The following is a 72089-nucleotide window of genomic DNA, read 5'->3' as shown; positions in this document are numbered from 1 at the left end:
AGCTTTATCAATCTCTTCAAGCAGAGACAGTGAAACAGGCAATATTTTTCTAGCCCAAAGTTACTTTGTCTAGAGCAGGGGTGGCCAACTCTGAAGAGACTGCGATCTACTCACAGAGTTAAAAACTGGCAGTGATCTGCCCCCTTTTGGGGGGTTCAGGTCAAAGTTGTTGAGTTTTTTCAGGGAGGATGTAAAATGTTGAGCTTTTTTTTTTAGGGGAGCCACAGTTGTTCAGCTTCTTTGGGGGGAGCTAATGATCTACCAGTGATCTACCGCAGACATCCAGTGATCTACCAGTAGATCATGATCTACCAGTAGATCATGATCTACCTGTTGGACATGCCTGGTCTAGAACAAGGAGGGCCAACTCAGGCTATTTGATTAAATAAGTATAACCCACAACAAATACCGGTACTCAACATTTTGCTAAAAACATTGGCTGTGCTCAGTCCTCATGGAGCTGTTTTTGGGTGAGGGGAAAGCTTATGGAGTTTCCCACTAAAGTTTTTTTAGGGGGTGGGGTGGGGGCTATTTTGCTTTTGTTTTCTTTTGACTTCTGGAGATCTTGGGGTTCCCCTGAGCTTGTCAACACATCCCTTTTCTGCAAGGGCGTTTCCATCTTGGCTACATAAGGGGAATTCCATTGCAATAGGTTATATACTAATGGATTAGTATATACCGATGGGGCCTGGCCAGGGCAAAGGCCTGGGCAGGGCCAAGGCCTCTTATATACCTGCTGAGATTGACAAGGCATCTGACCCTCACCTGAATCTCATAACTCTCCTGACAGGTGATTTGGTCTGCAGCCACAGTGTGGAAATAAAGGATGAGATTGCCCACCGGATACCAGGCACTCTACTATTCAAATTAGGCCCCAGTGTTTTTGTTACAATCCCCTTCTCAATTAAGTAATCAATTTTAATCTAGAATTTAAACGCTCAAAACTTTCTTATTTGTTAATTCCAGCAAATAAACTACTGCTCTCACTTCAATACAAACAGTATTTCTACCTGCAACACACTTGAGACAACTTGCTCCTCTTCCTTTCACAGATATTTTGTTGCCATTTGCAACTGTAGCTGCCTCTGATTAGTTATCATTTAACTCTTTGGGGAAATAATTAGCATCACCCAACCAACTAGAAGGATTACTGTTAATAGCACCAGTTTTCCTATAACTTGATATTGCTGGATAGTTTTGATGAACTGCAAAAGCATTTTTATTTTGTTTTCTGTTGCCACCCTGAAACTTTTCTTTATTAGTGACACTTTGTTTTGTACGATTCCTTGCAAATGAAGGAAAACAACTTTTCTGCTTGTATATGTTGATAATATAATTTTGGTTACTGAGAACAAACAAGATTGTACAAAAACAAGATTGGGCACAGGCCTGGCCAGGACATAGGCGTCCTGACTGTGACAAAGGTGACCTGTGTGTGAGCTTGCTTGCTTGCTTGATTAACAGCTGTTGGGAACTTCAAGGTCCCTGCTCTCCCTTCTTGTGGTCTTTGCACTGGACCTGGAGACTCAAATAGAGAACATTCCATGTCAAGGAGGAGGGCAAGTGGGCACCCTATCAAATGACAGGGCAGGAGCTACACAGAGCAGGGCCTTTTCACTGGTGGTGCACATTGTATGCCTTGCTCTTCCCAGACCTGTTCTCTTTTGGCCTGTATTTTGGAGCTTTATAATTTAGGAAGACTTTGGAAGAACTGGTTGACAAGTTTTATCAGTCACTGACGTATGAGCGGATTTTATATGCTGCTACTCTGGGCTTCTGGTGCACCAGGGTTTACACCAACATAATAGAGTTGGCCAGGATGCCAGAAGGGATACAATTTATGAACTTTCTCCATTATCTGTACAGCAGGGGGTGTTCAGTCAACAGTGCAAAGGCTGAGCTGAAGTGTTCCCTGCTGGTTACCAGCTTTCAGCAATAGGGGTCGCTGTTTGGTAGTACCCAATTGGTTAGCTGTCAGATTCTAGAGCTCCCTATTGGTGGCTCTTAGGTAATTCACAAAATACAGAGTCCATTCATAAAACACAGTGTTCATTCATAAAGCAGTAACATAAATCTCCATTGCTACATATTGGGTGTATACTTCAGTGGTTGAATGTACAGGCTTATGGCCATGCTGTAATGCAGTGCTTATGCGACTGTGAATAAAAGGCGGCTGGGCTCATTGTCTTGGGGCTTGGGGGGAGGTGACAAAACTGATTTCCAATAAGTGCCCCCCCTTTATTTCCATAACAAGTCATTGAGTCTGTACTCTGAATAGTGAAACTAGGGACCTAGAAGGTGCAGGGCTTGTCAGTCCAACCACTGCACAGTCTCATCAGGGCTGACCTTAAGGCAATTGGAGCAATTTGGCCAAATTGGGCCCCACGTGCTGCTCCTAAGGGGGGCCCCACACCAGAGCAATCTAGATGAATTTTATTTATATCTCTAAGATTTTGCAGACTTTGGCTGTGAACTGGGGCCCTAACAAAAAAAAATCAAGTTGGGCCCCACTGGCTAGCCCTGAGTCTCATAGTTGCTGGGCCTGAGTTGCCCTGCCCTCGCATGAAGTCTTGGGTTTGCAATTTTGGGAGAGGGGAGACTGCCCACTGGGGAGCGGGCAGGCTGGTGAGGCCCCCCTAGATTTAGAGGCTCTAGGCTTCAGCCTACTTAGCCTATACATAAATCTGGCACTGCTTGTTTGCACTCATAATTTCAAAAAGGCTATGGACTGGAAAGGCTCCAAGTGATCCCTATGCCCACATATTTATATATTTATATATAAACTATAACTATTTATTTATTTATTTTAAATCCACACCCTGCCCAATTTCATTCACACACACACACATACCTCAAAGCCACAAACTGGACCACAATCCACAATGCAAAACGATAGTAAAGTAAATAACAATCCGCATTAGAATAACAAATGTTGATAAAACCCGGCGGTTTTTCTCTTTTCGTCATTCAGCCCACCCCCTGCCCATCATGAGATTTGCTCAACAGCAGTGTAATGTGCTCTCAGCCTACGTCACCTCGATGTCTTTCCCAGCAGTCCAGTGGAGCAGCTCCCTTCCCTTGCCAGGAATGGTTGAGGTGAAGGCAATAATGACATGGGTTCCTCCTATAAAAAAAATCTGGGGCATGAAGTGGGCTTCCCATGCATTTGCATCAACACAGGGAAAGGCCAACCGCAAACAATCCCGTTCCCGTAAACACTAGCCGACCCCAGGTTTTCCCACAACGTGGTGCAGCCAGTGCCGTGAGAAAAGCCCTACTGCTGTGTCCCTCATGGCCAACGGGGAAGGTGAGAAGCCTTCCAGCTCGACACATAGGTCAGCCCTCCTGGTCCCCAGCTGCTAGCTGGGAGTTCCAAGTGGGAAGCTCTCATGATACAATCTCCTTTTTCCCCTTTGAAAGAGGCAGTGGTTCTCAACCCATTTTTATTATTATTGAGAGGGCATGGAAAACTGCTGGGGGGTCTTGGCAGACTATGTAACAAACTCTTTGCCGGTCGTTCTACAAATCAAAGCTTGTACATAACTCACGTTTTAATAACCATCATGCATTCCTGTTGTGACGGAGGAAGGAAAACAAATTAACTGCACTGGCATCATAATCAAAACCAGCACTATGGCATGAAATCATGGGCCTTAGGTAGAAATGCAGATTCTCCAAGTGCCTCTGTTTTCTACAGACGTCCCTGATCCTGGTTTCTGATTTGATCCCAGATTGTCCCAACTTTTCCTTAGGATGTCCCTATTAACATTGGAGAAATGTTGGAGGGTATGGAGTTATCCGACCCCCGAGCAGTCTGAGCCCTGTATAGGGAAGGTGTTTGGTTTTTTTAATGTTTTGTTACGTTTTTTATATATGCTGGAAGCTGTCCAGAGTGGTTGGCGCAACCCAGTAAGATGTGCGGGGTATAAATAGCAAAATTTTCATTATGGAACAGGACGTCCCTATTTTCATTGGAGAAATGTTGAAGAGTATGGAAATACGGTAGAAATGCAGTTCATTTGAAGGTGAACCTTTGTTTGGCTTCTTCTACCTTGGACTCTGATCTTGGGCCAGCCATGAATGCTGCTATGGTTGCTGCCAGTGTTATTTTTCTAGAAAAAAGAGGTGCCAGAACTCACCATGAATGCCTCTCTTGCTCTCTTATAATGGCAGTGGCGCCCACCTGAGAGGTGCTGGAACTGTGTTCCGGTGATTTCCATCTGAAGAAAAGCCCTGGTTGTTGCCCTGTTAGTGTTATTGCTGGTAAGATAAAGGTAAAGGACCCCTGGACGGTTAAGTCCACTCAAAGGGGACTATGGGGTTGTGGTGTTCATCTCGCTTTCAGGCCAAGGGAGCCGGCATTTGTCCACAGACAGCTTTCCGGGTCATGTGGCTTGCATGACAAACCACTTCAGGCACAACAGAATACCATGACGGAAACCAGAGTGCAGAGTTTACCTTCCTGCCGCAGCGGTACCTATTTATCTACTTGCACTGGCGTGCTTTCAAACTGCTAGGTTGGCAGGAGCTGGGACATAGCAACGGGAGCTCATCTTGTCGTGTGGATTTGAACCACTGACCTTCTGATCGGGAAGCCCAAGAGACTCAGTGGTTTAGAACACAGCGCCACCCGTGTCCCTATTGCTGGTAAGTTTCCTGGTTACTCAGGAGTCCAGGTGAGCCCTCTGAATCCTCATCAGTCTTGCTCTGCACCCTTCTCTAGTGCTTTCTCCTGCTGGTCTGTGTTCATGAGCTGGGATGACTCCTCTTGGTTGCTTTGATGGAAGGTGGAAATATGTGCTTGTATGTGTGTACAAACATCTGTTTCAAATAGTTGGGATATAGCCTATGGTGAAAGGTAAGAGTCATGCCTGTTGTTTCAACCACTTTGGCCCTGCCCACAACCACTGGCATGCGACCCCTGGGAGATTCCCAATTGTGTCCTCAGGCTGAAGAAAATTCCCCACCCCTTTTGTAGGATGTGACGTTAGAGAATGCACTATGCACACGTGGCAATTTCACGGGGTCAGTTTCTTGGATAATATCAGATAATAATATCGGATAATCATCTATGTGTGCTTCAGCCTGTACATCAGATTTTATGCACAGAGGTTATATTTTGATGTTATGGCCCTGTATAGATGTCTAGAGACTCCCAGGGCGGGATTGTGTGCTGTGCAGATGGGGAAGGCAGACCTCATCTCTCTCCCCTGTACACAGTCATACCTTGGATCCCAAACGCCTCACGAGTCAAACGTTTTGGCTCCCAAACACCACAAACCCAGAAGTGAGTGTCCAGTTTGCAAATGTTCTTTGGAATCCGAATGTCCGACGGGGGTTCCGCAGCTTCCGATTGGCTGCAGGAGTTTCCTGCAGCCAATCGGAAGCCACACTTGGGTTTCCAAATGTTTTGGAAGTCGAATGGACTTCCAGAACAGATTCCGTTCGACTTTCAAGGTACCACTGTATTATGAGCCAGATCAGGGATAACTTTCAGGTGCTTTGAGCCTTGGAGTTTAAAGGGCAACAAACAGATCGTGCACGACTGTAGAGAATGGGTTTTGGTGTAAGCCCATTCTCTTTTCAATGCCCTCCCTTATTAAGATGGAGCCAGTGAGTAATCTATTGTCTCAGGTGCCTTCCTTGTGGGCAAACCAGGAATGCATGACGCCACAAGGTACAAGACAAATAGGCCTATCAGGGATGGTGAAACAGAGGGTGAAGAAGACAGCACATCCCTCTCGGAGCCACAACGACACTAAAAAGCACATGCTATGTAATGTGCAGAGCCGAGATGATGTGGCAAGGACATGCCCAACTCCCTTCGCCACCACATCATGCGCATGATAGGCTCCCCTACAGAGGAAGTTGCCATAAGTAGTGGGCTAAACCGGCTTTTCTAAGCCATAAGTAGTGGGCTAAACCTGCTTTTCTATTAATAGCTTCACCTCCTTTGAGTAACTACAAAGCTTTCTCAAAATTGGGGAAGTGGCAGCATCACTCTACTAAGACTCATTGAGGGTGTAAAGGAGTGAGGAGATTTCAGGCTTGTTGGGTCTGCATTGTTTTGCTAGAACCCTGAGATCCAGCAACCGGAGTCACGTGCAAAAGATACACTGCAAGGACTAAAGAACTTGGTGCCTCTGAGTACGTCCAGAGCCGAGGAATTTTGTTTTCCAGACCCAGAACTGAACTGAGCTCACAAGAAAGTTCTAGGAAGCTTCTTGTTCCAGCAGTCAAGTTGCCTTGGTGCTTCTATATTACTAAACCATGGGTGGTGGGGGAGGGGGTCAGAAGTGATCTACTGCAAATAACCCAGAGCTATACCAGTCGATCCCAAGAACACAACAGTCAGCTGGATCAGGTCCAAAGCCCGTCTAGTCCAGTGCTATGCCCAGCTATACTGCCTCTGGCAGTGGAGGTTCAACATTGCTGTTATGGCTAGGAGCCTTATCCTCCATGAATTTGCCTAACTCTCTTTTTTATTATGTAACCACTGCCTCTTGTGGGAGTGAATCCCATAGTTTAACTATGCACTGCGTGAAGTAGTTCTTTTGTCCATCCTGAATCTTCCAATATTCAATTTTGTTGGACATCCCCAAGGGCTAATATTGTAAGAGAGGGAGAACAACTTTCCCCCACCCACTTCCTCCATAACCGGCAAACTTCACACACCTTTATCACTGTCGTGGTCACTGTCTCAGACCTGAGCAGCACCCCCAGACGTTTAACGGTCTATTGGTGACTACCCCTACGACATGTGGTATATCTGCTGCCACCAGCCAGTCTTCACTCTGGCAATAAATAACTCACTTCAGATTTATATTGTAGTAAAAATAAACATAAGTTTCTTTATTGTTGGTACAAAGCGTAATGGTTTCAAATGAACTGGTAAAACGTTTTAATATACCGGTAACCGAATGGTTCTTCAGGTAAGTATAATCCAACACTCTACCTAGTATTTCAATAACTATCCCTAATGCCTCCTAATAATTATTCAATCTACTCTAGCTCAGCTCATGTCCTCTATCTCCCTCTCTCTCTCTCTAACTAACTCTAACTGCCTCTATTCCACCCTCTAACTGCCTTTTTTTTCTCCAACTGTCATCCTTCCACTCTCTCCCTTGCATACTGCATGGAGAGCTCCCATTGGTCAATCTCCTCCCTGCCAAGTTAACCCTTGGAGAACCTCTGGGGGTGAAACGCCACAATCACGTTCTCCCTTACGTGCCCTTTCTCTAAAAGCCCCAAATCTGCCTGCTACCTTCTGCTCAGCCCTGATCTATACTGCTAATTTTGGGCATGCCCATGTTACAAGCCTACACTGGTTTCAAGTTTGCTTAGGGGTGACTTCATAACTCTCAACCCAGGAATCCTGGATAGAATAGTACTGGGAAGTGCTGCCCAGAATATGGAGTTGAATGTGGAAATCCTGCAAGTCCCAATTTTTTCATTGGCTCAGTTCACATGTCCATAGTTAACCATAGCCAGCACATGGAGGAAACAAACCAGGAGTCATGGACTGGCTGGATGCAGAGGAGTGGGGGGAAGCACAAGCTGGGGAACCCCCAAGGGAACGCCCCAGGGGAAGAAGGCTCAGAGCCAGGGGATTGGTGGTGGGACAATGATGAGTGGTCAGAGGGAAAAGAGAGAAAAGTCTGGGAGGAGGAGGTGTCAGAAACTGAAGAGGTAACAGGGTTTGGTGAACAAGAAGAGGCTGTGGCAGAGGGCCATCCAGACTCAGAGGCAGGAGAGGAGGCTGGTGAGGAGGTAGAGGCAAGAGGCAGAGTGGAAGCAGGCTGCTAAAGAAGCCAGGGAGTCTCCCCCCCCCCTTCTGCGACCAGCTCCTCTCCCTCCTGGTCTCCCAGAACCAGAAGAGGTATGCAGAGGGTGGAGCAAAGAGAGACAAGATGGAGGAGCCTTAGGTTACTGAGGAAGGACCCAGAGGAGGGGGTCTTAGAGAGCGGTGGGAAAACAGGGACCTTCAGTGCTCATAACTCCCTCCTTGGATCAAGACCTACTGGGAAGAATTGCTGTGATCACTGGGTCTGTGCTGTTTTGGTTTCTTTGAATAAAGAGTTAATGTCACTGACACTGGGTGTTTCATTGGTGACGTGCCCCTGAATCCGGCTCCTGACACCAGGATCCCAGGGGCTCAGTGGCATGTCTAAACTAAACTAAACTAAACTAAACTAAACTAAACTAAACTAAACTAAACTAAACTAAACTAAACTACAGATAATGGTTTGTTGGGAGCAAAACGAACCATGATTCCCTGGCGCAGATATAACACTAAACCAGAAATTTCCCCCTGTGTGATAGCAAGGAGGAGCAAAGCAGGTATACTGTGGGAAAGGAGGCCACTGTATAATGCCATGTTTCAAGTCCTCCTGGGTGAAAAGAAAACTCTGGAATACTGAGGGTGTGTATGCCTGTGTGTATCCGCTCAATGCTTTAGAAAACGAGCAGGGGAAGAGACTTTGAGAAGTGAGGTGTAGACAAGCCTCAGCATGTACAAACCTCCTTGGACCCCTCAGTGCAAGGCTCTGCTAGCTACTGTAGCTCCTTATATAGTCTCCTACCTTTGTGAGACTCAGAGGTGGGGCCCAGGGCACTTGGTGAAGATGAAGTGGCTCGTTCTAGTCTTGTATTGCACATAAAGTAACACTACTTTTCCCCCAAGGGCGACAGAGAATGCACAACCCGGTGTGTGATTCACCCCCCTGCACTGTTACATAAACAGGGGGACGTGTTGGGAACTGTAGCAGAAGTCCTGCGTGCGATGACGTCCCTGTTTCCGAAGAGGAGGAGGTCTGCGTCGCTGTGTCATCCGGCACAGCAACGTAAGTAGGGGAGACTCTTTGAAAAGCCCAAGAAACACAGTGGGGAGATCGGAAGTCATACTAGAATTAGTGAAAAATTAACTCAATTCTGGATGTAAGAAATGTAACCTTTTTCGGATTGCTTTTTGTTGAGTACTACATATTTGATTTGTTTTTCTTTGTTGCCCATTGTTTTTTCTTTCAAAACCAATAAAGCATTAAAAAAGAAATTAAGAAGAAAAGCCCATTCTAACACACCGCCAGGAAGCTAATTTACATGGGCATGTGCTTCACTTGATATCTCGTCCTTCTCTGTGACTCAGCGCTTGATTACTTACAGCTGGGAGCATCAATAGGCTTCCTTCGAAAAGCGCTGGGTTTGAGTTCATTTGAGGCAAACAGAGGAGCTCTGCCTATTGACCACGCTGGCTGCTTCACCCAAGCACATCGTCACTCGGTGATGTAAAGGGATAGGCATGCAATGGTGGGTTCTCCTGGAGGGGAAAGGCTGGGCTTACATTTGGGGGAACCTGGCTTCACCCTGCAGCCAGCAGCCACACAGGGCTAATTTTGTGGCGACTGGTGGATCACTATTCCTCAGCCGCAATCCTCCTCAGCTGGAAAACAACAGTGACTTCGCCCAACAGTTCCCAAAAGGAAAACAGATCGGGCAAATGAAGGCTAGGCAATGAGTGCCACTGAGCTTGGTGAGAAATGGGGGCCCTCCAGACTGGTATTTTTGGCAGGTGTGTCCTGTCACATGGCAATGATGCAATGAGAGCACATTAGTGGTGGATTTATACTGAACCATCCACACGTCATTCCACTTTAATAGTTGACCTGTGATGCTTCCCCAATGTTACTTTATTACTCCTGGCTGGGAGGTGCTCCTGCACTATAGTGCAACAAAAGCAGGTCAACAACAACAACAACCCAAACTATTTGTGATATACGAAGTTACAGTATTTCACCAGGAAGCTATGGGATGTCCACTGATTGGAAACAAAGTGGAGCTGGTGTGGTGTAGTGGTTAGAGTGTTGGACTAAGACCAGGGAGACCAGGGTTCATAATCCTCACTCCACCATGAAGCTCACTGGGTGACCTTCAACCAGTCATAGAAACATAGCAGTTGGAAGATACCCTCAAGAGTCAACCCCCTGTAATTCAGGAATCTCAGCTAAAGCATCCATGACAAATAATAATAATAATAATAATAATAATAATAATAATAATAATAATAATAATTTTATTATTTATACCCTGCCCATCTGGCTGGGTTGCCCCAGCCACTTTGGGCTGCTCACAGCATATATCAGAACATACTGAATGTCCACCCAACCTCTGCTTAAAAGCCTCCAAGGAGGGAGAGTCCACAACCTCTTGTGGTAGCTGTTCCACTGCCAAACAGCTCTTGCGGTCAGAAAGTTATTCCTCGTGTTTAGTCGGAATCTCCTTTCTTGTAACTTGAAGCCATTGCCTCGAGTTCTGCAGAAAACAAACTTGCTCTTTCTTCTATGTGACAGCCCTTCAGATATTTGAAGATGGCTATCACATCTCCTCTCAGAATCCTCTTTTCCAGGCTAAACATATCCAGCTCCTTCAACCGTTCCTCATAAGGCTTGGTTTCCAGACCCTTGATCATCTTGTCTGCACACATTCCAGCTTGTCAACATCCTTCTTAAATTGTGGCACTCAGAACTGGGCACAGTATCCCAGGTGTGGTCTGGCCAAGGCAGAATAGAGTAGTACGATTACCAGGGCCGGCGCATCCATTAAGGCGAACTGGGCAATTGCCTTGGGCGCCAAAATGGAGGGGGTGCTGGCCAGGCTTGGGCAGGGGGGTGGGATGGGCGAGCAGCAGCTTCTCCGTTCAGCGGAGAAACTGCTGCTTGCCTCTCCACCACCCCCACCTCCTGCTAAAGCAGGCTTTGGCGGGGGCGGGGGGCGCCAGAAGGTGGTCTGCCTAGGGCGCAAGAAACCCTAGCACCGGTCCTGACTATTACTTCCCTTGATCTGGACACTATATTTCTGTTGATGCAGCCTAGAATAGCATTAGCTTTTTTTGGTGCCGCATCACGCTGTTGACTCATGTGGCCTACAAAGAGCCCTAGATCCTTTTGGCATGTACTGCCAGAGTCGTTGTGCCTCTCAGCCTAACCTATCTCACAGGGTTATTGCAGGGATTAAATGAGAAGAGGGGTGGACCATGTGTTCCATCTTGAGCTCCTTGGAGGAAAAGGTGGGGTGTAAATGCAATAGATAAATGATTGCCCCCAAACAGTATTCAAAGGGGGACTGCGCAGAACTGCTCTGATACCATCATGAGCACAAACACAAATGCATCCAGAGGTGCTCTTACTTCTGAGTAAGCATGCATAGGCTTGCACTGTAGAAGTACCACGTACAAGGTAAGGAAGCAGTGTCAGGACTCACTCAAGTTGTTATCACCATAAGAGAGGTAGGGATGAATTGAAACTGAATTTGGAAACATGATCATTTGAAAGTGGCTTGAGAGAGGCATACAGAGTAAATTTTAAAAAGAAAGATGATATCTATCTCGGCCATTGTTAAGTACAGTCGTAACTTGGTTTCCAAACAGCTTAGTTCTCAAACGTTTTGACTCCCAAATGCTGCAAACCCCGAAGTGATTGTTCTGGTTTGCGAACGTTATTTTGGAACCTGAACGTCCGACTGGGCTTCCGCAGCTTCCGATTGGCTGCAAGGGCTTCCTGCAGCCAATCATAAGCCACACTTTGGTTTCCGAACGTTTTGGAAGTCGAACAGACTTCCGGAACGGATTCCGTTCGACTTCCAAGGTACGACTGTACACCCATTGTTAAGCGCATTGATTTCAACGAGCCTACTCCTTCTCAGACTCAGTTCGAGAATATCCAATGATTTTGTTTAAAAAAAAATAAGAGTTTAAAATTGTTTTTTAAATGTGATTTTTATGAAAAAAATAAAAATAAAGGAATTTTCCATTATATTTAGTTTCATCTTACCTGCTTTTCAAAATAATAATATATATCTAATACCAACAAACATCTTCCAAACCAGGAATGGGGAAACTCACTTTCTTTCACGTGTGAGGTCAAGTATTATAAATATGATACTACGGTATTCATCACGGCTGCAAATTGTGGCTGTTATGACTCTCATCAACCAAACAGCATGGATATTTCCTTCCCCATCTCACGGAGAAATGCTGCTTTGCCTCGTAATTACTAGCCTTGCTCCTGAAAGTTATTGGCACTAAGTATTTGTTTCCACATAAATGGTCTTGTAAAATTACCATCTGAGTGATTTACCAGCAACAGGGCCCAGAAGGTCAGGATTCTTCATGGCAAATGGGGACAGCTGGAACTGCAGGGGCTCTTTGTCAACTCGCTTCAACTCTGACTCAGCCCATGAACATAAAAATTCAAGGGTGGTAAAAGCTCCAGCGTTGTTAGCCCAGCTTAAATAGGCCCCTTAAGGATGAACCTAAAATGCCAAAACAAACTTTGGAGCATTGCTTTTTGCTTCCTTATCCTGGTCCCTCTCAGAAGGCTCATTTCCAGCATATGGTCCCATCTGTGCCCGTTTATCAGGCACCAATCCCTCAGTCTGAATCAGTGCTCCATTTTCTTCAAGCTTTACCTTTTAGGACAGGCATAGGCAAACTTGGCCCTCCAGCTGTTTGGGGACTACAACTCCCATCATCCCTAGCTAACAGGACCAGTGGTCAGGGGTGATGGGAGTTGTAGTTGTAGTCCCAAAACATCTGGAGGGCCGAGTTTGCCTATGCCTGTTTTAGGAGATGTGGGGAGGGCTTTTCTTTTTTAAAAATAAAAAAATGAAAAATGCTTGTATGCAGGAATGGACGAATCTATCAGATTTTATTTTGCGTAGTCTTAAATTCAGTTCTCCACGCCATTGCATCAGTTTGCCTTCTCAAAAAATGCCCTCGTGAAAAAAACCACCTGCATTTTAGTAGAATTTAGAAGATTCATAATTTGGAGGCGTCAAATTTTGGCCTTACGCAGGGCGCCATGTTACGGAAGATTGCCAAAACCCGCCCCTGCAGTCAGAATGAATTCTTACTAATCCGGATGTGAGTTGAAGCTGTTAACACTTTGCAGCGAGAACAAAGCTACTGAAGCCTTGCCTCAGTATTTTACCTGCGAAATGCTAGCGCTCACTGGCTCCTGTTAAGACTTTGACTTGCATTTCATAACTGCCTTCCCTATCAGCCTGGTATTCTGTGGAACTGGGTGTGGTAGCCTCAGGGCAGAGAGGGTGGGCAGACTGGGAGTCGGAGGCAGCTTCCAGTAAAGGTTTATAGAATTAAGTCACTGATATGTTAAACCGCAGCTGGAGAAGAAAGGAAAAGCCATGAAGGAATTTTGAAAAATGCATGGTTGGGTTGGGGGCAGGGAGGCTGCGGGAGGAGGGGGTTATTGGTTGGCTGTCCTGCACTGAGTCAACATGTTTTACAGCCCGTTTAAAAAGAAAAAGAAAAAAAGTGAGTCACTTGAAAAGCAAAAGGGAACAAGCAGAAGCTACAAGATTCCTAGGAACAGACTTTTTTTCCTTTCTAAACTATCTAAAACAGGGTTGCGAAGTCTCAGGGTTTGACTTTGTTTCAGGGGTTTAGCCTTCTTCTCTGGATTCGGACATAGAATCATAGAGTTGGAAGGGACCCTGAGGATCATCTAGTCCAACCCACTGCAATGCAGGAATATGCAGCTGTCCTTTACGGGGATCAAACCTGTGACCTTGGTGTTAAACAGCACCACACTCTAACCAAACTGAGCTATCCAGGTTCCCAGGGCAAGGGAAAGAGTCAAATCTGTTGCTGCTGCTGCTGCTGCTGCTGGCATTATTATTGATATACCATTTATAGGATTGAGGGGTCAGGTTGTGGCTTGTTGCTTACAATTTACCATATTTACTCAAATCTATTGCTCACCTTTTTGGCCAAATTACGTTGCGAAAATTAAGGTGCGCATAAAGATTTTATGGCACATTTATATTTGCCAGCAAATACTCTTTTTTGTTTTTGTTTCAATGTTCTGAAAATTAAGGTGCGCATTAGATTCGATGGCGCATTAGACTTGAGTGAATACAGCATTCATTATTACATTTGCATCCCATCTTTCTTACCAGGAGATCAAGGTGGTTCTTCCCCTGCCCCCTGCCTCTATTTTTATCATCACAACGGCCCTGTTAGGTAGGTGAGTTTGAGAGGCAGCGACTGACCCAAGCTCAGCCAGTGAATTTCGTGCTGAGCGGGGATTTGAATCCTGTTCTCCCAGGGTTCCCTACATTGCAGTGCATTTCTGTAAAACTTATACAGGGTCCAAGATAGTTTCCTGCCTGAGGCAAAGGATAAGACAACATCCAGCGTATAGAAGCTAATCGTTGAATCTTTGTTCCGCGTCGGTAATGCGAGAGCATTTTTGCATCACAAAGGGCAGCAGACTAGCTTAGAGGGCAGGCCCTACGTTGTACACAACTCTGTCTCCCAACACCTTGCTGCTGCTCTCCACCCTACAGTATCTGCTGCCTGAAGCAGTCCCCTCATTTTGCCTAAGGGTGGGGCCAGGCCTGGCAAGGAACAGGCTATGTTCTACTTTTCTTGAGGGGTTTCTCCTTGAAATACAAAGCCCAATCAGGTTCTCCTCCTGACCACCAAGTACCATCCTCTACCTCGACCAAGCACAACCTTCTCTGTGCCTTGGCAGTAGAACCTATGCTTCTATTCCAAATTCAATCCCTGCTATCTCAATGTATGGCTGTTGGGTGTCTTCCTGCCCAGTCTACAGTAGCTTGTAAAGGTGGCAGGCAAATTGGAACATGTTCAGAGAGGTGGGTAAGAAAAATGGTCAAGCTGGTATGGAAAACGTGGCCTGTGGGGAAACGTTGAAGGAACTGGATATGTTTACGCTGGAGAAGAGAAGACTGACAGGGGACTTGATGGCACTCTTCAAATCTCCAAAGGGCTGTCACAAAGATGATTAGGCTCTGTTACGCACTATACCTTTAAAGCATATTCAAAGCCTGTTTCCCCTCTCAAATAATTTTGGGCACTGTAGTTTATTAAGGTGGCTGGTGGGAATTGTAACTCTGTGAGGCATAAGCTACAGTACCCAGAATGCTTTGAGGGAAAGGATGTGTTTCGAATGTGCTCTAAAGCTATATGGCGTGTGCCCCTTCCCTGTTGCTCCAGGTAACTGGGTTCAAGTTGTAGGAGATAGATTTCAGTTGTACAGTAGGGGAAACATTTTAAGGCGCTAACATTTAAAAGTCCTGAAGCCCTAAACGGCCTTGGCCCAGTATACCTGAAGGAGCTTCTCCACCCCCATTTTTCTGCCTGGATACTGAGGTTCAGCGCCGAGGGCCTTCTGACAGTTTCCTCACTGTGAGAAGTGAGGCTACAGGGAACCAGACAGAGGGCCTTCTCGGTAGTGGCGCCCGCCCTGTGGAACGCCCTGCCATCAGATGTCAAGGAAATAAACAACTATCTGACATTTAGAAGACATCTGAAGGCAGCCCTGTTTAGGGAAGTTTTTAATGACTGATGTTTTAATGTACCTATTTTTAATCTTTTGTTGGAAGCTGCCCAGAGTGGCTGGGGAAACCCAGCCAGATGGGCGGGGTATAAATAATTAATAATTAATTATTATTATTATTATTATTGAGGGTGAGGGCGCTTCCAGGGAGCCTGATTCTTGAACATTTGTCCTGATTTGTTTTCATCGGAACTTTGCCTGTTTAATTCAATCTTCTTTCTGAGTTATTTGTGGGAAGGCTACAGGACGTTGTGTAAAAGCACATGCCTTTCCCTGCTTTTCAGGGCATTTCCCCCTCACTTTTCTTACCACAAAAAAATGATATTTTGGGGAAGTGGGGTTTAATTGCGTAACCTGAACTGGCTGGCATGTGATTGCATCCCAACTGAAAATCGTGATGGTCTGCAAGCATCCTATGTGTAGCTTAACAATGGAATCAATTATCAGGATGTTGACGCTTTAAAATAATAATTAAAAATAGCATCAGTTACAGGTAGGTAGCCGTGTTGGTCTGCCATAGTCAAAACAAAACAAAATAAAAAATTCCTTCCAGTAGCACCTAAGAGACCTACTAAGTTTGTTATTGGTATGAGCTTTCGTGTGCATGCAGACTTCCAAGAACAAACTTAGTTGGTCTCTAAGGTGCTACTGGAAGGAATTTTTTATTTTGTTTTGTTTTTTAAAATAGCATTATAGTGTTATAATGATATAACACTTTTTTATCTGTGTGGTACCCACTAATGGGTTAAACATTATAGTGAGAATTGTATTTATAGTACTATTTAAAATAAATTGGGACACGGGTGGCGCTGTGATCTAAACCACTGAGCCTAGGGCTTGCCAATCGGAAGGTCGGCGGTTCGAATCCCTGCGAAGGGGTGAGCGCCCGTTGTTCAGTCCCAGCTCCTGCCCACCTAGCAGTTCAAAAGCACGTCAAAGTGCAAGTAGATAAATAGGTACCGCTCTGGTGGGAAGGTAAACGGCGTTTCCATGCGCTGCTCTGGTTCGCCAGAAGCGACTTAGTCTTGCTGGCCACATGACCTGGAAGCTGTACGCCGGCTCCCTCGGCCAGTAACACGAGATGAGCGCCACATCCCCAGAGTCGTTCGCGACTGGACTTAACAGTCAGGGGTCCCTTTACCTTTACCTTAAAATAAATATTTGCCTTTATTATTATTTATTACTATCATTAATTAAATTTGTGTACCTCCCTTTACCCAAAAATCTCAGGGCAGTTCACAATATAAAATTAGAATATAAAAAAGACACAAAATACATAATATAAGTAAGAGCAGAAACAAACCAATAACACCCCCTCTTTCACAACACATTTAAAAGGGCATTGGGTGTCAGTCGGCCAAAGGCCTGGTTTTCATGGTGTGATAAAATGCCATGCAAGTACAAAGGTCCTAGTGCATATATGTGCTGAGTTTCAAGTGACCATGTTACCTACTCTCAGCAGCTATGTCATGCTCACTAGTGTGAATGGAACGTAGAGGGGTTCACATGTACAGGAACAGTGCAATACTCTGGACAATGAGGAGCCTATTGCAATTCTGCTTGTAGCTTACGATGGAAGATCAATGCTTGGGTAAGGCCAGTAGCCCCTGACACTTCTTACTGGATGTTGAAGTGCAGAACAGGGAAATATGCTGCTTGTTCTGGAGAAAGGCAAGCGAACAGTAGAAATGTGGAAATGGTTTGTAATTACACCACTGATACGAATACGAATACAAGCATTGGTATATACTGTGGGATGTAAAAGGACAGGGGCAGTCAAACCCAACTTCCTTATATGGAACTCTACAGTTGGGAGTGAACTCTACAGTTGGGAGCTTCCAACTGTAGTATATGCCGAGTCTCCATGTCGCTGGTCAGTTGTCATGTTGATCTCTAAGACAGTTTAAAAGCAGCATTATTAAAATGCACCGTTGGCACTAGGCCAAAAGTAAAAAGAGGGACTTTCTCTCAAAAGGAGAAAGTCACCATATGTATATTATTTAGTAACTTTTAAGCCTGCCTCTAGGATCCTTGTGTGACTAGATGATTACTTGTAATTAAACGTTATACACTTTACCAAACACTGTGAAGTGTCTTATTGAAAGAGGGATAAAAAGGGGAAGACACCAGGACAATATTTTTAATGACTCTAGCGAGTCTATGCAAACTATCTGCTGCGCATATGAAGTAAAAAGGGAATGTTAGCTCTGCTGATATTATCGAGCTTGTAAACGCAAGTTGGGATAGGATATCTAAAACAATATATCCTCTCCCACATCCCTCAACATTCCCACATATACAGCATCTCTCTCTAGTGCTTTCTGGTGTGTCAGACGAAGTGATCGAAGCCTGCTAACAGCAGGGACGGAGGAAGGCGGGTGCGGTGGGGGCAGGCCACCCCGGGTGTCACCACTGGGGGGTGACAAAATGCTGGGCGGCACTCACTGCGGGGCCAGCTGCGCACCCGAGTCACACGGCTCTCCTGGGAGTGACACGGTGGCTTGGGAGACCACATGCTCCACGCTGCCCCCAATGGTCCACCCGCCGCCTGCCGGCGACTGAGTGGGGGGAGGCAGGCAGACTCCTCCGCCTGGTGACTGAGTGGGGGAAGGCAGGCAGACTCCTCGGAGGCCCCGCCGAGCCGCCCCATGCCACCTTGCCCCGCCCCACAGGCAGCTGGCCCCACCCCTGGGCGCAGGGCACACGCGCTGCCCCAGGTGCCCAATTGGCTTGCTCCGCCGCTGGCTAACAGACCTCTTGTCTATCCAGAGAGTTCTCAATAATTTTAAAGCGTGCTTCTTTGTGTGTTCACTGGCCCAGCGGAGCATATTACTTGGGCCTGTTTCCTTGTCTGCTGTTTGAACAGCTAGTATGAAAAGCAGCCTCGTAAAACCCCTACCATAATGGTTTCCTATCTGTAGGCTGCTGGCTTGTTTCGTTACAGTGATCAGGCCCTTATCTTGGATATCACACCTTGGAGTTCTGCAAAACTCAGAGCACAGAGATAGGGGCAGAGGGCAGAGCGGTAGGAGGCAAGAGGGAAGGGAAGGCTATAAATAGGGGCTTTTCCCAGGAAGAGATAGCTCAGTCGGCACAGCGTGAGACTCAGCATCTCAGGGTTGTGGGTTTGAGCCTCACACTGGGCAAAACGTTCCCTCGGGGTCCCTTCCATCTCTACAATTCTATGAAAAGCACCCAGCATATGTATACTGGGCAGAGGCTGGACTTCTTGCACATATCGTTCTACTTTGCTAAGCAGCATAAGGCCCGCTGCAAGAATCAAGTCATCTGCATGCTGACTCCAGGAATATAGATGCTCAGCCTGTGTTGAGTCCCAGACCAGACCCGACCCGACCCGCCAGCTACATCAGCTCAGAATTAAGTGCATCTACATCCACCATCACCTTCACTGGAAGGACAGATCCTGAAGTTGAGGCTCCTGTACTTTGGCCACCTCATGAGAAGAGAAGACTCCCTAGAAAAGACCCTGATGTTGGGAAAGATGGAGGGCAGAAGGAGAAGCGGACGACAGAGGATGAGATGGTTGGACAGTGTTCTCGAAGCGACTAGCATGAGTTTGGCCAAACTGTGGGAGGCAGTGAAAGATAGGCGTGCCTGGCGTGCTCTGGTCCATGGGGTCACGAAGAGTCGGACACGACTGAATGACTGAACAACAACAACACCCACCATCATTTGCCAGAGCAGTGTCAAGTTAAAGAGCCAGTGTGGTGTAGTGGTTAAGAGCGGTAGACTCGTTATCTGGGGAACCGGGTTCGCGTCTCCGCTCCTCCACATGCAGCTGCTGGGTGACCTCGGGCTAGTCACACTTCTCTGAAGTCTCTCAGCCTCACTCACCTCACAGAGTGTTTGTTGTGGGGGAGGAAGGGAAAGGAGAATGTTAGCCACTTTGAGACTCCTTCGGGTAGTGAAAAGCGGGATATCAAATCCAAACTCTTCTTCTTCTTCTTCTTCTTCTATGTTGAATTTGGTGTGTGTGCTGATGATATGCAAGTGGGAGCCCCAGCAGCCTTACCTGGCTGGCAGCAGCAGCAGAGAGTGACTTCCTGCAGACGCTCTAAGTGCCCTTATTTTCTTTTTTATATTAAATTTTTATTAAATTTTCAGTTTTACAATTTAGAATATTCATTTTAGCAACCTTAAAATTTCAATGACTTCCCTTCTTCTCTTTCCATGGTTCATTTTGCATAACATAAATCCCTGCATATTTTACATAAACCATTCAGTATTCTATTGTTACATCCATCAAAACTTATTTACACTGTTGAATTTATCTTAATGCTGCCAACGTTTTCAAGTGTACACAATTTCCCCCCATATAGTCAATAAACGTTTTCAATCTTCTTCAAACTTATGTTCTTCTTCAAAACAAAATAAAATAAAAAATTATTTCCAGTAGCACCTTAGACACCAACTAAGTTTGTTCTTGGTATGAGCTTTCGTGTGCATGCACACTTCCACACGAAAGCTCATACCAAGAACAAACTTAGTTGGTCTCTAATGTGCTACTGGAAAGAATTTTTTATTTTATTTTGCTTTGACTATGGCAGACCAACACGGCTACCCACCTGTAACTGGAATTATGTTCTTCTTGTTCTCTTATTCTATATGTTAGATCTGCAAGCTGCGTATATTCCATCATTTTAAGTTTCCATTCTTTAGTTGGGACCTCGCTCCCTATTTTCCAGGGACGTCACTGATTTAGAGAAGTCGTCCCAGTTTCTGATTTGATTCCTGAATGTCCCACTTTACCTTTGGAGGCCCCTATTTCATTCGAGAAATGTTGGAGGGTAGGTTCCCAGCTCCTGGGGTGGGCATGCGGGGGGGGAGCATGGAAGGCGACATGAGGAGGAAGCAGCAGGACAGGCACACGCCCTTCCAATCCACTCACTCGCTCTAATTAGAAGGCACATGCCTGTTGCGTCCTCCTGACACCCTGCCAGCCCCATGCTGCTTCACGAGGCTGGGATGTGGGATCCGATTCGCAAAGCAGTGCAGGGCTGGCAGGAGAATTGCAAGGAGCAGAATGTGCCCTGGGAAAAACTGTGCCTGGGGCAACGCTCTGCCCACGCTTTTCACAACACAAGTTCTTGTTGATGAGTGAAGGGCGCTCTGCACATTCTCAGGAACTCTCAGGTGCAGAGGTATCTACTTCCAGACTGTGAATGAGAGAGCCAGGATGCCAGCCAGAGAGCACCAGAGGGGATTGTTCTCCCTCCACCCCTCGTTTACCAGAAATCGGGATAAAATCCCCCCACCTCCTTTTGTCAAATGCCCAGATTCACTTCTTTATTTCTCTGTTTGTTCATTTCCCCTTTACATTATGCAGCCATTTGTCTTCCTGCTAAGTGAAGCAACGAGTTGCGGTGGAGGGAGCATGCCTGGCCGGTTGCCAGCTTCCACAGTCAACTTCTTGGGCTTTTTTTCATTACTCCTGGACATGACTCGAAGAGACACGCCTTAGCAATCCAGGTGTGGCTGCCATGAGCTCACCTGGCATAGGCGGGACGGGACGACCATTAAAGCAACAGCACCCTCAAGGCACTCATATCTTCTCACACTTTCCCTTTGCCACACTTCGGAGACTGAGTATATCACAGAAAACAGCAGCTGCAGCTTAGGTAATGGAAGGATTCTCTTTCTTTCTTTCTTTCTTTCTTTCTTTCTTTCTTTCTTTCTTTCTTTCTTTCTTTCTTTCTTTCTCTCCCTCTCTCTTTCTCTCATTCTTTCTTTCCCTTTTTTGTTTCCCCCCTGTTCTTCACTTACGGTTGCAACTTTTTCCAGTGTCCCTTATTATGTTGCAAAATATCTGTCCTACAATTATATGTTATGTCTGGTGGATTAGAATGTAAAATGCGGGACCCCTGCATCCATTTTTTTCTTGTGACTTGTTTGGGTCCAGAGATCTAGAACACTGTGATAAAGAAACCCCCCAAACCCTGCGGAATCCTTTCGGTTCTAGAGCAGTCACATTCTTCATTATGCATGTAGCATGCAAAACGTACGCGAAAGAATTGAAGTTGCTTGTTTCGACTCTTGACCTCACTTTTCTCTTCTACAAAACCTTTGCAAGTGCTGTTGGCACAGGGGCGGGGAGGACACCTGGCTTGCACCTGGCCTTTATTCATGCAGCAAACTGGATAATATGGGTTGATGTGCAGAGGAAGAGTTAAGTGGGTTTTGGCTCGTCGGGGGAAATTGTGGGGGAACCTGCTTACTGCTGGACAGGGTGAGCCCTGACGCTAGCTATGCAATTCCAAAACCTGGTGTGCTTCAATAACAGGGATTTAATATGGAATTGGCATGCTTCGTTGACTCACTTTTTATGGGGCATCCACATGACACCATCGTCCTGTCATTGTCATCCTGTCTTTTCTCAGGGTTCCTCCAGATGATGTTTATTGAACATTTGCCCAGATTTACTTGCACCAAGCTTATGCGGAGGGTAGACTATGCCTAGTCTTTATTGAGCATTCCTTTTGATTTGTTTGCAGGGAGATTATACGACAATAAGTGTTCATCCTGATTTGTCTGTGCGGGGTTTATATGTTTTCCCGCAAATTATTTGTTCCGCACACACTTTTCATTGCGTTTTCCCGCCATTTTCCTAACAATGAAACGTCTGCAGTTGTTTTCTGTTTAAAGTGATTTTGGCTGAGTAAGCACTATACCTTTCCAATACATTTGAAGCACGTTTTCGCTGAATGAATTCTGGGCATTGCAGTTTACCTGTCACAGAGCGACAACTCCCAGCAACTCTTAACTCTGTGAGGGGCAAACTACAGTGCCCAGAATTCTGTGAGGAAAAATATATGCTTTAAATTTACACTGTGTATGGGCCCTTAGTTACATAAGAGTGCTGAAGTGCTGTAATCCACTTTAATCCAAACACCATGCCTTTAAAGCTTTCACCAACAAATCCTAGGAACTGTAGTTTGTTAAGGGTGCTGGGAACTGTAGCTCTGTGAGGGATAAACTGCAGAGTTGCTGATTGCCAAAAAAAGGGGGGGAGGCTGGAGGGTGGTGGAAATCATGGCCTAAATAGGGGAAATGGAATTAAATGGCTGCAGACAGGACCAGAGTAAAAATAGACATGGGTTCTTTGGATATGATACATTAGGTTTTGATCCAAGCTCTGGAAGCTATTGAGAGCAGTACTGTATTGCTGCATCAAACACTGACACACAGTAAGGAAAGGGGGGTGGGATTTGTTTGCAAATTTGCGCTTCCAAAACAATATGCGAACCAAAGCACGGTTCTCCTTCAGACTTGCTCTGAATTTTGCAATGCAGTTCTCCAAGCACAAGAATATGTACAAAAATTCATGTCATATGAAAAATGCATGCAAAATTGTGAAAAGGTGGGGCTGAGGTGTTGTTTAGGGGGTTGTTGGGGGTGGGGGTTGTTGATCTGGTTATTTTTTATATCTTTCTTTTGGATCTTATGATTTATGTGGGATTTTTTTCCAGTTTGGTTGTGTACTTTTTGATGTTTGTTAATGACTAGTTTTGTTATGTTCGTAGCTATTTAATTTTTTATATGTTGCACATGGTTTGAACTTTGGAAAGGCTGCAAACAGAAGAATAAGTGATTGATTGATTGATTGATTGATTAGTGGAAATAACATGCTGAAATCCATGCTGTTACAAGAAAAAAATGCTCTTCCCCCTCGAAAAAAATGTGTAGACGAGGAGAAATGTGTACGAATTTTCAACTTAAGACTTTAAAACGAACAAGCAAACCTCGAAAATATATAAGTGAAAATGGAGAGAATTGAACTGAAGATAGTAACAATAGAAACTCAGAGAAGCTGATATTAATAACTCCATCCCTATTTATCAGTGGGGGCGAACATTTGTTCAAAGCTGACTATTTAGTCACTCTTTTTGTTCTTCCCGCTTGAAATTTGAGCTGCAAAAGCAAACAAGCCCATTTCCTTATCCTAGAAATAACGTGGGAAGGAAGGCTGGATCACAGATTACACGCTCCTTAATCATCACTGGGTTCCTTTGTGGCGCACCTGGATTAAGAGGGTGTGCCGGGGAGATGGCAGGATACTGTTGCCATACTGAGGCTTGTTTGTTTTGACTGAAGTAACAAGAGGCCACATTACCAGTCACACAGCCTAATGTTAATATGCCTCATGTACTTGGAGACACAGGGGACGCAGGTGGCGCTGTGGTCTAAACCACTGAGCCTTTTGGGCTTGCCAATCAAAAGGTCGGCGGTTTGAATCCCCGCAATGGGGTGAGCTCCCGTTGTTTGGTCCCAGCTCCTGCCCACCTAGCAGTTCAAAAGCACGTCAAAGTGCAAGTAGATAAATAGGTACCACTCCAGCAGGAAGGTAAACGGCGTTTCCGTGCGCTGCTCTGGTTCGCCAGAAGAAGCTTAGTCATGCTGGCCACATGACCCGGAAGCTGTCTGTGGACAAATGCCAGCTCCCTCGGCCTATAGATCGAGATGAGCGCCGCAGCCCCAGAGTCGTCTGTGACTGGATCTAACGGTCCGGGGTACCTTTACCTTTACTTGGAGACACAAAGCACAAAACGGCGTGGCCCAGGGCGATTGTCTGTATGTCTCATGGCAGGAGTCTGACCCTCCTATTAGACAGGGTGAGGCAGCCGCCTCAGGCAGTTGATTTGGGGCATCATGAAAGGGCAGCAAGTGGCCAGTTAATTCAATTTATCCATATTATGTGTTTACTGCCAGAGAGGGCAGTTTTTGTGGTGTTTTCAGCCTCAGGTGCAAAAATAACATGGACAGCCATGGACGGCTTGACTTGGAGTGGGGGGGGGTCGCTTTACCTCAGGAAGCAAAATGTCTTGGCTGGTTCTGTTTGAAGGACTGGTAGTGTGAAAAGGGCTAGTAAAAAGGGACAGGCATTTATAGCCTGCCTTTAAATTAAGAAAATGTCCAAGGCAACTCACAATAAATATCATCTCTGCCCTCCCCCCATTTATTTTATTAACTGGTCAATGACACCTCTAGTAAATCACTAAACGCCAGGTAGTTAAAAAGAGCTTGTCTAGTATAGAGGCTAAGAGTATTTGCTGGAAAATTTCTGGGTCAAATCTCACCCCGGCCCTGTACTAGGGGACTCCAGATAAACTACTGTTCTTTCAGCTACCTATCTGCAATATGAAGATAATAATACTGGCATAATGTGCAGGACCGTTGTAAGGTTAACGGGAAATATGCCTATGAAGCATATTGAGCATTTACAAAATGTCTCCCATGAAGGCTCTGAGTTTCAAGCGACCTGGGCTCCCCTGTTCTTATTGCGGCTCAACTCTTTCCCAGACATTTAATTCCTAAGCATGAATCTCGGGACATGGTCTGCTAGCTAAAAGCGGTGTGTGTTTTTCTTTCAAATAGATTGCGTAGACCAGGGATGGGGAACTGGATCCCGCCAGCAGGTCAGAGTCTGACTTCACCAACCTCCCACCGCGAGCCAGATTCTGACATCCACACCACATACCCCATGTCCCACTTTGACCTACCCACTTAACAATCGCCTGAAACCATTATGATACACTTTCGAACCCCGCGAGCAAAGGAAGCCTTTCTTTTGCAAATCAATTGCTCTCCAAGGGGAGCCTGGGTTAGTCATTCTCTCCCAGCCTTGCAGGGTTCTTGTGAGAATGAAAATGGCAACATGCTGCCTTGAGCTCCTTGGAGGGAAAATGGGGTATAAACGATGTAAAAATCTTCTGCAAAGGGCTATGTTTCTACCTATTTTCTTTAGCTCCTCCTCGTCTATCTTGCAACATCGTCTTCGTTTACTTCAGATTACTACTGTTCTCTTGCTCGCTTTCTTCCCACTTTCCAGCTTTCTAACATTTGCACTACTCCATCTCCTCCTATTTATTTAAAGTAGCACCTGCAGCAAACTCATCTCCTTCTCACTGATTTTCCAAGAAAAGATCTTATGGCCTGCAGTTTTCCTCCTTTCCATTCCCCCCCCCCCTTATTTCTGTCGCTATCAGATTGTGAGCCTGCAGGCAATGCTCATCTCCTTTTAGCTTCTGAACAGTGCTTAGTTGTTAAAAGCTCCAGAAATAATACCAGGATTCCCTTACTGTTTAGCAGTTGAAGAGGCTCTCCGGGCAAACCTCTCGGGAGGAAGGTTTTGCCCCACTGTTTTTTTCCTCCACTTCCAGTACTGTGCTCGGTTGTTGTTGTTGTTTTGAATTATGCACACATCAGTGATGTAGGGTGGGAACTTCTCCAGATATTTCATTTCTCTGTGGGAATGTTTTCCATTTCACAAGTTCATTAGCAGCAATGAGCGGGTGCCAACCGCAAATAAAATATTGGGCAAATGTTTTGCTACAAGTAAATGAAATGGGTTATGTTAGATCACTCTCTAAGGCATCAGAAGAAGAAGAAACATCTGATGCAAACGGAAAAAGTTCCAACGTAGATTACTCTATTCGAATTAGCCTGATTTGCATAGGAAATGGTTGTGGTTCAAAGTTTTCCAAAACAACAACAACAACAACCCACATTGGATGTGTGAGGGTGTCTGAATTTTATTTATTCATTTGTGACGTTTATATAATAATAATAATAATAATAATAATAATTTTATTTATACCCCGCCCTTCCCAGCCAGAGAACCGGGCTCAGGGCGGCTAACATCAATTAAAATCACAACAAAAAACATAAAAACGATCAATTTAAATAACAGATTAAAATACAAATTTAAAATTCAATTAAAACTGCAGGTCTCAATTTCAAAATAACCCACCAATAAAAGATGAAGCATAAATATTAAACAGAAACCAACCCAAAGGCCAGGTGGAACATATCCAGACTTTCCTCCAAGAAGCTCCCCAGAACAACCCTGAGAGGTAGGCCAGGCTGAGAGATCGTGAAAGGCTCAATGAGCACTCGATGAGTCTCATGCTCTAATGGTGGAGGGATGTTTGAGCCTGGGTTATCCCACTCCTAGTGCAACATACGAACCACTACATCACCCTGGCTCTCACTCAGTCCCCCAATCATCCCAACCTTATTTTTAATTTGGTGTGTTGTTTTCAGAAAAGGCTGGGGGGGACGGACTGCTGCTCTGTTGTAGTGATGCTGTGAAGCACTCCTTAGATCTTTGAGTACAGCCGTACCCTGACTCCCGAACGCCCTTGGGAGTCAAACATTCCGGCTCCTGAACAATCGAAAACCGGAAGTGATTGTTCCGGTTTTTGAATGTTCTTTTGGAAGACGAACGTCCGACAGGGCTTCCACAGCTTCCTGCAGTCAATCAGAAGCCGCGCTTTGGAAGTCAAACATTTTGGAAGTCAAACGGACTTCCGGAACTGGTTCTGTTTGACTTCTGAGGTACAACTGTAGTTGGAAATTCCAAGGAGTGAGTGTACCCTAGTTGGTTTCTTTTGCATGGGAGAGCAGTGAAGTAGATGACCCCTAGTCTCCCTTCCAAGCTTAACATTCAATGAGATCTCACCTCACCTTCATCTGAAGATGTGCAATCTTTGCCAGCATCTGATGGGCATTCCAAAACACTAAGAGATCCCTAATGATTTCTAAACCATTAGCTCCTACTATTGAGGAGACAGTCGGTGAATATCCTGGACTATTAAGTTGAGATTTACCTCTGAAAGGTCAAAGGTGTCCTCTTCTGTAGCCAGTATTAGATTTAAAAGAAGAAGTTATGTGCAGGCAGCAGGTTAGGGGGGAGACTGTAGCTCAGGTTCAGTCCACCAACATCTCAAGGAAGGGCTGGGAAAGTCTCCTGCCTGAGCCCTACACAGCTGTTGCCAGTCTGTGTAAACAACATGGAGCTTGATGGAGCAATGGTCAGCCTCTATATAACACAGTTTCCTTTCTTTTTGGGTTGCTTCCAACCGTGCATGTAAAACAGATCATTGGTATGGAAGGGGCAGGAGATGGATCGTGTTTAAAAGAGGAACAAGTTCAAAAAAATGTGAGAACCTTTCTTCCCCACCCCAGATTGTGCAAATCTTTACATATCTGTGTGAAATGCTTCTCCCAAAGCAGCTATTATGTGGGGGAGGAAGTCCACTGAAATGCATTGATCTCTAGTTTCCTTTCCAGAGAAAAGGGGGACAGAAAGGAGCCGCTTTTGTTCACGTCCAGCAGTTATATAATTCCCAGAGCTTAACGTCCTGTCTATTCGTCAAGCCTTTTTTTTCATCTGCCTCTCTCATCAGCCTTCAGGGCAGAAAGTCAACACTTGCTAGACATGACGTACGGCAGCAATTGCAGCCCTTACCTTCTCCCTGCCTTGAGCCTAAGCTATAAACTTAGCCTGAGTGACACCCATTTGTCTGTTCCTGAAAGGGCTTGCTTTGGTAGCTGGTGAAAGCTTTGGAATATCTTAAGCAGGCATGCACAAAGTTAACTTTGTGGGTGCGCCTGAGGTCCAACAAGGAAAGTTAGGTAAACAAGAAATACATAGCGGTGAACCTTTCCACAGTTGTTCTGACCACCTGCAGAAGAGCATGGTGTTAGCTGATACGAGTTACCTCCGTTTGGATTACTGTAATGTGGTCTTCATGGGGAACCTTTGAAAAGTGCTCAGGAACTTAAATTGTCTCAAAGAGCTACAGCCGGCTTGCTGACCAAGGCTGGTTATAGGGAATATACAACTCTCTTGCTAGAACAGCTCCACTGACTACCCTTCAGTTTCCAGGTGCAATTCAAAGTGCTGATTATTACCTATAAAGCCTCAAATGACCTAAGTACAAACATATTAAGTCCAAAGATTGCATTTGCTCACCCGAACCTGCCCAGGTTTTGAGATCTTCAGGGGAGGCCCCTCTCTTCGTCCTGCCCCTCTCACAGGCATGTTTGGTGGGGATGCAGGAAAGGGCCTTCTCGGTGGTTGCTCCCAGTCTCTGGAATTCCCTCCCTGGAGAAGCTAGACTGTTCCTTCCTTACTGTCCTTCTGCCATAAGGTTGAATACCTTCTTCGTTTAATTAAAGAACCGGTGCCGTGCTGCTTTTATTGTAGTTTGTAAGCAGATTTTATATATGTATATAGTTTTAATTTTATTAATGTTTAATTGCTTTTTCAGCGGTAGTTCTTTCTGCTTTTAGCAATTCTTGTTTTTATCTGTAAGTTGCCCTGAGTCCCATCAGGGGAAAAGGTGGAGTAATAATAATAATAATAAATAATAAATAAATAAATAAATAAAGGGAAGAAGCGGCAGAGCTTGCGGTGGGGAGGGTTTTAGTGGGAAACCACAAAAGTGTACTTTTACCTGACTATTATATTCTCAACCCTGCCCTCTACTGACTGGAGCCATTCAAGGTTGCTTATACCCAACAGAATTAAGCCTGTGGGACAGAGGTTCCTGGCTGCTAATCTATATCTCTATTTTCCTATCTGTGCTATGTTTTTGTGCACCAGTACAATTGCCCATTTCTGCTGCTGCACCCTCTTCAGCCCTTCCCAGAGTTGCCCTTTCCTTTCTGTGCCTGTTAATAAAAACTGGTCTCCATTCTCTGCCCACTTGCAAGGAATCACAGATGTTATAGCTACATTTGTTAATAAAACTTCAGGCTCTACATCTATTGTTTCTGCTTTGCTCAAGGGCTCCATGTCTTTCTTTAAAGAAAACAAAAACTGTTTTCTCCCCACCAGCAATGCCTGGAAGAAATGCATTGGTGACTGTGGTTCTTCTGCTTACAATTAAACAAGTAAGCTCCCTTTCTCCCTCTCTGCCCCATACTTGCTGTTCTCAAGTGCATTACCAGAGTGCTCATAACATTTATCTTCTGTTTTAACGTTCTGTTTGCACAGGTTTTCTCCTTCGATGAGGCAGGCTCCAGGAGACGTTTGCAGGTGTTTGCAACATCTTAGCAGCTGAGAGAGAGAGAGAGAAGATAAACAATCCTTGAAGACGTCACACCCAAAGGATGTCAAGGGTGATGCCAAACCATGTGCTTAGGGTCGGACCGACAATATGTGTTTCGTCCCAAGAAGACCACGCTCGCTTGCAGGCCTAACGGGTATTCGCCATGCCCACACTTCGCCATCACAGTATTTATATTATTCCGTAGAAGGCTGGGACAGACAAATCTCATTGACCCAAGGCAAAGGAGGTCCACTGCCCAAGATGGAACTCTATGACACCTGTAAGCCGGCAGAGGCCCACACCTTTGAAATCCCCAAATATGGGGGATAAATGTCTGCAGAGGAGCCAACAGAAACGGGCAATGACAGCTGCCCCAGAATTCTCTCCCACTTTGGATGTGTCCATTGATAAGCTGAACCGCTAATCTTGGAAATTGACCCCACTTTCCAGCCTCTCCAGCTGAATCCGATCCAAAGCCAGAGTCCTAACCAAGCTGTTCCACAAAGCAGCACAGCAGTGGCCGCAAAACAGGAGCCAGAATCCCCAGGTAAGGTGTGGAATTCATTGAGTTACAGGGTTCAATCTGCTGAGCTGATGAGAGGGCCAAATCACCAAGAGTTAGGACCTTTCTCCCTGCTGCCTGCCCCCAGGGGAGTTTATTGCGTGGTATCCTCAGAGGAGCTCTCACTCTCCCACATCGCTGGAAACTTGGCTCCCACCAAAAACAACTGCCTAAAATTGTAGTGCTGAATGTTTCGCCATTCTGACAACCAGCAGATGCGGTGACCAAACTGTGATTGAGCTCAGGGCCAGATCAACCACGAGGCTAATGAAGCTGTAGCCTTAAGCCCTCATAATTTTTAGGCTTTCAATTTTCCAGCTCAGCCAATGAAGTTGAGCTTCCCTGAACTAGTCACCTGCCCTTAGGCTCCCCCCTCCTCATAGGTTGCTGTGTCTGAGAATAGCAGAAGGATAGGAAACCATGTATGTTGGCCGTCTTCAGCAGGGGGTCAGCAACCTTTTTCAGCCGTGGGCGGTCCACCATCCCTCAGACCATGTGGTGGGCCGGACTATATTTTGAAAAAAATATATGAATGAATCCTATGCCCCACAAATAATCCAGAGATGCATTTTAAATAAAAGCACACATTCTACTCATGTAAAAATACCAAACAGGCCCCCACAAATAACCCAGAGATGCATTTTAAATAAAAGGACATATTCTACTCATGTAAAACACGCTGATTCCCAGACCGTCCATGGGCCGGATTGAGAAGGCAATTGGGCCGCATCTGGCCCACGAGCCTTAGGTTGCCTACCCCTGGTCTTGAGCATTGTGGGCAAATGTCATAATAGATGTCTGCCACAGCCAAAAAAAGGGAGAGGGTATGTTTTGAATAAATGAGTGTGGTGAATGATTTCTGTTTGATTTATCTTCGATTTCTTAATAATTTCTTAATTTGTTTGATGATAGATATCCAGCAATGTGTACAGTACAGGGGTAGTCAATGTGTTTCCCTCCAGATGTTGTGGACTACAGCTCCTATCATCCACAGCCAACACAGCTGATGGTCTTCTATAGTAGTACCTCTGGTTACGTAAACTTCAGGATGCGAAAGCGGCAAACCCAGAAGTATTGACTGGGTTCGCCGCACGCACATGCGCAGAAGTGGTCCTCAGGTTGCAGAAACCTTGGGATCCAACCACACCTCCGGAATGGATGGATCCCATCCTCAACTGGAGGTACACTGTATTAGCCTTTGGTCTTCCATGCCTTTAATATAGGCTTGATCTGGGTTGTATTTCTTTGGACTGTAGATGGGGACATCATTGAATGCTCCACCACAAATGCATATGCACGCACACACACACACACACACACACAGCCACTAGGGTTGCCATATTTCAAACAGTGAAAATCCAATGTTTTTAGCAAAAATTGTTGAGCAAATTTGCCAAAAAAAGAGAAGTTTTGGAGCTATTTTTAAGGAAAATTATGGGAATTGTAGCTATGTGAGGAGAAGTCTCCTAAAACTCTCAGCGGCCTTAACAAACTACATTTCCCAGGATTCTTTGGGGCAGGCCATGCCTTTTTAAAGTGGTAGGAGGCTGCTTTAAACGTGCAGTGCAGATGGGACCTTTGTCAAAGTTCAGTTCAGATGATGTTGACTACCTCACTGGCAGTTTGTGACACAAGGCGTATGATGCATCCATGGACTTGTTCTAGTTGAGGTGTTTCTCTCTCCCCCCCCCCAATCTAAACTCCATATGATTGTTCCATCTAACACACCTGATTGATTTTTCTTGATTGGATTAGATGTGCCAATTAAATGCAGCATTGTGTGTTTTGCCCATGACTTGGGCGGGGGGCGGGGGTGTGGAGCCTGTTGAGACAAGTCTGCTTAGTCATTTTTTTAAACTCAGTGGTGATGTCTCAGAGGGTGTTCCCTGCGATGATTGCCAAAGGCAACATGAGATATAACTGTCGTCTCCCTCACAGATTTATCCTTTGAGCTGCAATAACCAAGCATGTCAGGAAACTAGGAATAAATTGCTTCTTTTCCATCCCACACACTGCTTTTTTCTATGTTGCTGGAAAGGTTTGCACACACAATAGATACTCTTATCTAAATGGAAATGTAACCAATGATGTCTCAGCCCACATCACAAGATTTCCTGGATGATGTCCCAGAACCCACTTGGCAACACCCAGGAAATTCAGGAAGCCACGGGGCACTGCATAGTTTATCATATAAAGCCCAGCCTAAATGGCTTGGGACCATCTTCCTGCATGGACACAACTGCAGTCATCTTCAAAGGGAGCACCTACTCTGCACTTTGCCATCAAGGCAGGTATCTATGGCGGGGGATGTGAGACAGGGCCTTTGCAGTGGTAGCACCTTAATTGTAAGACTCTGTACCAAGGGAGATTAGACCTGCTCCTTCTCTGTTGTCCTTTAGGTGGGAGTTTAAGACATTCTTGTTCTGGCAGGCTTTTAAATGTGTTGTTATATGGTTTACTTATCAGTTTTATTTTGGCTTTGTGGGGGGGGGGGGTTTGGACTAGATGGCCCTCAGGATCCCTTCAACTCCACAGTTGGGAAATCCAGCCGGATGATGATAATAATAATACACTTCTATGATTCTGTGACCTCCACTCTGGCAGGTGGCTATCATGTTCCCACTAGGTGCTTGAACCAGCTAATTGCCTATTAGAGCTTTCTGGTCCCCATTGATGACCATGTCATGCTAAGCCTGAAGGAAAGGCAGAGACACCTTGCATAAGAAGGCAGCATGACTCACACCACCCTGCTAGGTTTTGTACTTTGGCACTACTTTCAGAGTACAAAATACAGACACATTGCATCACTTCACAAAGGGCGTGCACACGTTATAAATTGATATGTTGCCCTCTTGCAAAAAGCATGCAATTGGCTATCAGGAGAGGTTCACGAGTGGAATTGTGCACCTGGAACCCTGTTGGGCAACAATGGGCATCCTGTGGTCTCCTCATGTTGCTAGACTACAACTCCCATTATCCCTGAGCATTAGCCATCCTAGCTGGAACTCGTTAGAAATTGAGTCCAACAAGCATGTGGAAAACCGCAGGTACCCCTTCCCTGCTATTGGAGAAAAAGCAGCTTATGAACATTTTTTTGAGGTGGGAAAATAGAAGATTTGTAAGTAATAGGTAGTTTGTCTCTCTATTTCAGTGTTTCCCAAACTTGGGTCTCCAGCTGGGTTTTTTGTACTACAATCCCATCATCCCTAGCCAGCAACACCAGTGGTCAGGATGATGGGAATTGTAGTCCAAAAACAGCTAGAGACCCAAGTTTGGGAAACACTGCTCTATTCTGTCAGGTTCTGTCTTCCTCCTACCTCTGCCCATGTGAGGATAATTGTACTGACCAAACTTGAATGAAATAATATGATTCTGCAGACTGGGGCTGATTGGGAGTTCAGCAACATCTGGAGGGCTACAGGTTCCACACACTGGCTATATGTGAAGTACTTAGAGCAATCAAAAAGTGGTTATACAAAGTGGTTAGAACTTTGCCTCCTGTTTAACTATATCTTTCTGTACTTCCAAAATAACTGAAAAAAGTAACATCTTCAGTGCAGATTACAGTTGTTAAATTGAAATATAATCTCTAAAAAAAGATAAATTGCAGTGGAGAGAAAAGATTGAAATGGGAAGCCATCCCAGAAGATCTGGCCAAAGAAAAACACTGGGGGGTTTTGTGCCTCTATGTCCAAACTGAACGAATGTGTCACACACTGGTAATACGTAAAAGCAACTTGGTCCCACCCCCCCCCCAAGGTTATTCCTCCAAGGTTGGTAAAGTGGCACTAAGATTATGCAATCCTGCACAAACTATTGATGCTGTGATAGTAAGATCCCCATTTTTATTTTAAAAGGAAACCTTTATGTACCGGGTATATTTATGTAATTGTGTATAAAAGGTTGGGGAACCTGTAGCCCTCCAGGTGTGTTGCATCCATTGGCTTAAGTCAAAATGGCCCATGGTCAGGATGATGGGAGTTGAAGTCCAACAGATCTGGAGGGTCACAGATTTCTCCACCTCTGGAGAATATCAGAAAAATACATTTTAAGCTCATTGCCAATGCTGAGGTGTGGTTTGCCTCTGACTTGGGGAGTCACCAGATGTTTTTATCTGGAGTCAGGTACAGACAGGACCTAGGAGAAAAACTAAAGCATCAGCCACACCCCCATACAGGTGCCAACAAGTAATGGGCTCAATGATCCTCACTGGAATGACTCTGTATTACCTGTGTTTTGGCAGGGCTGTTTACCTGAGGTACCACTGTACTGAATCATGGAATTGTTCAGTTGGAAGGGGACCCATGGGTCATTTAGTCCAGTCTCCTGCCATATGCAGGAATAGTGTAAAATAGTGTGAAGCTCTTTTTACAATGTTTCTCTCTCTCTCTCTCTCTCTCTCTCTCTCTCACACACACACCACACACAGTGCCCTTCCATGGTGCTTCCAGGGCAATTTACAAAAGTACAGAACAAAACGCAAAAATATATATAGATGCAAAAAAATATATTGCTTCTTAGTGTAGTGAAAAAGTTATATTGTTAAAAAAAAAAAAACAAACCAGGGTTGGAGACTAAGCTTTGCTGAGCTCTATTTCATCTTGTCTGTTGCTTTTTTGCTTCTGAGGTTTTTGATGTTTCTTTCCACAAGACATAAAGTACATTGAAATGTCACCTGCCATAGCGAAATGCCAGGAGTCTCGGCAGAACTCGGCGAGTCCGTCCTGCGCTCCACATTCCACGTCTCCCCCAAACCACTGCCCTTCGTTTCCGCATGGAGGAACCCGCTCCAGTGGCCACATGACCTTCATGGTTGGCCACGATCCTGGTGGCCCCCAGTATCCCACAGGGAGGCAGTCACCGGCTTGCATCCGAGTCTCCGAAAGCATCTCCATTCCGCAGCAGGACCAGAAGGGCTACGGGTCAAGTTCCCTCCTGCCTTCCTCCCCAGGCTTTGAGAACTTCCGGAAGCTGTCTCAGCATGGGAGGATGGTGCAGCGGTGCAGCGAGGCATCTCTGCTTTCGACAAGTCCTGGGTCGGACACCAGCTACGTTCTTGGAAGGTAAAGTTGTTGCTTGGGAATCCTTTATACCTGATCTAAAAGTTAACTCATTATTTGGGTTTCTGTACCTTTATAACAGTAGTTGTGTAGAAGACGGGCTTTCAGTAGGTGGGAGCTTGTCATGCACATTAAAGGTACAGAAGCTCTATCATCTGGGCACCCTTATGCTAACTGACTATTATGGGAGAGGACTAGGAATAGAATGGAGTAACCGGGGGGGGGGGGGCTGGTTGAAATCCTGAACTGGAGCACTCCCCACCGCAACATTTTGTTGCAGATCCCTTGCCTACTTGCAATTTTTGAGTTTGGAAGATAAGAGGCACCACATACTTTAAGACAGGGCAGCAAACAGGATCTGGTCGAACAGACCGGATCCTGAGCTTCACCACCTCCCCGCAGGTCAGTGTGACAGGTGGGTGGGGCTGCCCTACCTGTCAATTACCATGGTGTCAAGTCACTAAGCTTCCCATTCTTTCCTTTTTTTCCGCAGGCACAGTTTGTGACTTGACAGTGCCCTTCAAAAGACCTGCATGCCTTGATTTGGTGCTACTTTAATAGTTTTATGCATCTTCCTTAATGCCTCCTCCTGTGTCTCCTTTCGTCTTTTGCAGCAGCTCCCAGTCACTGTCCAACAATGAGCCCGACACTCCTCAGACGAGGTCAACGGGAAGTCCTTCCTCTGTTGGATCCCTCAATGGTTCTTCCCTTGGTTCCTGGAGCTCAGGTTCCTACTATCCTGGTGTCAGTTGCTCCCAGAAAGGGAATTCTCCCTACCTCAGCTGTTCCAGAAGGGACAGACCCATAGCTGCTCTCCTTCACCCGTCACAAGCTCCCCATCCCCTGTGCCCATTGTGCTTATCAACGGCCGTCTGGAAGACAGTGAGATGTCCTCCAAACCTTACAGGAATCACCCAGGTTCTTTCAAACAGAAGATGCCCCGCCCAGTTCTGGCTCATTTTCAGGTGCTGGCAGTTCCAACAAAACATCTTCAGAGAGCTCGCTCTCATCTTCTTCGTCTCGGACAGTAAGTCATCCCACCCCGTGATTAGAACAACCCCCCCCCCTATATATCTATTTAATTTCAAAACAACTTTGTTGCAAATGTGGCACATGGAAAGGATCAGTGCTTGGAATGTTTATTTTTAAAAAACTAAATCAAGTTTATCCCATCGAAAAGGAACTGGTTTGAGTTCATCCTTTAATCAAACAGTTCAGCTTCATCCAAATGAACTTTTTAGTTTATAAAAAGTTTGTCTTCAGCAAAAAAAATCCAACATTCAGAATATTACAAGCTGCTGTGCTCAAGTAAGGGGTCCAAAAGCAAATTGGGGGCCACGCACAACTAAAAAGATATCTTGACAGATAGAATGTCAGCTGGTAAATCTTTCCCCATAATTTTATTTCCATACTAGAAAAGGCTTGCCCTGTTTAATTTGTACCAGCCACACACATGTCAAAGGCACAATGCATCACAGGCTACTCCTGTTGGAAGAGGGGAAATCCCTTTAGCACAGACAATAGCAGAAATGCCGGACATTCCTTTCTTCTGGTTGCTTAGCAGCAGTGATTAAGTGACTTTGAGATCTTAACAACAGCAGCACCTTTGTATCTGCCTAATAAGCCTTAGAGCATAGCCTCCACTTTTTGCTTTCTAACTTTCTTTATTAAAAAAAATGAAAGCTAAGTATTCAGTCCTACTGCAGAGGGTAGGGAGAGAATGAATGTGAAAATGAATTAGATATCTTTAAAAGATCTACCCCAAAATGAATTCAATTCACCTTTCGTTCACCCGGCATTAAGGGAACTACTTTCAGGTATAGTTCAATCAATGGCTAACATCCTGTAACAACGAATTCAACAGGTTAATTTGTGTTCTGTGAAGAGGTAACTTTCCTCTTATTGCCATAAATTTGTTGTCTAGCCATTTCAATGGATGGTTCATTTCAAATAATGTGTCTCCTTTCCCTGGTTCTTTATGATTTCATAAGTCCCTTTCAGACCCCACTTCAGCCATCTGTTTTCCTAGCCTAAAAATTAAAGGAGCAATGATCAGTCTCTCTGATCATTGCAGTCGCTTTTTGGACATTGCCTCTAGCTTTTCCTGTATCCTCTTCCTCTTGCAGGCTATTCAAAAGAAACCCAGACAACGATGAAGTTTGTGATGGACACCTCCAAGTATTGGTTCAAGCCTAGCATCACAAGGGACCAAGGTAAAAATAAGGCATGGCGTTCATGGGGGAGGTGAGGGAATAGCAGGGAATTTAAGAAACACTGGGCAAAGATATGCAGCCATATCTTCTTCCTCTGATATAGCAGGGCCCAGAGTCATCCTGGGCAAAATGAAGATCACAGGAGGCCAGAGGGTGCATTTGTAAGGGGAGGAAACATCAAATGGGGAAGAGGGTTCTTAACCCTTACCCTGCCCACTGCTTTCTCCTTGCAAACCTCCAGCCAGTCACTTTTCCTAACTCGACTGGGCAATTGGGGGGGGGAGGGTTAATGATGCTCTCCTGAGCACTGCTTGGCCAGCAAATGCCACTACCCCTGCCCTGGCTTTACAAATCAGATGTGAGCACAGGCTGGAGAATCCTCCTTTGCTTATTCTGAAAGTATTGAAGAGAGAAGAACACATGCAAGTGCATATACAAGAGATAGGGAACCTATAGCCCTCCTGATGCTGCCAGACTGCAACTCACATCATCCCAGACCACCTCCAGAGTGCAACGACATCTGGAGGTCCATCCACAGGGTTCTTGCAAGGATTACAGCGAGGGCAGGGAACTTCAGTCAAAAGCGGCCCTCCAGGCATCTTTATCTGGCCCACAGAACTCTCCCTAGGCCACACCCTATCTCCACAGCCTACCCCCACCCCACCCCGCAGTGCCCCACCCTGGCCTTGCTGTGCATCCAAAGTGTTTTTGCCTGGCAGAAATGTGTCCCTTGAATTTACACAATGCATGTGAAATGTTTTGAACACTAGAAAGCACCCTGCAAACTATATTATTATAATCACAATATTGCCATCCCGCCTGGCTTCATAAAATAACGCCCTTCTTTGTTATGGCAATGCTTTGCCTACTGTGTGTCATTCAACAGCTGTCCAGATGCTAGCTGATGAACCTCCTGGCACTTTCATCATGCGGGACAGCACATCCTACCGCGGCTCGTTTGGCTTGGCCATGAAAGTCTCCGGCGGCAAAACAGGTACTGAGGCTTCCCTTTTGGGGGGGGGGGGAGAGAGGGGATTGGTCTTGCTCAAGCAGTGGTGTGCGGTCAGTGGATTTTTCCTTTGGCACCTTCTTCCCAAAGCCCAGGAAGCTTCTGCCCAGCTTAGGGGGGAGGCGCGATGCTTCTGGCCCTAACTGTTCCCCTATGGAAACTGCATACCACTGCATACCACTGTGCTCAGGAGCTTCTATTGCAAGTCCCTGCAGGATTTTAATACCTGCCTCAGGGTTTACTGCCCTGAGGTTCCCAGTCTTAGTGTTGACAATATAGATAAAGGAAGGGGGAAGATAGAAAATGAGATCAGAATATGTGCCTCCCCAAGCTTCTGCTGGCTGAGGTGCACGTTAAAAACAATAAAAATAATAAAACTGGAACCACACATCGCTCTTGCAACCCGAAAATGTGGTTTTAGAGTGTGAAAGAATAAAAGGTGCCTACTTCCCGAAGTGCCTGCTGTCTATGGTCACATCTGCACTACCCATTTAAAAATACATGGTTTTCTCAGAAGAATCCTGGGAACTGTAGTTCTTTAAGGGTGCAGGGAGTTGTAGTTCTTTGAGGGTGAACTACTTTGACCAGGATACTTTGGAGGAAGCCATGTGCTTTAAACATATGATATGGTGTTGCCTGTGTGTCTGCACATAGGATGTTACCTATGTAACTCTTGTTTTGCATTCAGGGTTCCAACTAAACAGCTTACATTGAGTATGTATTTGAAATGGTATAACAACCTTTATTTCTATCATTTCTTTATAACATTTCTTTAAACGGTTTTAGGAACAGCTCTTAAAGTTGGTGGCAGATCACAGCTCCTTTCATGAGAGACAATAAATTGCTGGGTTTAAAACAAAATGAAATCCGTGTCTGTAACATGATGCCATTGTGGCTCCCCCATCATACACAACCTACTCCCTTGAGCTAAAACAGTTGGGAGGTAGGAGAGCCAAATAGTAAATTCTCCCTCTCCAGCTGGTTTAATGTTGTACCATAGACACAGCATCGGGGATTTTAAAAAAAAGAACAAAAGGCCAAGAATTCAGGAACAGAATATGTTTTGCTGTGTTTGTTTGCTTTAACTTTTTTTTAAAGAAAGTAATACCACCTTTCTGTACAAAGAATACACAAAACAGTGTTCAGAAACTAATGGGTTTATTTACGAATCACTACTTGTGATTTATAATTTGTGTGTGTGTGTGTGTGAGAGAGAGAGAGAGAGAGAGAGAGAAAATAGCACTAAAATGAGTAAGGGGAAGGGGGTGGAAAGTGAAAGCAGAAGAGGATGCAAAGAAAGGATCCAATTTTTTAAAAGCCAGTTCAGTTTTTGCATTTTTGCAAAGTCTCTGTGCAAGGTCTTTTGTTTTGGAAGAGTTGCATTTCAAATTCATTTCAGCACTATTTGTTTTTGCTTTAAAGGGGAGGATGGCAGTGATCCCATCAGGCACTTCCTCATTGAGTCTTCTGCCCGAGGAGTGCACCTTAAGGGTGCTGAAGAAGAACCCTATTTTGGTAAGACAGCCTTCCTTTTAGTAAGAGAGCCAGTGTGGTGTAGTGGTTAAGAGCGGTAGACTTGTAATCCGGTGAACAGGGTTCACGTCTCCGCTCCTCCACATGCAGCTGCTGGGTGACCTTGGGCTAGTCACACTTCTTTGAAGTCTCTCAGCCCCACTCACCTCACAGAGTGTTTGTTGTGGGGAGGAAGGGAAAGGAGAATGTTAGCCTCTTTGAGACTCCTTTGGGTAGTGATAAAGCGGGATATCAAATCCAAACTCTTCTTCTTCCTCTTCTTCCTGATGCATCTATTTGTTAAATGTCATTACAGTTGGTTCAGATTTGTTTAGGAAGCTGTGTGTAACATGAGTGTTTCAGAAGTTACTGCATTTTGCTGTTAAGAAGAATCCAGCTAGATCAAACCAAAGTTCCATCCAGTCCAATGTTAACACTCTTACTAAACAAGCCATTCTGCTTGTTCCCACTCTGGCTTTTGCTAAACATTTGTGGATGGATGCCCAAAGTAATGAGCTGACTGGTTTCCAAGGATGGCAGCAAGATCTCTGGACAACCCTAGGAGGAGCAACCCTAGGAGGAGCAAGGATGGATATGAGCCATGATAAACTCTGGTTTGTCTTGCAATGTCCCGAAAAAGACACATGTTATCTCTGAAAACTGTTTCTTTCTGTTAGTTCGTCGTTGGTTCCCCTATAATAATTTCCCTAGTTCGTTAACAAACATGCAGTGCAGCGGTTAATCAGTGGCAGAATGCAGGGGGAAAATGAGAATTTTGGCAGAGATTTTTGGGTTCAGAGGTTTAAGAACACCGTGTACAAACCTCTTCCTCTTTCTCTTTGTTACAGGAAGTCTCTCGGCGTTTGTATATCAACACACCATCATGCCTTTAGCATTGCCCTAGGCAGACTCGTTATCCCCAGCCAAGGTACGTTTAGGAACTGAAGCAAACAATTTCTGAAGCGCTGAAAGGAATGGTGTTCTCTGTAGACCATCAGTATGCATGCTAGACACAGGAGAGGGATAGGGAATCTAAGGCTCTCCTGATTTACGTGCCGACTGGCGCTGGACAGCCACAGGTTCTTGAAAGGAATTTCACATATGTGGGGCCATCATTGAAAAGGCCTTGTCTTTCAGTGCCCACACAGCCTGATTACCCTAATCTTAGCAGAGCCTCTGAGGCCAGTTTTAGGGCTCAGGCATGTTCATATAGCTGTTCATCAAGCAACCAGATTGTTCAGGGACGTGACAGTTTGTAACAGTTGCTTTAAGCTGAGGCCAGAAATTCAAGCCAATTCAACTGACACAAAATTGGTGTGATATGATAAAATCTCTATACACAAATACAAGTCGCACTTTCAAAAAAATAAAAAGGCAAACAGCCCACCTAAAAGCACCAGGATGAGGGATAGCTAAGTAACAATGAATCGGCATTTGAATCGCTAGTAAATGTGACGTTAGTGGCACTGTGAAGAGGGAGAGGTTGCTTCATCCTGCAGGAGAAGAATACTGAAGCAACTCCTGTTTTTATGATTCGGCTTTAGTTTTGATTTTGGTATGCATATTTAGAGACTGGTGTGATGGCTCCCCTGTGCGTCAGAACTGAAAATTAGAACAAGGCGGGTTGTAATTGGTGGCATTGTTGCCCTTAGTCTGATTGAGTTTTTTTTTTCCTGCTTTGATTCCCCACCTCCAACCTTACTTCAGATTTCTTTGGAGGAAGAGAAAATCCTGCTGTGGTTTCAGAATCCACTCTTCCAGTTTCATGAAAGCTGCAGGTGAGTGAAATGGGAGCATGAACACCTATCTGTTCAGTTAGTAGGGGTTGCTTGGAGTATCAGAGCCGAGTAGTGTTGTAAATTCACATCTGTTCTTCTGTCTACATGCAGCTGCTGCTGCGAAGATACCCCATTTTGCCATCACTCAGACCAGCCTCATAAGTAAACTTTGCCAAGCTAGTAGCCTGCAAAATAATAATAATAATAATAATAATAATAATATAATAATAATAATAATAATAATAATAATGTACAGTATACCGCACCATTCTCCCAAACTGGGATTCATGGCAGCTTGCAACATTAAAAAACTTTGTTTCCATTACTTCGTATTTATTTTTTAAAAATCTAGTTAAGAGCAATAATGAAAATACACGGAAACACATTTTGAACCAGCGTTAAAATTACCAATTGCCCTGATAGCAGCAGCCCAGTGATCTGCATCGTCTGCGCCTTAGTTTTCAAAGCCCTGCCTGAAAAGGGAGGTTTTGCAGTGCTCCCCAAACTGGAGTAATTGATACCCAGAGACGGAACTAGCTGCTCCGGCACTCGGAGTGGCGCGCATGCTATGCACCCGGGGGCGGGGTGAACGTCCCAGGGGGGGGTGGGTGGCAATGTCACCCCCTCAGGGATGACACCCCAGGGCAGACTGCAACCCACCGTACCCCCCCATCCTCCTCCAGTGTTGATACCATCAAACCCGGGTTTGTTGATGCCCTGGCTGGAGGAGGGGATGGTAGCTCTTCTCCCCAGCAAGCCTTAACCACTTACTGTATGTGTGTGCATGTGCATGCTGTCCAACTCCAGGAATGCCACATCTGGCCTTTTTAAGAGAGAGAGAGAGAGGAGGAGAGAGAGAGATGAGAGAGATAGAGAGAAACACTTAGCAACCTGAACACCTTTCCCATCACAGCCATTTGGAGGGGTTTGGGTAGGGGGAGAGAGTTTAATTTCATTTTTACATTTATTAACACCACCCCTGGAGGTCAGCAGCCACAATACTGTAGGTCATTAATTGTCCTTTTCTTCTCTCCCTCTCTTTTTTTGGCCTTCTGGCCTTAACAGTCTGCAATCTCCTGTACCTGCACTCCCTGACCATGGAGACGCTCACTGGCAAAGCAGCAGTTCGGAAAGCCGTGTCTGCCACTTTCGAACTGGAGGTCCCGCCTACGCCCACCATCGTCCACTTCAAAGTGACTGACCAAGGGATCACCTTGACAGACATCCAGCGGAAGTAGGAAGCTGAATAGGACAGCGGGTGGCAGAGGGGGGGAGGAGCATATTTTATTACAGAGCTGCCTGCTCTGTTAAATTGTTGGGGGTAGGAAAGAGGGCAGACCTTTTGCAATGTCGGAGACAAAAGCAGAGGTGCTCCCGATGTCTATTTGCAAATGGGAACATGCCCTGCGCAGGAACCAGGGAACAGCCAAGGATTTCCGCCCAAGGGGGATATCAGAGAATTCTGACAGGAGCGGAAATTGCCGGTCCATCCAATGTGTGGAATGGGAATCAAACCAGTGAATACGACCCATATTGCCTGCTGCTGTTCTCATCTTCAGAATCATGGAATTGTACAGGTGGAGGGGAGCCTGAGATTCTAGGAATTCTCAACTAAAGCATCCATGACAGACGTGGCTTTCTGTCCACAAACATTACATGATTGATTACATCCTCACCACCACCCCACATTTGCATTCTGTTTCCTTTGCATTGAGATGAATGGGTGGAGTAACGTAACCATAATGTACCGTATTTTACCGTGTATAAGACGCCCCCAATGTATAAGATGCCCCCTATTTTGGGGGGACTCCAAATTAAGAAAACCCCCCTCCGCACTATCCATGTATAAGACGAGCCCCAATTTTTAAAACTACACTGGTGCCTCGGGTTACATACACTTCAGGTTACATACACTTCAGGTTACAGACTCCGCTAACCCAGAAATAATGCTTCAGGTTAAAAACTTTGCTTTCAGGATTAAGAACAGAAATTGTGCTCTGGTGGCCGCTAGCGGCAGCGGGAGGCCCCATTAGCTAAAGTGGTGCTTCAGGTTAAGAACAGTTTCGGTTAAAGAACGACCTCTGGAACAAATTAAGTACGTAACCAGAGGTACCACTGTAATTTTTTGGTAAAAACACCCCTAGTCTTATAGCACTGGAAACATAGGTAATTAATGTAATTTCACCACTAGGGGCAAGACAAATAATGCAGGGTTTTTTTTAGTGCAGCGTAAAGGAAACAGTGCTGAATAGTACACATACAAGGAGGAGACAGATGACAATATCCCTTTTTTACATCCCTACCCGTGAATAGCCATTTTGAACTGACTTCTTAAGTACTCATTGGCTTTGTTTTGGTTGGGTGTTTTCCTTTTAAAAAAAAAAGTTTGAGAAACATGCTTGGTTTTTGCCTCCTCTCTACAGGGTTTTCTTCCGGCGGCACTATCCACTGGCTTCTATCAGTCTTTTTGGACATGGACCCTGAAAACCGAAAGTAAGTGACCAAGCTGCTCATCCAGTATTGCTACCAGCATTAACAGGAGGCCACACATGCAGCAATTTAGATTACTCCCCACCTCACCCACACAGTTATTTCCCAAGGGTCTTTTATTTTAGGGCCAGTGCTTTCTCTCCATGTGGTTGGCCATGGGAGGCTGAATGATGATGATATAATAATAATAATAATAATAATATAATAATAATAATAATAATAATTATTATACCCCGCCCATCTGGCTGGGTTTCCCAAGTCACTCTAGGCGGCTTCCAACAGGAGATTAAAAATACATTAAAACATCAGTCATTAAAAAACTTCCCTAAACAGGGCAGCCTTCAGAAATAATAATGGCTCTCTATGGCTACTCCCAAAAGGGTGGGCAGACTTCAAGCTTGTCAGACCCACTCTGCCTGTTTGTTTCACAAGATCTACCAGCCAGAGCCAGGTGCAAAATACATAGTTAGAACTGAAGAATAGGGTGCCTTATTAGCCTAGGGATTTTTTTCTCAGTACCAGAACTGAACTTGGCTCACAGCCTTTTCACAGCAAACTGCACTCCTGGGACTCTGCTATACAGCTGCAAATATAACATTTTAAGTGCATTATACAAATGTGACACTAGATGGCGATGGTGCGCTAATGGCAAATTTAATATATTTTTAAAACTTTTTTTAAAAAAAGCATTTTCACAGCGGGTTTTTTTTATATGTGTCTAGATTCCACCCTGGTTAGCTTTCTTCAATTCACTAAGTGAGAAAAGTTAATTTTTTGTTGCTATTCCTTTTTTTAATAGTTTTTATTAAGTTTTCAAATTATACATATCAAAATAAACATTTTACATAATACCATATATCCAATGACTTCCCTCCTTCTCCTTCCATGGTTAATTTTACTTGCCTACCATTCCTGAATATTTTAATGTTGCCATTTTTTAGTCAATTTACATCATTCCAATGTTAATCACATTGTTGAATGTATGTTAATGCTGCTGTTCTTGCTGTTGCTAAACCATTGGGAGCCAGACACCCTTGCCTATCTGCTGCCAATCACCAGGAGATCTACTAGTAAATCCCAATGCACTTTCTGTCCACCCATGTTCCAGACTATTTCCTAGGAACCTATAGTACGTACCGTATTATTTGCTTGCATCTGGAAAACACTGGGTTGCAGTGGTTTGGCAGCAACCTAGCTTGGATCCTTCATAAAAAAGAACGAGTGGATCAAAAAAGGGGAAGTGCAAATGTTGTGTTTTAAGCACCTTCTTGCAAAGTTTAACTGTTATAGCATGGTGGTGGATCAGGGCTGGCCCAAGATATTTTGGCACCTGACGCAGACCTCCAAATGCCGTCCCCCTCCCCATCAGGAAATAAGGTCTGCAGGAAAATCTGTATCAGGAAGCGGGGCAGGGACAAAGATCTGCATCGAGATCTGCTGCCTTATACTGAGTCAGACTGTTACATTAAAGAAGCCAGCTAATGAAATGATTTGTTGAATATGTAGTCTAATTTCCCTTCTTTCTCATTTGTTTATTTTTGTAAAGGTGGCAGAAATTTTCCAAAATTTCCAGGTAAGCTAAATGGGGTGAACAGCTTCATGAAATACACAAAGGCTAGACCAGGGGTAGGCAACCTAAGGCCTGGGGGCCGGATGCGGCCCAATCGCCTTCTCAATCCAGCCCGCGAACGGTCCAGGAAGCAGCGTGTTTTTACATGAGTGGAATGTGTCCTTTTATTTAAAATGCATCTCTGGGTAAATTGTGGGGCATAGGAATTCGTTCATCCCCCCCCCCCCCAAAAAATATAGTCCGGCCCACCACATGATCGGAGGGACGGTGGACCAGCCCACGGTTGAAAAAGGTTGCTGACCCCTGAGCTAGATGATATGAGGAATTAGAGATTGGTTAGGGTGATTGTTTCCCCATAAAGCATATTAGTAGCAGCACAATCTTATCCATTCCTGCTCAGAATGAAGTCCTACCAAATTCAGTGGGACTTGCTCCCAGTTAAATGTGTGTATAGGACTGCAGGCTAAGGGTTGAGGAAAAAGGCAGCAACAGAAATTCAACTAAAAGGCAGTGAGGCTGGATAGGTACCCTCATGGCAAGCTAGCACCCAGATGCTAAGGGTGCTTCCAAATGGGGGTTTATTGTGGGAATGGGGGCTTCTCTGCATGCTTTCCCACAGCCATTGGCATCAACAAGCCAACGTGTAAATCCCACCTCATTTAAACTGGATTTCCTTTCTGGGGAAATCCAGCTTTTTAAAAAAAAGGGGGGGAGCTGGTGTGTCACAAACACACACCCATTCCTGATACCTAAACCAACTCATTTAGAATATTGAGTTCCTATTTGGCAGCCCCATTTCCTTGAATGCAAGTCCCATTGAATTGAATTGAACTGAATGGGTCTCACCTGCAGACATGTGCTTAAGACTGCAACTCGAGTCCCTTTGGTTTTTATACCCCTTCATTAATTTTGGATTTGAACCTTAATCTTTTGAGCCTTACTTTTCTAAAACAAATTATATAACAAAAGTGATTAAGGGTGGTGAGTGGGAGGTGGGTGTGGGGGCAGAAATAGGGCACTTAGGGGAGGTGAGTCACCCTGGGCGTTGCCTCCTCCCAGTCCCTTGCGTTAGAGAAAGGTGTGGGGGGGTGCCTTTTGTAACGCTTTGCCCTTCCCCATGATTACCAGAAGCAGAATATATTCTGCAAAATTAGGACATGGAAAATTCCTTAAACCACAGAGTAACACACCACCTCTGGCTGTGCATATGCGACACATTTAAAGCACATTTCCTTCCCCACCCCCACAAAAAAAGAATATTGGGAACTGTAGTTTGTTAAGGGTGTTGGGAGTTGTAGTTTTTGGGGTAAAATAGTACTGGAGAGGGGGAGGAAATGTGCTTTAGTATGACCAGCCAGAGGTGGTGTGTTTCTCTGCAGTTTAAGGAATCGTGGTGTGTCCGAAGTTCAAGTCTACATGCTTGAGCATTTCTTCATCTGTCATGAGCGTAAACCTCTTGTTTCCTCTCTGTTTCTCGCCACAGGATCTTTGGTGTCATTGCCAAAAGCCCAGCAGACTCCGAGAATATCTGCCACCTCTTTGCAGAATATGACGCAGTGCATCCGGCTTCCCACATTGTTGACTTCATCAAGAAACTTCTACCTGCTGCTTAACGTTGCCCAAATGCTGGGGTCCTCCTCTGTTTCCTAGCAATGCTGCCCCACCACTCCCTATACCCCCCCCCCCGCCCCGTAAGCACAACAGTGCGCTCTTGGTCTTTGAAAGCTCTCTGGGTTGCATTTCAAAAAGGCTCTGGAGACGAACCATGGCTGTATGAGTGTTGTGAGGGTTGCAACAGAAATGTGGCAGTGGGAAGCAGCAGCAGGTCGTATGTCTTTGCAGGAATTATTCAGTGACTGGATTGTCTCTCTACAGGAAGTCCAACCGTGTAATTTCTGAGCTCTTATTTCAACCAGAATACTCTTTAGGCCAATCGATCAGAAAGGTTTTTTCTACCCTGTGGAAAAAAAGATAGTCTTGCAACATGCAAAGTTGTACTGATTTGCCTTGTCTTTGAGATAGGTCTGCCAACAGAAAAACCACTACAGGGATCCATGTTCAGTTCGCCCCTTGACTGGACTATTGTAATGTGTAAATACTTTATGAAGAATATTTAGAAGCTGCAGTTGCTGCAGAATGCAGCTGTCACAGTGTTAAGTGGTTCGGCACCAGCCTGCTCATATAATGAAATCAGCAGCAGAGGCCCTTCTTGTTGCCGTGTTGTTAGGGGATAGCCACAATGCAGTGACATGAGATAGAGGGCCACCACATAGAAGGCCCTGTTTATGGAACTCACTTCCCTTCACTATAGGGACAACACTGTCATTATTCAGCTTTTGTTGCTGGGTAAATATACCCTTTTTTTTAGAGAGGGTTGAGCTGAGAGGGCCAACTCTAAACATGGCTGCAGTAGTGTTGATATTTTGATACTGTATATTATTCTTATTAAATATATACTGGACATATCAATAACTTCTATATGAATCTTATTACTGTAATCTGCCCTGGAACCAAGAGCGGCTGAAGGGTGGGCTAAATGATCAAAATTGTCAATTAATGTCACCCCAGTTCTGAAAGATCTGCAGTGGTTGCCTCCATGCTTGTGTTTGGCTTACAAAATGGCCTGCTCTGTAGCAATGCAGGTCTCAGACTGGGTGCAAGGTGAGATTGACGCTGGATACAGAGGCAAGACAAAACAGGGAAAGGATCAGGTTTGAAGCCAAGATCCAGCTGCAGTAACAGGCAGCATGGTGGGGCAGTGGTGCTCACCTGACCTCCCGACCGATGAGTCGCTGATGCTTACAGGAAGGAAAGAGCAGGGAGAAGTGAGGCAACAGGGAGGTTGGTGCAGTGCAAGCACACCGGTGAAGCTTGTCTGGCACTCCTGCTGGTAAGCTTGCACCGCACCAACTTCCCCGCTGCCTCACCCCTTTGTCATTCTCAGTAAGCAGCAGCAACTCAGCTGTCAGGAGGCCAGGTGAGTGCTGCCGCCGCCATAACATTTGCAGCCATCAGGCTGTGCTCTAGAAATTCAGGGCTGTGGTGTTGCTTCAGCAAGAAACAAGTCAATACCTCTGAGCCCTGTAGAGCATCGGCTCTATCCTAATGGTCCCCACCCCCCATTGTAAGGTGCTGCTTTCATTGAATGGTCCCAGCCCTCTCCAGGAGTCTCTTCTGCAGTAGAGCAGGGGAGCCTCTGGTCTCTTCCACACTAAAATACACTGAGGCCAGCATTGCTGCATCCTCAAGCCATGGGACGCTGTCCCCCAAGCCACACCCCGGTTTGTATGGTAGCAACACTTCTGGGACTGGCTCTGTGCTCCAGAGAGCTCCATTCCATCACCTAAAATGGATTTTAATTTCCTTTTGCTTTTAACTTGTTTTTGACTTTTATATGATGTTATTTTGGGGTTTTAATGTTTTTATATTGTTGTAAACAGCTATGATTTTTTAAAAATGATACTGCAATACATAAATATTTTTATAACTAAGTACAGTAAATAAATCTGACTCCTGGTCCTGGACATAAAGCCCTACATGACTTTTGATCTAAATACCTGTACCAGCCTGCCTGTGCCTTCTGATCTGCAGAGGAGGCCCTACTTACTGTCTCTCTGTTGGGAGAGATTCACTATGGAGTGACGTAGCAAATGGCCTGTTGCAGACCTCCAAGTGTCCCTATTTTCCAGGGACATCCCTGTTTTAGAGAAGCTGTCCCGGTTTCTGATTTGATCCCGGAATGTCCCACTTTTCCTATTTTCATTGGAGAAATCTTGAAGGGTATGAAGTTATCCGACTCCCAAACCACCTGAAGGCAATCCTGTATAGGAACTTTTTAATGTTTAATGTTTTTTTTAATTATTTTTTATGTGTTGGAAGTTGCCCAAAGTAGCTGGAGGTGGGGGGGGGGCGAGCCAATAAGATGTGTGAGGCATAAATAGTAAAATTATCATAATAATTCTGGGTTGCCCTAGCCACTCTGGGCAGCTTCCAACATATATAAAAACATAATAAACATGAAAATTTTTTTAAAAAAACCTTTTCTATACAGGATGGCTCGGAGGTCAGATAACTCCATAACCTGCAACATTTCTCCAATGAAAATAGGGACATTCTAAGAAAAAAGGGGACATTGCGGATCAAATCAGAAACTGGGACGGCGTCTCTAAATCAGGGACATCCCTGGAAAATTGGGACACTCAGGGGGTCTGGCTAGCATTTGTTGTTCAGTCGTTCAGTGTGTCTGACTCTTCGTGACCCCATGGACCAGAGCACGCCAGGCACGCCTATCTTCACTGCCTCTCGCAGTTTGGCCAAACTCATGTTAGTAGCTTCGAGAACACTGTCCAACCATCTCATCTGTCGTCCCCTTCTCCTTGTGCCCTCCATCTTTCCCAACACCAGGGTCTTTTCCAGGGAGTCTTCTCTTCTCATGAGGTGGCCAAAGTACTGGAGCCTCAACTTCAGGATCTGTCCTTCCAGTGAGTACTCAGGGCTGATTTCTTTGAGAATGGATAGGTTTGATCTTCTTGCAGTCCATGGGACTCTCAAGAGTCTCCTCCAGTGAAATCTCTCACTGCCTCCATTTCTTCCCCTTCTATTTGCGGGCTAGCATTAGCGAGATGTATAAAACTGGGGTTTTACGATCCTCTGAAAGGCTCCGAAAGAATTATGCCAACAGCTTTTAGGAAGCAGTGGCACAAAAAAACCTCTCCCAACAAAAGAGTTGAAGTACATTTCTTCGACTGATTCTGCTTCTCTTGCCCCTTGTGACTGACCCAATTTGACCTTCTCAGTGTTTGTCAGTATCGCCAGCGGCAATGATTTGCGTATAATGAAGGGGGGGGCGCTGCTCTTGTGTTCTTGGCCCCTGCTGCTGGAGATGTTTATGGAGCGACTGGGTAGTGAGATTTCTCTAAAGTTTTTGCTCTTTTTCTCACTGGTAAGGGGGCCTGATTCATCCTAAGCTGCAGGGGGTGCCAAAGAGTCAGATTTTAGCTGCATCCCTCCCCCTCTTTTTCTTCTTTTTCTTTTTACTTGCTCACCCTCAGTCCAAATCATAGGAAGGGTCTACATTGCTGGTTAGTGCAGGCCTATTTTGATTAAAGCAAAAACATAATCACTCTCGCTAATGTTCAGTTTGCTTGCCTTTTTTTCCTTTTTCCTGGCACGTTGCAAGCTGAGTCTCTGGGGGAACCTGGAAAGCTTCTTATGCAATCTGTGAACAAGGCTCTGCTTTTAATTTCGCAGATATTTATGACAATTCTGTCCCGTGAAAACACATTTATCATCACGAAGGGGGCTATGGAGAGGCAAACGAACGCTCTGGCTCCCCAGCTGTCAGCGGAATGGGCCACTTTCTAGACTGGCTGTTTGCCTTCTCGTTTTTTGTTTTCGTCGGTTTTTCCTTTCCTTTGACTTGGATTTTGGTTTCTGTTCCTATAATGGCCTCTGAGGCACTATCCCAAATTTGCAGCGGATGGGAGATTTGGCACTTGCGATCAGGTTTCTGCTGCCGGGGGGGGCGGGGGGCATGTGGATCTGGTCTGCTGTTAGTAGCAATGCTGCATAAATTCAGAAACCATAAAACAAGACACACACAAAAAGAAAAGGCCTCTTTTCAAACTACACCCCACATTTCCTCGGTCCTGTATACCTGAAGGAGCGTCTCCACCCCCATCATTCAGCCCGGACACTGAGATTCAGCGCCGAGGGCCTTCTGGCAGTTCCCTCACTGCGAGAAGCAAAACTACAGGGAACCAGGCAGAGGGCCTTCTCGGTAGTGGCGCCCGCCCTGTGGAACGCCCTCCCATCACAGGTCAGGGAAATAAACAACTACCTGACATTCAGAAAAACCTGAAGGCAGCCCTTTTTAGGGAAGTTTTTAATGTTTGATATTTTTGTATTTGATTTCTGTTGGAAGCCGCCCAGAGTGGCTGGGGAAATCCAGCCAGATGGGCGGGGTACAAATAATAATATTATTATTATTATTATTAATAGCATTTAGATCACAGCTGGGGAAGCTGTGGCTATCACAGGGGGTGGGGTAGCCTGGAGAGGTCACTCCTTCTATATGCTCCAACATTTCTCTGAAGAAAAGAGATACATGCTCTCCAATATTTCTCCGATAAAAATAGGGCCGTCCTAAGGAAATGCGGGACATTCTGGGATCAAATCAGAAACTGAGGCAGCTTCTGTAAATCCAGGACTGTCCCTAGAAAATAGGGATACTTGGAGGGTCTGACCTTCCCATCCTGTTAAAAAGGTTGCCAGCAGGGCAACCAGGGGTGAAATGCTCCCCTTGCACTGAGCCAACCATCACAACTGTTCGTATATTGCCTTGTCATCTAAAAAATAATTCTTTTTGCAATTCTTCTAAATTTTGCACATGTCTTTTGCTATCTTTGCTAGACTATAAATAGAAAGTCTATGGTTAAAGATGTACCAGGTTCAGTTTCAAGATGTTCTCTCCATTGCAATGGCTCCCCAAAGTTCATTTTTACAGCTATTTGTTTGGAGGATCAGCCTTTCTAACTAATGCTTTTGAAAGTCACATTTGGTGTTAGCCTGGCAGCTCCCACAATGTTATTTAACAGCCATTAAGCATAATAGCGCTGTACGCAATTACATACACTGGTTTATTAGGAAAACCCACTTGTTCCTGGATATATAATATTTACAGGGGGGTTTTTTCTTTCCTTTTTCTTTTTTGAATTACGGGTTTCTTAGGACCACAGAAAAACCAGGACTTGAGCATGTGATGAAGCAATGAGATGCAGCCGAAGATTGCCTCGATTCCCTTAAGCCACATTTTTCTAACTGCTTGGAGGGCCAAATTAGCTATGAGGGATAAGCGTATTTGGGGTGGGTTGGCAGGGGCACAATGTTCTTTAAGAATCATTAAACATAACTGCATTGTGCAACGTTATGAATTATCAAGGACATGCATCTTGTGGAAATGGAAGGCCTTCTGCAAAGCCGTAGCATCTCTTGCCATAGGCACACACCCCCCGCCGCATTTTGCACATGTGGTGCATCAAATTGCATTGATAATGGGGTTGTAGGGAAGGGTGGGCGAGAAATGTGAGTCGGTTCACACTTAAAGGTGAACATACCTAATCCACACTTTCTAAAACAATGCGCAAACTGAAACACACCTCAGTCTTTTAAAATTCGCGCTCCTCTGAATTTTGCAGCAACCCAGCAATCCAGTCAAGCAATGTGTGGCCAAATGCTACACAAGCATTTGAGACAAATTTTGCATATAAAATAAACTAAAAACTAAAAATAATATAACTGCAGATGTTAATGAAAACAACATACCCCCAAAATGCATTATACTGGGGGGTCATTGCTTTGCAAAAATATTAGGCAAAACTGCATACATTCATTTTATATTGCGAACTGCGCTGTGATCTTCAGATGAAGGGCAGTCTACAAATAATGATGATGATGATGATGATGATGATGATGATGATGATAATGATTGCAAACTGAGGTTGGAATGTGCAGAACTTAATTTAAGATCAAGGGAGGGGGGTTGGATGAGTAACAGAGTAACCAAAATAGACAGTGGGGCTGTGCCTCTGAGTCTCTGCCCCCCAAAGCCTTGCGGCACTGTGACACCTAAATGTTAGGGTGGGGTATAAATAATAAATTACTATTACAGTAATACCTCGGTTTTCGAACGCCTCCATACTCAAACATTTCAGAACTCGAATGCCAAAAACCCAGAAGTAAGTGCCTCGGTTTCCCAACGTGCCTCAGAACTTGAACAGGAAACGTGGCTTCCATTTTGAGTTTTCTGTATTGAGGCTTGTGTTTTGAGGCTTCCGCTTTCGGTTTTCGAACATTTTGGAACTCGAACAGTCTTCCAGAACGGATGATGTTCGAAAACTGAGGTACCACTGTATTATTATTATTATTATTATTATTATTATTATTATTAAGTTAGACATGGACATCTGCAAGCGAAAGCCTACACGTGTTGGCTTTCTCTGTGTTCTAGGACCCTGCGTGATGTGTAGAGTGCCTACACTCACAGAAGTCTTTTCCTCGCAAATGTCGTGCCAGGCATGTGGACATCAGAGACAGAGCCACCCCCGCCACCATGCAATCTGGGGAGGGCCGAATTCTTTATAAACATACACAGGATCAGGCCCTACGTCTTATTATGATAAGCCCACCTATGTATATGCACACGCACCCACAGATGTCCTGGCACCCAACATGCCTTTTGCATGCGCTGATAAAAGGAGCAGAATCCTCTCGCCGAGACAGATTTATTCAGTGGAAAAATGGTTGTCAGGTGCCAACTGGGGGAAGGGGGAGGGATCCGGGGAGGGGAGTCTCAGTGCCACGTCCTGGCACGTGTGCGGCAGTGGTGGGAAGGCCTCCTTTGCCCCGGGGGCTTAATTGAAAAATGATGACAAAGGCTGTCAGGTTTGGATCGCGAAGCGGAGTCCAAGGGTTTTCCGAGCTGGAATGTTTGCTCTCGGCTGCCCTCACACTCCCCTTAATTGCTTTTTGAAAAGGAAAAGAAAACAGTTTAAAGATGGACTTTGGGAGGGGAGGCTGAGCCAAGGCCCCCCCACTCCATTATCGCCCTGCCACAAAGGCTCAGCTCAGGGAAAACATTTGCGAGGGGAGGAAAGGCGGGTGGAGAGGCTTTTAAGCAGATCCAGTTTCCAGGGGCTCTTTGCAAAAATAGACGGGCCTCTCACTTAGCAGCTTGTATTGCTTTTTCTTTTGTCACTGTAGTTTGCTAACACTTCTTAGAGGTTTAAAAATAAAATCTCCACCCCGCCCCACTATGGACTTCAGTTCCTTTGCTGTTTAGGGACAAAGGGGTGGGGGAAAGGGAATGATTTAGGAACAGTGTTTTGCCACTGCCTGGTCAGCATCAGGGAACTCGGCCTCAGAAACATCTGAAGTCACAATAAAGAAGGAAGCGCCTCTGAGCATCTGCAGAGTGGCTTTTCTTCCGCTCCTGAGTAGCCTAGCCACAACCAGGAGGGTTTGGGGGAGGGGGGAGGGCTTCCCAGAAGAAAGTGATGACCAGGAAAACGTTCCTTTCCGTTTTTACGCTGAATGTTAGTCGTTTTTCCTCCTCTATTCAGCCATCTTGTTACTAGATGGGATGAGGGAAGTCATTACTGTTTGTTACCTAGCAATCATAGTGTGGCGAAATGAGGCCTGTTTGGTGAAATGGCTTTTGACATCCCCAGATCCCCTTTTGTTGGGAGGACGGGCTTTTGCGTAGCTTAAGAGATTGTACTGTGTTGAACATATAGTACTATGAACTGAAAAAATTCTAGCGAAACCTGATCAACATCCGGAATTCAGGTCTTCCGATCCATTTTTGCCGAGGGACAGTGAGGAGGTGCCTGTCTGCAACCACCACCACGTATGACCATGTCTTGAAGCCTGCCTTGCGACCGTTCCCTCGTATATGACTTTGCGCGTTCTGCAATACTTTTTGCGTATTTCCACTGCGCTAGGACACTATCATTGGCAGAATTGTGCCACTAGTTTACTATTTGTTCATAAGTATCTCCAGGCTTGGACTTGCACACTGCACTTTAGTGTGTTTATTTTAGTGTGTTTAATTGAGTAAATTGGTTCCTTATATCTACTAGCCGGTTTGGTGTTTTGGCTTTAATGGAAACTAAATAGGCAGCGACCCTTCTGGAAAAGGACCCCCTGTCTCTCCCCTCTTCTCCCCCTCCCTTCCTCTCCCTCTACCTCTTACCCTGGATGGAGGTGATGTCATTCAGGTGCCTATGTAGGTGAAAGAGAAGAACAGACCAGCAGTGTTGGAACCAAGTCTGAAGGAGACAGAGCGAGAGAGATGCTCTGTGATGACTGAACGCTATAGCACTGGGGAGCAGAATCTGCTGGAGTTTTTATGCTGTCCAGCTCACTTATGTTCAGCCTGTGTGTGTGTGATTGTGAAAAAAAAAAAAAGCACCCTGTGTTAGGAGCAAGCTAGAGTTAACTCTTTATTAGCAAGAACAATCTGCACAGACTTGACAAGAGTGTCAGGACTAATGAGCAGCTGATCCCCAGTAGGTCTTGCCCCATGGATCAGTTGCTGAGAGTGAAAGTCCCCATCTCCCCACAGCCATCTAAGTCTCCTCCTCTGCAAGGTTTTTCCCAAGCAATTGGAGACCATGCCTGCATGAAGACAACCTCTCCTCTGCCCTTTTCATGACTCTTCTGGTTCTGGGAGACAAGCAGAAGGGGCTTGTCTCAGCAGGAGGGGGGATACACCAGTGATTCCTTACTAGCCTGACTTATCTCTGCCTCTTGGCCTCCCTCCTTCCCTGCTTCAGCTTCTCCCCTGACTCTGGACTCCTACCACAGACTCTCCCTGCTCACTAAGCCCTGTTAGCTCTTCAGCTTCCAACACCTCCTCTTCCCAGTCTTTCCCTTCTCTCCCTTTCTCAGGTTGCCTTAGGACAGCTTTAGGATTTTATTGGACAAGATACTCTCAGTGGGATGATTTCCTCACCATTGACAGCCAAGTGCCTCTTTCATATAATCATGGAATTGGAGAATTGGAAGGGACTCCAAGGGACATCCAGTTACTAGCCTCTCCTGTGGGGATAACCAGCATCTGGGACGAGCAGTAATTCCCAGAGTTGCCGCTCCCACTGGCCGTGAAAGGGTCCGCTGGTTATAAACCTGAAGGTCGTGAGATTGTTGTTGGGAGTTCTGAAGGTTTCGAAGGTTTCTGAAGGTTCTGGAGGTTCCAGAAGTTTCCGGATAGGAAAGATAGGCAAAGCTAAAATAGCGGCCAAAACTAAGGAGGCCAAATAAACTTTTTGAAATAAAAGAAATAAAGACTAAGAGACTGCAGTCAATGGTGAAGTTGCGCTCTACTGCTGTGTGGCTTGGTTTCTCTTTCGGTTTCTCTCTGGCTTGTCTCGCACTGATGTTCTTTCTTAGCTTGTCTTGCGCGCACTCCACACCGCTACAGAGAGCAGGGGCTATTTATTAAGAAGTTAAACATCGTCATAACATTGTCAACAACCAATCACAACGTTGTCTCTAGGTGAGTTTCTGGGCGGGAAACTCTTAACTGACCGTTAACAAGGCTAAATTGGCGCACTTTGCCCCAAGCGCGGAGGGATCCAGGCAGCAAACCTTCTGCCGGATCCTTTGCCTTCCGCGGGGTGCGCGGAAGGTTACCTTAAAGCAAACAGGTGCAGGAGCACCTTAAAACGTATTCCCACACTCTCCCTCTGGTCCAATGCCGTCCCCTCCGAAAGGGGAGGGGAAATTCGTTTCAGTACACATTAAAAAGTTGAATCTCTCCAATTCACATTTTCCAAAACAACATGTGAACCGAAACTCAGCTATCCTTCAAAATTTGCCTTTATCCTAAATTTGCAAGGCAGCCAACAACAATGCATCTATTAGGGGAAAGTATGCATAGAAATAGAATGCATAGAAATAAGGGCGCGGGTGGCGTTATGGGTTAAACCACAGAGCCTAGGGCTTGCCGATCAGAAGGTCGGCAGTTCAAATCCCCGCAACGGGGTGAGCTTCTGTTGCTCGGTCCCTGCTCCTGCCAACCTAGCAGTTCAAAAGCACATCGAAGTGCAAGTAGATAAATAGGTACCGCTCCGGCAGGAAGGTAAATAGCGTTTCCGTGCACTGCTCTGATTCGCCAGAAGCGGCTTAGTCATGCTGGCCACATGACCTGGAAGCTGTACACCAGCTCCCTCGGCCTATAGAGCGAGATGAGTGCCGCAACCCCAGAGTCATCCGCAACAGGACCCAACGGTCAGGGGTCCCTTTATCTTTACCTTATGTATAGAAATGGAGATATTAGTGAAAACAACATGCAGAAATGCACTTGATTCGGAGGAAATGGCTTGTAAGGATGTGTACGTTAGTCCAAACTGCAAATAAAAATGTGTCTATTTGGAGAAATCTGCATTAAATGGTGATGAATTTTCATGGCGAGCTTTTTTTTAAAGAAACAAATGGGTCGCAAATATAATTTAAGATTGGAGAAATGAGAAACTGAGGAAATCGAAGTGGTCAAGTTCCTTCCATCTTCAGGTGCTTAACATAAGACAGGAAGACGAGAAGCTTCCCTTGCAATGCAAAAGCTCAGTGGTAGAAAACCTGCATCGGATGCAGAAGGTCGCAGTTTCAATCCCTGGCCTCTCCAGGTAGGGCTGGGAGAGAGATGCCTGCCTGCTATCCTGGAGAGCTGCTTCCAGTCAGTGCAGGCAATATATAGCTAGATGGCCTAATGGTCTCCCTATGTTCCTACGTACCCCAGAGCCCAATGCATCCTTTCCACCTACTACAATTTCTGTCAGAAAATGTGCCAAAAGCTGTTGCAAAGGGAAATGCTTGATTTTGCAGCAAAGAATAATGTATGTAAATTCTTGTCGTATATTTTGCTCACGTCGACCTTGATTCCTCCTCCACCATCCTGGCCCCCAAGTCCTCGATACAGAACTTTGGCATCCTTAGGACTCTGGAAGCTTTTCTTCGAACGTTCTGCTTCCTTTAATATTCTACCAGCGCGCAGCAGTTGAAAACTTTACTCCTGGCCAAAATGCCTTGCAAAAGGATTTGGGGGTGGGGATGAGGCCGAGGAAGAAGAGTTATAATTTGATTCACTCTCGCTTTGCTCCGATTGTTTACAGGATTGAGGGTCACGGCGTGTTCGCCTCCTGTCTCCAAAAATGTATCTGGGGAAAGAACAGGCTGTTAACTACGATCAACAAACGCTGATGCCTCACGCATTGTGTTGGGCGCCGGGTGAGCAGGAGTTTTTTGGAACAACTCGAGGCCCAGTGGGGACCAGAAGCCATAATATAATGCCTGGGGTAGTGTTTCTCATATTGTCCCTGACTCAGCTAGGAAGCCATGGCGTGCGCATTCGAGAAAGGCTTCACCTTTGTTCCGTCCAATTAACCGATGAGATTAAATTCCATGCATATAAACAGGAACTGAAAAAGTGAAGGCAGAGGGGGAGGATCTCTCCTTTAGCAAGAGTTGACTAAACCTTGCATGCACTCTCACATGCACAAAATGTTGAAAAGCAATTGCACTTTATCCCTGGATTAATATTGGTGCTAAAGTACTACTCTCTGTGACTGTATACACACCAACTTATATGTAGCACAAAAATGTAGTTTTTCTCCATCCAGCATGCTGCTTTCAGTCAAGAGTGATTCTAGATCCCGCTGCCCACAAGGGGTGTGTGTGTGCTTTTGAAAAAAAACCTTTTCCTCCCTACAAATGCCCCAGAAGAAGGATGTGGAGGTTGTGATATTGATATATGCCCACATCATCGAGCAGTTGTGGATACATTCACCTGTTTTTAAATGGACAGGCTGTAGGGTAATACAGAATCAATCTGCAATCAGCTTTTATTTCCAGAATGCAATCAGCTTCTTAAGACACACTTTTCAGGGGCAAAATAAAAATAAAAAAATGCAATAGATCTAGACAGCGTGTGGACTATGTGGGGGGGGGGAGTGCTCAGTCTCCACTGGTTCTAGAAAAATAATAATAATAAAATGTGTGTACAAAGCCTTATAATATGAGAAATCAGGTCAGCCAATTGGCAGTAGCTGTGAGTTAGTGGTTTGGAACCAGTTCAGCTGGGCTACACTCCCATTATCCCTGGCCTTTGGCCGTGCTGGCTGGGGCTGATGGGAGTTGGAGTCCAACAACATCTGGCAGACCTCGGGGCTGACAAAAGGGAGCACTTCTTTTGGGAGCTCAGGATTCTTGATGTGGCACCATCTGTGACATAGCATTGTTATGATTCCTCATGGGTCAGAAGAAGAAAGTGAGCTGGAGCTCAACAAAGCAGGATACATCTCTGCGTACGCCGGAAGAGGATATTCAGTTTCTGTTTCAACATGACTGCTGGTATTTCTGCCAGAGATGCTACGACAAACGAAGAAGTTATGGACCTCCAGAGATAGTTCAACCAACTCCTATCAGTTCCCTCCAGCAAGGAAGGATGATGGGAGTTGGGAGCCGAACTAACCTACGAGAGGGGAAGCACACAAGTTCCCCTTCTCCACATCAGAGCATTTAGTAGTATCTAACAGAGTTAGATAAATTCAGGAGATCTAAACAGGAGCTCCACAATGAGAAGCAAAATACCTCTGGGTACCAGAAGCCGGGTGTAAATAACAGAGGATGGTCATCCCTTCATCCGAAAGCAGAATGCTTGGCAAGCTGTGCTTCGATCTGATCCACCAAAGCATTTTCTGGTCCTTTTTCCTCACTTCCATGCTTTGATTTGCACTCATCACAGGGCCGTCCAGTCTGTGTGCATGTAGACAGGAGCTTTCTGGGAAATCTGTGAGTGGATCTTGATTTCCTACTATTCTTCCCTTCCCTTTCAGGCTGCTTCCCTTGCCACAGCCCACCCATTCAGCCCACCCTCAGATGAGCTACTAACAGGTGACAGTTGATGGACGGAGGCAGGTTGGCTGCTCAGCAAAGTTACGGTATGGGGAGCCAGAATCATTTATCTTCCTTCCCCCACTGTAGCCTGATGGAATATTTTATATTTCTCTGTCAAATCTTTCTATTTGCTGAAGCAGAAGGACTGGTGAGATATAAGCAGTAGCCATCAGTTTGAGTCCAGTGTGAGTGTGTGTATTCCCAAAAAAATCCAGGAATTCTGGGATGTGTAATCCCTGCTGTTCCCGCTTGCTGCCAATCTGATGCTCAGGGCTGGAAGGTGGAGATGCCAAGGATGTGATACGTTCGTCTCACTGCTCATGTACATCCTCCCCCCCCCCCCCGCCGGAAGTCACCCACCTGGAGATCATTCCAGCAAAACAGACATCCATGTGAACCATTTCAGATTCCTAACATCTGCAGGAAATATCCAGTTACTAATGCTTTGCTTATTGCTAATGGCTGCGGTTATAATTTTCCTTTCAGATGGTCAAAGAATTTTTTGTGAGGAGGAAATCTATTAGCAGTGGTGGTAGCATTAATAATAATATAATCATAACCTCTCTCCCCTTTTTTCATATTTCTTTTCTGGACTTGTTTCATTCAAAATAAAAATGCCAGAGGCTTGGGTTGGCATGAATTTCTAAGGCTGGATTTTTGCATTCCTGGCACCCATTTCTCCCTCTTGGCTTTAACTGTTTCTCTCTCCTTCAACAACAATTTTTTCCTACACCAGGCTAAATTGGTTCATCAGAAAGCCCTGCTGCCTCCTGGTCTGTTTAAAGATGTTCATAGAATTTATAGAATTGTTTTCAAAAATTGTTTTTAATCTGTCTTTTTTCCTGAAGGCAGCCCTATATAGGGAAGGTTTTTTTAATGTTTGATGTTTTATGATGTTTCTATATATGTTGGAAGTCGCCCTCAGAGTGGCAGGGGCAATTGTTGTGTTGCTGCTGTTTGATGCCTCGTTTCTCAAAGCAGCTTCACACAGTCCTGAAGCTTTGTAATCTAATTCGCCTCTAGCCAGAGTGTGAACAGTCCACACACACATAAGTGAATTACGTCGTGCTGGTGTAAACAGTTAGGAGGAAAGAGCTGTCAAATGCATGGTGGACAACTTCACTGCACTTTAAGGTCGTAATGTGAACACAGTTTTTATTTAATAGCAATTAGCACTCCAAAGGGGAAGGAAGAAGTTCATTCTTAACCTCCTTTCTGAACCCAGAGGCTCAGGCCTGTGCTCCCAGTTGCTAGTGGTGAAAAGGGCAGAGGCTGGAGGAAAACGGGGGTGGGGGTGGGTGGGCTGTCCTTTTTCTGTCCTTAGGATCCCCTGAGAAACTCAGCAAACCTACTGGACCTGGAAGTGGATGTGACAGTGCTGCTGACTGCTTAATGGGACACAGCTGTGGGCAGGCTGAGGAAGAGCTAGCCACCTCAGACCTGCCCACAAAAGCAAGCTAGGGTGATGTTAGAAGCAACCCTTCACTCTTGGGAGGCTTTTATCAGGTGAGCTGAGAACTTGTTTGGAACCTGAGTGAGAGCCAGGGGCAATAGGCACAAACTCCATAGGGCTGAGGTGTTTTCAGCCCCACTCCCAAAATTTGGGAAGAGGCTAAGCCCCCCACCCCACCCCGCTGGGCCTCACAGTAGCAAGGGGCCTTGCAAGGCCTTGTGGTGGTGGCCTCCTCCTGTTATTGGCAGCCTCCTGGCGCACGATGCCCCTGACGTCACATGTGCATGACAGATGACCCCCCCCTCAATGTTGGGCGCAGCTTGTTGCCTCTGCCAGGGTGGAAGGTGTGTCCAAAGGCTGAAGAATTGATATTGGTTTATATTTATTATTAATTTTGTATGAATGTAACATTTTGAGACATTAACTCTCCATTTTTTGTAGTTTTCTCTATACCGCTTAGAGATTTTTTAATATATCTAAAGCGGTATGGAATTGGTGTAAATATATAAATATTTGGAGCTCCACCCAAGATGGCAAATCCAAAGCTTTACAATAGTCTGTTCAGTTTCACATGTGGATGGAGTCAATTTTACAGAGTGTTGGGTTGCTTTCCCCTGCTTGTTAATTTCACTACTCCGCAGCAGTGCAATTGCAATGTAAAATCAGAAAAATAAAATAAAGAGTAGCATCTGCAGCATAGAGCTTGAGAACGGTAGCCTGCCAGGATTAGAGCCAGAACCTTCACAGCTGTACCTGCTGCTGGTTTCTATGTAACCAACAAATTAAATAGCCAACTGAAGTGTGTGGGTTGTGGAAGCGTCATATTCCAGGCCTTGTCTGGAGACATCTATGCAGATTTTGCTCGCACCTGTGGTTATTTGTGTTTATTTGTGTTTATTTGTGCTTAATTTTACTGTATCCTTCCACCTGGAAGGAAAGGTAGCATTAGGATCCGGCAGGCGGTTCACTGCTGGGATCCCTCCACGGGGCAATTAGTGGCTCCAAACTTTGAATTAGGCAACGGTCAGTTAATCTGCTTCCCACCCAATTTAGGGCAGCAACAGAGTTATGATTGGTTGTTGTATTGATTATGACGTTGGTTATTCACTCAATAAATAGCTGCCGCTCCCTGTTTGTGGTGTGGAGAATGCGCGGAGAAGCCCAGTGAGAAGAACGTTGCGTGACAAGCCTAGGCAAAGCGAAAGCGAAACCATCCACGCAGGGCAGCCAAAGCCATTTTCCTCCAGACTGCAGTCTCAGTTGTTTTATTTTCACTTTTACTTTTAAAGTCTTTTATTTGGCCATTTAGTTTTGGCCACTTTTAGCTTTAGTTTCCTCTTCGGAGCTTTTGGACCAGACAGGCGCTTGCAATCATTTACGAGGCAAAATCTTCACAGACTCAACAGAACTCAACCCTCAGATTGCAGCCAGCGGATCCCTTTGTTCACGGCGCGGTGGGAGCAGGCTCCAGGATTACCGGCCGTCCCGGCAGCAGGCTGCCCCAACAACCGGTGCCCTGTGTACAGCTACACGTGAGGCGTTGGGTACTCCCACAAAGTGCAGCCAGAATGACCGGACCATGAAACATCCTGTTAAGCTCTTTAACGTGTGTGTGTGTGTGTGTGTGTGTGTGTGTGTTATATATGAGAGAGAGTTCAGTAATGCAAATAGCTTCAGAAGCCAATGCAGGACAGTCTGTTTCATAGAATCATAGAATTTTAGAGCTGGAAGAGACCCTGAGAGTCATCTAGTCCAACCCCCTGCAATGCAGGAATCCCAACAGTTTCAGCCTTCAGCTCAAGCACGCCCTCCTCCCTCTTCTGGGTTCCAGTTCCCTCCCTGGCTGCCAGTTTGTAGGCAAACCCTGGTTTGCATGTGCTCTCCAAACCAAAACTGGAAACTAAGTTTGGATAGGAGTTATACTAAGCTAGGGTTGCCATACGGCTGGGATTTCCCAGACATGTCTTTTGGCAGGTCAGCACACCCCTTCGGGCGGATTTTTGCAATTTTCATGGATTATCTGGATTTTGGGGTTTATTTTTGGGGTGGGGCACACGCATGCTCAGTAGGCGTTGTGTCCCGAAACGGGAAGCGCCGCATTGGATGGCCTTGTGCGGCCTTCTTGGGGTTGTGCTATGCCCTGCATTGCTCCCAGCGGCTGGCAGGCCTTGCCCTCGGCCTTCCTGGGACATGCTGTTTTGAGTGGTCGCCAGTCCTTGCACCACATTCCCAGTGCCGGGCAGCGTCTTCTGAGCAGGAGGCTGAAGACAGCAAAGGTAAGAAGAGGGGAGCGAAGGAGGGGGCGAGCAGACAGGCAAGGAAGGGGTCAGCGGCAGGGATGGGACGAACAATGGACGAACAATGGAGATGCAGGGGGGGAGGTGTTCTCATAAACAAAGACTGTTGGCTCTCTGTCTTACTGATGTATTCCCCCACCCATCTGTTCGAGAGGTTGCATCGACAGGCCTTCAGTTTTGTTTGTTTAAAAGCATTTTAGGCAAAGAAGAGGTTTTCCAGAGCACCAGACAAATCTAAATGTGAGCCTGCGGGTGGCAGGGATTGTCCCATCTAAAAATGGCTTGACACGAAAGGTACAGCGATTGGTTAGAGGGGAGGGGAAAAGCAAGCTCAGGCTTGCTAGCCCTTAGTTTTTTACACATTTGTAGTGACCAGTGGGAACAGAACCATTGGGAGAGGAGGCACCAAAAGTTGATGGTTATTCAGGAGATATACAAAGAATATCAGATGTTAAACTGATTATAATACACCAAGACCAAAACACCAATGCGGCTTGCAAATATAAAGAACAATTTTACTTGATTAAACACACTAAAGTGCAATGTGCATGTCAAAGCCTGGAGATGCAGTGGTGCCCCGCTAAACGAAAATAATTCGTTCTACGAGTATCTTCGTAGAGTGAATTTTTCGTCTAGCGAAGCGGCAATGCAGCGCGGAAGTTTTCGCGCCAAAAATTTTTTCCCCCCGTCTTGCAAAGCAGCCCCATTGACTTTTTCGTCTTGCAGGGCTGCCTTCCGCTAGACGAATGCCATTCGTCTAGTGAGTTTTTCGTCTAGTGAGGCATTCGTCTAGCGGGGCACCACTGTACTTATAGACAAACAGTCAACTAATGGCACAACTCTGCCAATAATGTCTATAATAATAATGATAATGTCATAGCACAGTGCAAACACGCAAATTTTCCTGCAGACAGTTCTCTGTTAGAAGCGCAAAGTCATGTAAATGGGAACGGTCACAGGAAAGGATTCTTCACATAGCCATATGTAGAGGCAGGGGTCATGCATGAGTGGTGGACGCAGACGGACACCTCCTCACCGTCCCTCGGCGAAAGTAGTACAGTAGATCAGAAGTCATGTACTCCGAATGACAAGCAGGTTTCGCAACAGTTTCTTCAGTTCATAGTACTATATACTCAACACGATACATCAAGAATATTAGATCTTCACAGACTGTTGGGGTTTGGTACAAATGTGCCCATAAAGCACTTGACGAGAAGAAAGGAGGCCTAGGGCTTAGACAGTCTCCTGAGCCCCTTTAACTATGTAGGCGAAAGGGGACCCTTCTCGTTTGTCTTGGCTCTGCTCCTCAGTCATGTTCTCATCCTGCTATAGTCCTCCTCCTTTGCTACTGTTGGCGCTCACACGATTTCTAGACCCAGGCCTCGCATCGTTTCCTGCATTTCCCCCTTCTGTTTTCTTTGTAATATCTGATCAAGGGGTGGGGGTGGGACGTTAATTTTCTGAGCAGTGCTTGCAGCGGCCATTATGAAAACACAGGCCCGAGTCTCCCGCTGAATCTCTTGTTTTCACAGCCTCGTACTTAAAGTCAAACGAAGTGGCCCCCCCAAATGAAGATCAATGGGAGCATGGTGAAGACGAGGGGTCCTGCTGCGGCCAGTCGGCTGGCTTCGTTGCAAAGGGGACGGGAGTCACCTTGGGCTCAAGTCAGCAATGTCATGGCGTTGCAGTGATTGTATTCGCTTTACATAGGAATGTAGGGCCCCTTCAGACACCCGTCGAAGATTCAGGACAGATAAAAGAAAGTATTTCTTCACATAGCGCCAAGTTAAATTGCGGAACTCCCTCTCACAGGAGGCAGTGGTGTCCGCCATCTTGGATGGCTTTAAAAGAGGATTTTAAAAGGGGATTCCAAGTACTAATTGGTGGAAACCATTGGGGAGGGGAGAGCATGATTTTGTGTTCAGTTCCCCTTGCGGGCTTCCTAAAGGCATCTGGTTGGCCACTGTGAGAACACGATACTGGACTTAGATGGGCCATTGGCCTGATCCATCAAGCTCTTCTTATATTTTTATACTCCTATGACAACCAAAATCTGCCACCAGAGGACCCAATCCAGAATACGGTGTGGGAGGGAGGAGTTGAACTTTTCTTCCTTCGCAGTGTTTCCTGGATGAAAACAGATGACAACCTCCCCCCGCCCCCAGCTGTTGTTTGCTCCAGGAAGGATAAGCTTTTGGAAACAAATAGCAGGTACCCTTTCAGGGCAAATAAACAGCTTCATGAAGAAAATTGAGGAAATGGTGTTACATATTTAAGGTAACTAGTTTGCCCAATAAGAGTTCTGATTCAGGAACCATATTCTCACATAGAACTTTTTGTTTCTTGGATCAGAGAAAGAGATGCAGTTGTTTAGCTCTCTCTTTCCTCCCTATTTTTGGTATTGTTTACGCAGCCAAGCCTCTCTTCAGTTTTTTGCTTGCTAATAGCCGGGGATGGCTGGTGTTGAATGGGTGAAAATGATCGGAGTTATTTTCCTGAATGACAAATTTACCTACAGTCATTGTGTGTCAGAGAGGGAGGGAAGGAGGAGGAGGGTGGCATAGATTCGAAGATGGAGATAGAGGTTAGATTGGTGTTTTAGCTTGTGTTGACGACAACTAAAGCATCCTTGGATGGCAAGTGTTCTCTTTTGAACCTGATAAAGGACTAGCAGTTTCTTGCTTGGCAGGGGGTTGGACTGGATGGCCCTTGTGGTCTCTTCCAACTCTATGATTCTATGATTCTAGGACTGTCTTGCTCCCAACAATGCTCATTTCAGATATTACAGACGACATCAGCAGTTGTGGTTCTTCTTATCTAGGTTTTAGGAAATAGTATTGAAAGTTCTTATATTTTTATATCAATTTTCTTGATTGTGTTCTCCCTATAAGCAAACATCAATTCCAATACAAAGCATCTTGTTCTTTCTCAGAAAGAAAGAAAGAAAAACATGAAACAGCTAAGTATTAGTATGAAACATACAATTTGTCTCCACAACTTAGTTTATAAGGTTTGGTGTGGGAATACGTTTTTAAGGTGCTCCTGCACCTGTTTTCTTTAAGGTTATCTTCCGCGCATAGCAAGGAAGGTAAAAGGATCCGGCAGAGGTTTGCTGCCTGGATCCCTCCGGCTGGGGGCAAAGCGCGCCAATTTAGCCTTATTAACGGTCAGTTAAGAGTTTCCCGCCCAGAAACTCACCTAGAGACAATGTTGTGATTGGTTATTGTCAGTGTTATGACGATGTTTAACTTCCTAATAAATAGCCCCTGCTCTCTGTAGCGGTGTGGAGTGCGCGAGAGACAAGCTAAGAAAGAACATCAGTGCGAGACAAGCCAGAGAGAAACCGAAAGAGAAACCAAGCCGCACAGAGCAGTTGAGTGCAACTTCACAATTGACTGCAGTCTCTTAGTCTTTATTTCATTTTATTTCAAAAAGTTTATTTGGCCTCCTTAGTTTTGGCCGCTTCTTTAGCTTTGCCTATCTTTCCTATCCGGAAACCTCCGGAACCTTCAGAAACCTTCGGAAACCTTCAGAACTCCCAACAACAATCTCACGACCTTCAGGTTCATAACCAGCGGACCCTTTCACGGCCAGTGGGAGCAGGAACTCCGGGAATTACTGGTCGTCCCAGATGCTGGTTATCCCCACAGTTTGGGCTCACAACAGCATTTGGCTTAAACCTATATTGGATATTCCCTATCTCTCTTTTGATATGTTACTTTAGGTACCAAATTGGTCGCTATTTCTATAGTTAATTCACCAAGTTGCATCTATGCAGTTAGATTTTAATTTCCACCCACACACACCCCCCACCAATTTTCCTAAGTCTAATTTATTTGGTTCTTAGTGGACAGAATGCAGAGTTCTCAGTAGATATGAGCCATCCCTCCAACCCCATCATAACATTGAGGCTAGTTTTTTTTTTTTTTTTTAATTAGGCTTTCTGGGTGACCCTGATTTTAAAGCATTGCAGGTCTTGGGAAGCAGTAGGGCAGAAATGTACATAAAAGATATAGCCTCAGAGCAATTTTGGATTCCTTCTGGATTCAGTCCATGTTATAGATACCTGGCAAACTACAGGCAGCCTGTAGTTTAGGCAGCTGTTTCACATTTTGGATGGATGTCTGTAGAATCACTTGAGTAAAACAATTATATATTTGTGGGATGGAGAAAACCCATTTTATGTCAGTTAAGTACTCTTGGCTCTAAAGTTCCCCTTCTCTCACTAATGAGAAACAATATTTTTTTCATATGCTCACAACTTTCCTAAATCAAGAGAAGTCAAGCGGTGGTGCAATTGGGTTTAGTTTCCTGTGGATGAAAAAGAGTAATAGATCATTTATTTATTTAAAAAATATGCTGCTCAATATAATCAAAATCTCTAAGCAATTTACATAAAAACAAATAATTCTCTATGGGAAGAAATTTGGTTTGGTTTACATTTTAACATGAACCTACATGAAGGTGGCGCTGTGGGTTAAACCACAGAGTCTAGGGCTTGCTGATCAGAAGGTCGGCGGTTCGAATCCCTGCCACGGGGTGAGCTCCCGTTGCTCGGTCCCAGCTCCTGCCCACCTAGCAGTTCGAAAGCACGTCAAAGTGCAAGTAGATAAATAGGGACTACTCCGGTGGGAAGGTAAACGGCATTTCTGTGCGCTGCTCTGGTTTGCCAGAAGCGGCTTTGTCATGCTAGAATCCCTAGCAGACAACTGCAGTGCCTGGAGACAGACAGGTGTATCCATAGCAGTGACCAGAGGAGGATTGACCGCTGGGAGGAGCATAGAGGGAGAAAACAGGCCATAATGCATCTGCAGCAGCACAACTAGACGCATTCATCTGCCCCGACCGCAACAAACATGTCTCTCCCGCATTGGTCTCTATAACCACAGCAGGCGCTGCAACCTTCCAATAGTTTGACTTCACCCCCAAAGGCGCACTCCTCCATTATCTTCCGAGACAGGTGGATGCCAATTACTTAATTGACACTTCCCAAAACAATACAGGAACTGAACTGCAGCAATCTTTGAAATAATCCATCCAAATAATCTGAACAACAACAAAAAGTGTATTAGGGGAAAGTGTGCATAGACACATATATAATTTGTGGAAAACAACACATGCAAAATTGGAGAAAATTCATAGCAAAAATGTGTATTGGGCAAAATGGGATGCCCAGGAGAAAAGCACACTAAAACACTGACAAAATTTCATGAGTAAACTGTTGCAGAAAGGTGGAGAAGATGACTTGAATGGAAAAACCAGAAAGTGAAAGAAACATATGGGTGTAGAGTTAACTGTTATACGCTGTTCCAGCTACAGGTGGCACTGTGTCCAGCTGAGGCATTCTGTCATGCTGCTGCTTCTCTAGACCAGGCATAGGCAAGCTCGGCCCTCCAGATGTTTTGGGACTACAACTCCCATCATCCCTAGCTAATGACCAGTGGTCAGGGATAATGGGAGTTGTCCCAAAACATCTGGAGGGCCGAGTTTGCCTATGCCTGCTCTAGACCGACCATTCTTGTTTGCAATAAAGCTTTTCCTCTGCGAAGCATCCAACTTCACGTGGCCTGCTCTCTGAAATAACATAGCACCATACCACAAGTCAGGTGTGTGTTTATGTGCCTGGCATAAAAATAAAAAGCAGGAATCCACAAGTGGATGGCCTCCGAAGGCTAGTGCTGATGGCAACATGTACCGTATTTTTCGCTCCATAAGACACATTTTTCCCCTCCTAAAAAGGAAGGGGAAATGTCTGTGCGTCTTATGGAGCAAAGGCACTGGACGGCAGCGGGATCCCTCAGCTGCCGCTGCAGTCGCAAGTGAAGGGATGCCTTTGCTGCCAGAGCCATGGCTCCCAGCAGTGGCGGAGGAGGAACGAGCAGCCCCCCCCCCCTGCTGATGGGGTTTTCCTCCTCTAAAAACTAGGTGCATCTTGTGGTCGGTGCATCTTATGGAGTGAAAAATACGGTGTTTGCCTCCAGAATCTATTTTGCACACAGAAGGCTCTTCTCGTAGCAGGTCACTAGAGGTATTATCTGTCTCCAGTGTTTCTGTATTTCATGCAGCAACTGTTTGTACAAAAATGATGCATCACTGTCTTATTTCCACATGAGTGGAGTTCCAAGTTGTCTTTGCTGGTTTGAGAACAGCTTCTTCCGTATTGATTCCATTGTTTCAGAAAGCCACCTTGATTTAAAAGGTAGAGAATCTAAATGTTGCCAACCTTCTGGGTGCCCCCCCCTTTGGAAGTTGAGTGGCTGCTTCAGCAGTGGCAACCCTCCATCACAGAGATGATAACTAGACAAGCTGGTGCAGGGCCAAGGGTGTGATTTTAATAGAGCAAGAAAAGTTGACTCTCCTGCATTCTAAATGCAGAAGCCTGTGGGATTCAAAACACACAAGCTCATTCCTGCTGGGCGAAAACAGCAATGCTGTTTTTGTAAGACACCTTCTGGAAATCTAAAATTCCCAAAAGGTAAAATCTAAGATTTCCATGTTGGCTATCTCCGAGCCTGTGTGAATGACATGAGAGACAGCATGAGTTGGATTTTGAAGTGTACTGGATGACTTATGGTGGATCAGGTGATTGACCCAACTAGCTGTCAGGGAGCCAGCCACCAATAAATCACACGGAGTAAGTGAAGTTAACTCTTTATTAAAAGAAACAAGACCTGCTCAGGAGTGCCGTGCCTAATTCTTGGTAGTGCCGTGCAACTATTCTTGGTAGGCCTCGCCCCATGGGGCAGTTGTGGCGGGAGGCTGAAGGTCCCTGCCTTCCCGCAGCTGCCTAATCACCACCACCCCCAGGTCATTCCTGAGCAATCTGAGACTAGGCCAACAAGCCTGTCTTTGCTCCTCTCTCTTCATATCTCTTCTAGTTCTGGGAGCCCAGGTGAGAAGGGAGCTTGTTGCAGCAGAAGAAGGAAACACCCTTCTTCACCAGCATGACTCATATCTGCCTCTTGGCCCTCCTCCTCTCTTGCTTGAGCTTCTGATTCTGGACTTCTCTCTGCCATAGACTCTCCTTGCTCACTAACCCCTGTTCATTTTCAGACACCTCCTCCTCCTCCCAGTCTTTTCCTTCTGACCTTTCATCCCACTAACACTCCCTGGGCTCTGAGCTGCCTTCCCTTGGGGGCTCCCCAGCTGGTGCCTCCCACCATTTCTCTGTGTCCAGTCAGTCCATGAAACTAGCCCAGTTTTGCTTTTCAAACTGCTCTGGGAAACCTTGGATCCTTCAGTAGACCAGTAACAATGGGCAAGTTTCCTTGAAAGGCAGCACCAGGGACCAACCTTATTTTCAATGTGCTGATGAAGAAGAGTGTTGGTTATATTTCCGAGCAACGTTTCACGTGGGTCAGCCCTATTGAAGCAAGTGTTACGGATGGCGAGATGCCTGCGTTGGAGAGCGATGAGGAGACTGATGACTCGTTGAGACCCAACACAGGATCTTGTCATCAGTCCCCTCCCCTCTGGTTGTGCTCCTTCTTGGAACCGGCTCTAGGCTTCTCTTCCTGGATGCAAGCAAATCCCCTTCAGTGTTCGCCCTAGAAAATTCCCCGCAATCCTTGACACAGCCACAGGGATTGCTTGGCAGACGAATCCATTTGGGAAAGCGTTTCACGAAGGTAGACATTTCGAAAAGCGATAGAGTCTCAAGTAGGAAGGGGCTTTTCCTGTCCCAGATACATGAGATGATTTAATTGGAGATGCCTGGGATTTAACGTGAGACTTCCTAAATGCCAAACATGTGCTCTGTCACTCCAAATGCTTGGCCCTTCTCCAAACACCGGCTGGGAATGAATACATATTTTGACTGGATCCCACCCCCAAAAAATAAAACTGAAAGAGGAAGGTTGGCAACAGAACAAGCCCATTCCTGAGAGGCAGGGCTGAATCTCAGGGTGGAAGTGACTCATGCAAGTCCGTTGTAGCGCAGCTGGCAGAGAGTCTTAGGGCGTCACCACCACCCTCTCCCATCATTCTTTGGGCTTCTCAGTTTCCTGTAGCAAGGTGATCAAGAAAAGATTGGTTGGATTGCTTGCATCTAGGTAGAGCATGTCCCGGCGGGTTCAATGCCTGGCATCTCCAGTTGCGGCCTGGAGAGCCACTGCCAATCAGTGCAGACAATATTGAGCGAGGTGGACCAGTGGTCTGACTCAGTATGTGGCAGCTTCCTGTGTAGAGAGTTCAGGAGACACAAATGCTCCTTGCTTGTCAAGAGCTGAGCACAATTGTTTTGTGGGTCGAATGTTGCCTCATAAAAATGTTTTCTTCCTATTTGGCGCGCACAGAATTCTTGAAATCGACTTGCATGGGAGGGAGGGAAGGAGCAGCTGCGAGTTTTCCAGGCCTTTCTACCCCTGCCTCTGTAACTCTATGATGATCTCACTGTCTCCTCTCCATCCCTCGCTTTCAGAAAACCGATATGCCCAAAGAGGCAGGACAGCCTGCCAGA

General features: G+C 45.5%; 1 protein-coding gene across 1 annotated transcript; it reads left to right on the top strand.

Moving 5' to 3' along the window:
* Positions 1-29249: 29249 nt before the first annotated feature.
* TNS4 (tensin 4) lies at positions 29250-47896 on the top strand. The gene is given in 19 exon segments (XM_033170683.1): positions 29250-29379; positions 29382-29611; positions 29613-29652; positions 29655-29780; positions 34447-34858; positions 35470-35621; positions 35624-35791; positions 35794-35886; positions 36982-37068; positions 37955-38062; positions 39500-39592; positions 40438-40490; positions 40493-40517; positions 41297-41371; positions 42433-42601; positions 43791-43830; positions 43832-43860; positions 45404-45430; positions 46911-47896. Coding segments are annotated over 19 exon segments (2142 nt in total). The 5' UTR covers positions 29250-29294; the 3' UTR covers positions 47041-47896.
* The last annotated feature ends 24193 nt before the right edge of the window (positions 47897-72089 follow it).

Source organism: Lacerta agilis, chromosome 14 (assembly GCF_009819535.1).
Source record: "Lacerta agilis isolate rLacAgi1 chromosome 14, rLacAgi1.pri, whole genome shotgun sequence".
NCBI classification, from domain to species: Eukaryota; Metazoa; Chordata; class Lepidosauria; order Squamata; family Lacertidae; genus Lacerta; species Lacerta agilis.
Note: the sequence above shows the minus strand (reverse complement) of the source record. Positions and strands in the feature narration are given on the sequence as shown.